Below are 72,089 nucleotides of genomic sequence, written 5' to 3' on the forward strand. Positions count from 1 at the left end.
TCATTGAGAACAATAGATTTAGTTAGTGGTCTTGTTATCTCTTTTCTAGCTTTTGATGAAGTAGAAGAGGTTATAAGGGTCAAGTGGTGAAGACATTATTTCAGCCTAGCTAAAGGCAATCTGGCGAATGTAAAACTGCTGTCAGAAAAAAACCATTGTTCCACCGTGGGAAAAGTTCTGTTGAACTGTTCATTTAAAAATTTGGCTATGGTGGATCGAATCCACTTCATGCTTGTAAGATCCACTAGAAGGTAAAACAGAACTCAAAATATAAGTATATGTATATTTTTATTTATATTTAGCAGAAGCAACAGAGAGACTCAACGCACAAAACTTTCAGACTTTGTCACTTTGTTACTTCTGCCAAATATTAATGTGTGTGTATGTGTGCGCGCGCGCGTGTTTGTGTAAAATAGTGAGAGCTGAAACGAAAATAACATTTGGCTTACTCTTTAACTCTTTTACTTGTTTCAGTCATTTGACTGCGGCCATGCTGGAGCACCGCCTTTAGTCGAGCAATCGACCCCAGGACTTATTCTTTGTAAGCCCAGTACTTATTCTATCGGTCTCTTTTGCCGAACCGCTAAGTTACAGGGACGTAAACACACTAGCATCGGTTGTCAAGCGATGTTGGTGAGACAGACACAGACACACAAACATATACACACACACATACATATAGATACGACGGGCTTCTTCCAGTTTCCGTCTACCAAATCCACTCACAAGGCTTTGGTCGGCCCGAGGCTATAGTAGAAGACACTTGCCCAAAATGCCACGCAGTGGGACTGAACCCGGAATCATGTTGCTGGTAAGCAAGCTACTTACCACACAGCCACTCCTACGCCTGTAAATTGTTTAAATTTACTTTCGAAACATGATAAATAATAGTTCTCTTTTTAAAGTTTATTTCTGCTGAATACTTCGCTTTTGAGTCCGTATATAGAAATACGAACACGCACGCGCGCATGCATACATAATCCTAAAAACAGTGCTTATACAACTATAACCAACTCACAAAGCACAAATAAAATCTCAAACACACCCACTCACGCATATACAAATTTAAACACCCACGCACACAGATTCAAATGAATATGGGGACATTATAGACCCCCAGCCCGGGGCAAATCAATTTAGAGGAAGCCACAATATACATAGATGAGACTTGGGACCCCAGACCCATGAGACTCCCGGAACCATTGCCGGCAAGACTTCCTTCTGTACTCCCCCCCCCCAAAAAAAACACTCCTTTTTTCATTTAATTTTTTTTCTACGCAAAACCCCGTTTTCGGCTACGGAGAACACGAATCTGCAAAAAAATTGTCAAAAGTCGGCATTTTGAAATTACCCCTCCCTCCCCCAATTTCTTCATTTTTAACTTTATCAGAATTCTTTTTTCTTTTTTTTTCTTCAAAATATGCGGGGAAATACGGAGATTCTGAAAAAAATTTCCCAAAATTTTTCTAGTTAGGATTAAGGTTAGGGTTAGGGTTTGGGTTTTAGGGTTAGGGTTTTAGAGTTAAGGTTGGGATTTTAGGGTTAGGCTTAGGATTAGGGTTTTTTGGATTATGGTTAGGGTTTTTAGGTTTAAGTGTAGGGTTTTAGGGTTAGGGTTAGTTGGAATTTTTTAGGGGGAAAAAAGTGAAAAATGAAGAAATTGGGTGGGGGTAAGAAATTTCAAAATGCCGATTTTTGGCAATTTTCTGGAATCTCCGTATCCGAAAACGGGTTTTTGGCAAAAAAAAAAAAAAAAAAAAAAAAAATTGCGAGAAAGTGGGGGTGGGGTGGGTGGAGGGAGGAAGTATTTCCCAATTGCCTGGTGCGCCTATGCATTAAATACAAATACACATTCAAAGAGCAATGCAATGACAAGCTTGTACGTATATACAAATACAAACACACGTGCACTCACTCATTGACAAATGTAAGCTCAAATATGCCTACATATAGGAATAGGCAGTTTGTATATGCAAATTAATAAACACATGACTACGGATGCAAGCACGCATATAGGAATATAAGCAAATCCAGAGATGCACTAACATACTCATATACACTCGCACACACACACACACACATCAAGATTCATGCTCATACATATGCATGAAGACAAATACAAGCTCGCACACACACACAGGTGTATGCAAATCCATATCCATTCGCGAACACACACATACGCGCGCGAACATGTATATGCACGGAAAGACACACACACATACATGCGCGAACGTACACATACACACATGCACGAACACAGTCACACACACACGTGTGCAAGTGCATAATAAAAAGACAAGAAATAATTCTAAAACTAAATAAAATACTCGTGATTTTATTTTAAACAACCTTACGTGCAATGCCGGATGTTTCCGACAAAGTGCGGTGTCCACCGAGATTTACCGGTTTTGACCGAGGAAACAGTCAGTGATCTTACCGGAAGTATCGGCGCGAAGCGATACTGTCACTGTTTGGCTATTGTTTGGTGCCAATGCTGGCAATTTCTTCTCAGAAACTGTGTGAAGCCGACCGATATCTTTCTCATTAGCAACTTACTATCAAATGCCCAGGGATCGACGAGTACCGGCAAAAAACAGAGGTATTTTTCTTTCACATTCTTTCTTTTACTCTCACTCATTCTCCCTCTCCTAATTAAAGGTGTTCATTTTGTTATTGTTTTTGTATAACCCTAGGCCAGTCTTAATCCACCAAATCTATGATTTTAAGGTATTGCAGCTTTTAAACATCCGTTTATTTATTATTATTATAATTATTGTTGCTTTTATTATTATTCCGCCGAGGTCGACTTTGCTTTTCATCCTTTCGGAGTGGATAAAATAAAGTATCAGTCTAGTACTGGAGTCGATCTAATTGATTAGCTTACTTCCGCAAAATTTCAATCCTTGTACCTGTAGTAAATATAATAATTATTATTATTATTCAAACATAATATAAGGCTTATCTAAGACTTCTCATCCACTGTATCATTAGTATTCTTTTTCTTTTTCTTATAAGAAAGATAGGCTGTGATTTGGTAGGGGGTAGATGTGGCTATTATTTCATATATATGGAATATATACATTATTGTTGTCTTAATATACATTAACTATAGTGTTATAGTATGATAATGTCGTTTATTGGTGCAATAGTTTATTATTTAGACCCATATCAGCCCTGATCCAGTAGTTCTGCCACCAAAAAATATTCCACGCGTAACCATCTCGCTTTTATTTGGACATGCTAATATCTACAACTACCTCGAATATTGTCCCCTGCCACCTTTGTTTAAAGACAGTACAGAAATTTTCACGGTATTTCTAGCAGTCGAAGTGTCCACATAGAAAAGCTCCCTCAATGGTTTCACACAAAGGAAGAAAACCTTGGATATATTATAGTGATTATGTAACATTTATGCTTTCTAAAATGCTGTTAGTTACCAAAATATTAGCAATCGTATGAGAAAAATCGAATCCACATTTATAATGTTTTGTTATGTTATTGTTAAGTGCTTGATAGTTTTAAAAATATTATTCTCCTTCCTTAGTGAATTCATAGGATTTTTAAAATTTAATATTTAATTTTTATAGTTAATTTATCATGCGTGTTATCACATATATGTTATATTCTGCCCTGCTTTGTCTGGCACGTTCCAATTTTTTTTTATTTCGATCGCGTATTCATTGTTTGAATTCATTTGTTTTCATTACTTCAACACACACATACACGTGTGCGTGTGTGTACTCGTGGAATAGAGAATAGAAAGAAATGATTGTCGACTCTGTGTGTGTGTAACTGACTGAAACTTCGGAGTCACTGTCAACAACATTATTGTATAGAAATAATAAATTTGTACTCTGCAAAAGTAGAGAGTAACCCATCAGATTAATGTAAATCGTTCTTATAATTGAACATAAAAACAAACACACATACACACGCAAGCGAGTTATATCTATGTATACACGCACATGGATGTTATATCTGTGTATACACACTTATTAGAGAGAGATGGGATGTGGGTAATAAGTTAAACAAAGGAAGAATGAAGGTGATAAAGGGAAATAGGGAGGAATGTAGAAATAATCAAGTAGGAAGAGAAAGAGGTCAAAAAGCAAATAGGAAGAGGAGATGAGAAGGAAGGAAGCAATGGATGGATACGAGAGACAGAAATATTTAAGCGACTGCAGGCTCATTGTGGATTAACGCCTGCCTATGACCCCTCCCACAAAGACCTAACAACTACCTAGGGAGTCAGATTGTGTAGCGGATGGAGGTCACATACAAAAAGGGATTAACATATTCCCCTGAAGTCGTCCATTGGCGAATGGAATTACTGTTAAAAAAGACGAAAGAGGAGAAAAAAATTTAGTATTAGAATAACAGAAATATGAAAGGAAGAGACTAAAAGAGGAATAAAAGATGCAGAAATAGAGACGTGGGTATATTTGATGAGGAAGAGTATAAAAAGGAGGTTAAACTATATAATTAACAACTAGAGAAATAGACAAGGAAACACCTCAGATGTACTGTTGTGTCTGGGGAAAGTCATTTTTCTTTTTGTGTCTTATAATGTAACACACTCACCGGTGAAATTTCCACTTATTTCTTATAAATAAAATTCAATAAAATTTATAAAAATAAGAAATAAGTGGTAATTTTACCGGTGAGTGTGTTACATTATAAGGCACAAAAAGAAAATTACTTTCCCCAGACACAACAGAATATGCTTCAACACACAAACTCGTATAAAGAATCTTGCAAACCAAATCCAAAAACGAAATAACTCAGATGTAATTATTGAAACAGAGCAAACTTTCCAGCGGTTTGTGGTTCATAATATAGATTATCAAGATTATCTTCCCCTTTAACTTTACTTCCCTGGATCAATTATTAAATAATGATTTCTTTTATTTGCCACAAGAACATAATATTTGATCTATTTCTTTTCATTTTTTTTAATAAGAGATGGAAGTTTCGTATTCTATTTTACATGAAATAGTATGCATTATTTTAATTGCATGCGTATGCACTTGTGATTAAATAATGTCTATTTTATATAAAATAATATATGCGTATGCGTGTGTGATTAGTGTGCTTGTGCATATATCGTGTTTGTATATATTGTGACTGCATGTTTGTGTGTGTATAAACACACGTGTTTAGTATACATGTGTGTGTGTGTATACACCCATGTGTTTAGTATGCGTGTGTGTATACACACATGTATATGTGCAGGTATAATATAAACACACACACGTGTGTATCAGCATGTATAATAAATAAATAAATATATATATATATATATAGTTCAAATTTACAGAAAAACAAAAGATGAAGACAGGTGTATAAACAACAAGCAGATGTATTAGTTTGACGCTCAGGAATAAAGAGAAAGTTTTTTTATGTTTTGATCCTACGCTCTTCGACAGTAAGAGTTAAGAGGGAAAAAATGGAGAGAGAGAAAAAGATGTGTAGAGATTGAAAGTTCAGCATGATGAAATGCTATATATATATATATACATATATTTATTATATAGAAGGAGCTTCTACAGGACTAGAACTGTTTCATTCAAGAGAAATCTTCAGGAAGCATCCTGAAGATTTCTCTTGAATGAAACAGTTCTAGTCCTGTAGAAGCTCCTTCTATATAATAAATTAATTTTACTCTGCTATGTATTGAGTACCTTATTTACTGTGGTTAACCCCGAATCAACCCGGGACCTACATATATATACATATATATATATATATTTATATGTGCACAGTATGTGTGTGTGTATACATATATGTAAAGTAAATGGTGGTAATTTGTCCATCAAATTTGATATGAAGTATCTAATGTTCGCCTGTTGGTGATCAGTAAAGACCACGACTTCCACCAGAGATTCCTGGAGGGAATGCAACCATGCAGGGGACGAGAAAACCATGACTGCTGGCACCTTTACTACAACTTTCATGTGCTTTAATCTATGAAAGTATCGATATTTCATTGTTACAGAAATGTGATATCCTCACTGCTGCAGTGAAAGGTCTACCTTTGTGGCTCCTAGAAGTTTTGATTAACATCCACTTCATCATCATCATCATTTAACATCCATTTTCCATGCTGGCATGGGGTGGACAGTTTGACAGGAGCTGGCCAGCCGGGACAACTGTCAAGGCTCCAATTATCTGTTTCGACATGGTTTCTACAGTTGGATACCCTTCTTAATGCCAACCACTTGTGCAGGGTGCTTTGTATACATGGCAAAAAAAAATGCAAGTTAATTGTACAAGTGGTGACCATAGTGACACCCATAATTTCATAAACACAGGCACCTAGTTATATATTTTCTAGTGGTAGCATGAGCCTTCCAGAAATAGCAGCTGAGGTATAAATGCTTCATCGTAGAATATTCAACAACACTAATAGAAGCCACAGAGAAGACACATTTGATATTTGATAGGTGAACTTTCGATGTGAGTTTAGGCTACACATACAGGGTGGCCCAAAAGTTAGTTTACATTTATCACATAGGCACTTCAAATTTCTTTTAAAACATTTTATTACATTTAAATTTAAATTTTATTACATTTAAATCCTATTGTTTATTATATAAATTAGCATAGAATAGGGTGGCGAGCTGGCAGAAGCGTTAGCATGCCAGGCGAAATGCTTGGCGGTATTTCGTCTGCCATTACGTTCTGAGTTCAAATTCCGCCAAGGTCAACTTTGCCTTTCATCCTTTCGGGGTAGATTAAATAAGTACCAGTTACGCACTGGGGTCGTTGTAATTGACTTAATCCATTTGTCTGTCCTTGTTTGTCCCCTCTGTGTTTAGCCCCTTGTGGGTAGTAAAGAAATAAGTATTTCGTCTGTCGTTACATTCTGAGTTCAAATTCTGCCAAGGTCGACTTTGCTTTTCATCCTTTCGGGGTCGATAAATATAGTACTAGTTTCGCACTGGGGTCAATGTAATAACTTAATCCCTTTGTCTGTCCTTGTTTAGCCCCTTGTGGGCAATAAAGAAATATATATAAATTAGCATAGAATAATGGTTTCATATTTTTTTATAATTAAGATCTAAATTGTTAATCTGTGAATGCGAAGGAGATAGTTGAATAACTGTAAACCTACTTTTGGGCCACCCTGTATAGAGTTTGGAAGTTCTGTAGCATATAAATTTTATTCATCCTATGAGAAGAGCATCCCATACACAATCTAGCAAAGGCTAGTAGATGTTCTCCAAGATGAAATTCAGTTGACAATGCTTTATTTATGTGATATCTGTATGATCATAGATGGCAAAGTAGGTTCAAAGAGCATATACATACTGTATTCTATTTTCATATTATATAAATTACACTCTCAGAGTGGTTGGCATTAGGAAGGGCATCCAGCTGTAGAAACTCTGCCAGATCAGATTCGAGTCCGGTTCGCCAGACCTCAGTCAAATCGTCCAACCCATGCTAGCATGGAAAGCAGATGTTAAATGACGATGATAAATATAATGAAATTTAAAGGTTTCATTGTCATCACTTCTGGTTTCTAGCACAATTTACTTTCACTTTTTTACGACACTAAACTGCCTATTAACCAAAGTTTTAGCTATTAGTACTCACTGAAGATTGTAGCTTGCTTTGCTGGCTTAACAAGAAGCACAGTCACATGAGGGTAATAACAGAAAACTGTGACTGCTCTTGCTTATACTACTCACCACCACCTACGTACGGAAATGGTGGTATTTCATTGTCATAGATGTGCAAAAACCCCTTACTGCCTCAACATTACTAATTGAGAGAGAGGTTGTCTGTCAGTTATGTGACTTGCAATCTTCCATACTGGACACATTTTAACCCCTTACAGACAGATTTAATACTGACAGTCTGTGCTGTGTACTGTTATTAGGCCATTCAGTAACTACATAATTTTTCATACAAGGAATTTTACTGTGTATTTAAAGATTCTTCTCTGTGGTAATTAAAAGAACTGGTGCCGCACAGAGCAAGACATCACACTACTCACGCACAGTGTTTCAATGTGTACAAGGTTCTTTTTTAACCCTTTGTTGTTCAGATTATTCTGTCAAGTATAATGCTTCTTTATTCACATTGTTTTGAATTAATCATGCATTATCTTGTAGCTTTGAAATTTTGATAATGTAGCATGTAAAAAGCACCATTTGAGCGCGATCGTTACCAGTGTCGCCTTACTGGCACATAAACAAAACATTCGAGCGAAGTCGTTACAGGTACCACTGGACTGACTCCTGTGCAGGTGGCACGTAAAAAACACCATTTCAAGCATAGCCGTTGCCAGTACTGCCAGACTGGCCCTCATGCCGGTGGCATGTAAAAGTACCCACTACACTCTTGGAGTGGTTGGCGTTAGGAAGGGCATCCAGCTGTAGAAACTCTGCCAGATCAGATTGGAGCCTGGCACAGCCATCTGGTTCGCCAGTCCTCTGTCAAATTGTCCAACCCATGCTAACATGGAAAGCGGATGTTAAATGATGATGATGATGATTGTCTATTTTTAGAATGACATTGTAGGGTAAGTGTAATAGGCCAGATCTGATTGTTTAAATGCAAAAGGGTTAAAGTGAGAAAAAGTTGTGTGCACATCAGACTCACTTTCATTCTTATACAATATGCCCATTGACAAGATAAAGTCAAGACAGTTGAGCTTCTGTAAGAATGCAGGAGATTGTCATAGTGGCTAAAAAGGTTTCCAGACCTCTCAGTGCCATATAACTTGATGTGTGTATATGTATATGTAAGAGCGCCACTTTCCTGGCGTGACATAATGGCATACTGACATTTCAAGTTAGGTCAGGTCAGGAAAATCCTGCTACTGCTACCATATAATCCAGTACTACCTGTTTCAAAGTCAGGTGGTTGGTGACTAAACTGGTTCCATCACCTGGGTTGGCAGGTGAGAAAGGTGTTGTGGACACTCTGCAGGACTGAAAACAACACCTGTCAAAGTACAGACAAGTTCATTTTGGGCCAACAACCATCCATATAAATGGTGTGTCATAAAAACATCCTGAATGTGAGCTGGCAAACTGTGCAGCTGACCCAAGATTGTAACCACAGAAACCTTCTTTTTGGCAGAAACATTAGCACGCCGGGCGAAATGCTTTGTGGTATTTCGTCCGCTGCTGCATTCTGAGTTCAAATTTCGCTGAGGTCGATGTAATCGACTTAATCTGTTTGTCTGTCTTCTGTTTAGCTCCTTGTGGGCAATAAAAAAATAAGAAACTTTTTTTTATTTACAATCTTTTATTTTGTCCAGAATATTATCATACTGAATAGTTCCAAGTTTCTGAATAATTTATTGTATTAGATACTAATATCAAAGCTGTATATATATATATATACATATACATATGTATATATATATGTATATATATATATATATATATATATGTATATGTAAATATAATAGGTGACAATTATTCGGTAGCCTCCACCTCGACATCTGAAACTCCGAGTTTTATCATGGCTACTGAATAATTGTCACATATTATATTTACAGATAAATTCCTCTATTTATATAATATTGAGGTCTCTTTCATTCCTTTCTTTTGTTGTCTTGCCATTTCTATCAATATATATATATATAGGAAAAATTGTTCAAAGACTTGCAAATTGGTCCAGGAACTGTCTTTTTCATAATTTCTGGCTCATGAATAGCACCAGATCTCAAGCCTGTTGCAAACCATCTTGATTCTCCATGTCATTCCTACCATCATTTTGTTATCTGTGAATTTCTCCAACACCGTGGCTGCATATCACCTGTTTCATCCAGGAACAGCTATTGGTTTTCCAGTTGAGGTCATCTACTCCTGGTAGAATCAATAATTGATTAGCTTTCCCTCTGATCCCATCCTTACTAATAGGAATATGCACATTGACACCATCAGAATTTTCCTCTCAACCGGTCGCATATACATGCTGCTCTGTTCACACAACCTTGTTCTGATCACTCACTCATGCATACCAAATGTTGCACTCTCTCTCTCTCTCTCTCTCTCTCTCTCTCTCTCCCACCTACCTGTCTACTCATCACATACTGTCACTCACAACTATCACTTAACTGACCCTCTGCATTCTATTGCCTTTCCTTATTTCTTTCTGCACATGACCTACAATTTCTCATTCCATTCTACTCTCTTGTATTAAAACCACACTCACACACACTACTCAGTTCTATTTATTATGCACATATCACTCTCTCTCTCCCTTTAGTCTTTTCTCTCTTAACAAAGGCTTTGTATGTAATGTTTATACCTCTTCCTTTTCCTCACATCATACTACAACATACAATGTCTTTGTTTACTTTAGTTTGTTTTTTATTTTGTAACAATAAGATTATAATTTTGAACAGTTGTTAACCACAATATATTATTAAGAGCTGAAGCATAGTGGGGTTTGGTTTAACTCTCATATTCTTATTTCTTTATTGCCCACAAGGGGCTAAACATAGAGGGGACAAACAAGAACAGACATAGGGCTCGAGTCAATTACATCGACCCCAGTGCGTAACTGGTACTTAATTTATCAACCTCGAAAGGATGAAAGGCAAAGTTGACCTTGGCTGAATTTGAACTCAGAACATAATGGCAGATGAAATACCTATTTCTTTACTACCCACAAGGGGCTAAACACAGAGAGGACAAACAAGGACAGACAAACGGATTAAGTTGATTACATCGACCCCAGTGCGTAACTGGTACTTATTTAATCGACCCCAAAAGGATGAAAGGCAAAGTCGACCTCAGCAGAATTTGAACTCGGAACGAAGCGGCAGACGAACTACTGCTAAGCATTTCGCCCTGCGTGCTAACGTTTCTGCCAGCTCGCCACCTTAATTAACTTTCATATTCGGGCAATGAAAGTGCATGGTGTAACGTTTAAGGTGTCAGGCTCACAACCATAAGGTCTTGGTTTTGAGTCCCAGATTGGATGGTGTATTGTGTTCTTGAGCAAAACAATTCATTTCACATCGCTCCAGTCTACTCACTTTCAAATGAATACCAGCAACAGCTGGGGTCTTAACTCCGCTACAGTCTGGCATCTCATTCAGGGGTGGTGGGCAGTTTTGTACTCTTTGTCATTTATACACCACAGAAACTAAGATAAAACACCAGGCTAATTGATCCTGTATAGTCAACACATAACATAAGATCTAAAAAGAGACTCCAGCTATAGGAAGAGGATAACTGAATTATAATATTGAGGTCATTATGTTCAGTTGAACCCTTAACCATTCAGATTTCTTTGTCAAATGTATTCCTTAGCAGTATTGCCTGGTGTTGCTCGGGTTTGTTTCAACCCTTTAGAATTGGAATTTTTGAAAACTAAAAATTTTGCATTATGTAGCTTGTTATTCTCTTTAAGTGAACATTTTTCTGGTTGAAATACACTGAAAAATGGCGACACAGCAGTAAAAAAATCGTAAAAAATAGGGATTTTCATAGGAAAAAAGCACCTTTTTGATGTAAATAATTTTTGGTCTTAACATGATCCGATTTGAATTTTTTCTTCTACGGAAGGAAGACCAAGCCTTCTTCTATCATACTCTCAATTTTGGTCAACTTGAGCCTCAGGGTCTCCAAGGAGATAGTGTTAGTTGAAGGCTACCAAACCTGCCATACAGAGACAACTTCAGCTTTATATATAGAGAGATTTATTCATGATATATTGAATTAATCATGCATTATTTTGTAGCTTCAAAGTTTCAATGGTGTGTTTGTATATTTTTAAAATGACTTTGTTGGGTAGGTATGAAGGGTTGGATCTGGTCAGATTTAACATAAAACAGGTAGAATATTTGGGCTTGATATGGCTGGATTAAACACTAAAGGTTTAAAAACAGTGTCTCTGTGTGACCACAGTTCACTGACAGAAACCAGTGAAAGAATAAAAGAACTGGTCTCAGACATACTCTCGTTTATTTGTTTCAGTCATTTTGACTGTGGCCATGCTGGAGCACCACCTTTAGTCAAGCATTGACCCCAGGGCTTATTCTTTTGTAAGCCTAGTACTTATTCTATTGGTCTCTTTTGCCGAACCGCTAAGTTGTGGGGACACAAAGTTAGGTGGTTGGTAACTAAACTGGTTCCATCACCTGGGTTGTCAAGCGATGTTGGGGGGACAAACACAGACACTCAAACATATACACATACAGTGTGTGTATATATATATATATATGTGTGTGTGTGTGTGTGACCGGCTTCTTTCAGTTTCCGTCTACCAAATCCACTCACAAGGCTTTGGTCGGCCCGAGGCTATAGTAGAAGACACTTACCAAAGGTGCCACACAGTGGGACTGAACCATGTAGCTGGTACGCAAGCTACTTACCACACAGCCACTCCTACGCATTGATAAGAATTTTTAACATGGACACATTTTGTGGAAAGGCAAGTTGGTTAAAAGAACTTAAGTGTTACTTGTTTTATCAACCCTAGAATGATGAAATTCAAAGTCAGTCATGATCAGTTTGGACATAAAATCAACATAACTAATACCACTAGGCATTATGTCCACTCCTCTCTTGATTTTTCCACTCTATCACACTTAATAATATTAATTATATTAAGATGACGAATTGGAAACTTTGTTAGAACAACATTTAAAATGTTTTGTTGTTATTACTCCATCTTGCTGTGCTCTGAGTGAATATCCAGCTGTGATCAACTTTCCTTAATCCTATCTTTTGCTTTCATCCATTTGGGATCAATAAATAAAGTACCCCTTCAAAATGGGCAGAATTGTTAGTGCACTGATGCCTTATGGTATCTTTTCTGGTTCTTTTGTGTTTTGAGTTGAAATTCTCCGCATTGCTGGAATCACTTCAGTACCATATTTTTCAGTATACCAGTCAAATTTGTTAGAGAAAAATTTATGGTTAAAAAGGTAGGCAATTTATACACTAAGACAGCTTCGTAGGACCAAAAATTCCATGTGAAATACAGCAGGATTTGGAAAGATAGTGACAATGTTTGAATGCTTACACTACATGTTTACACTATATACTACATCAATATGTATTCTTGAAAATATGGTATACCTGTTTGAAGAGGTGAACGCAAGATGAGAATTTACAGAATTTGTATCTACCCTTGTGACTATATGCACAAGACTATTTATCTCAGGGGTCAGGGAGCTTTTTAACCAATTACCCCCAAATATATTTACTTAACCCTTTCGTTATTATATTTCTGACCAAATTACACCCCTTATGTGTTTCAATTAATTTCTAACGTAATCATAAATTTAGTCTGGTTTCATTAAACAACTATAACTTTTTTATTTATCAATATATTAATCTGATTTTTGGAAGATAATTTAATGAAATATTCTCAACCATTCTATACTATAATTTTTGTCACAAAGTGACTCTAATTGCAGGTAGATACAGGTAAATTCAACAAAATATAAAATTAAAATTTTGTTCAAACATCGCTATAGAAAATGGGTTATTAGCTAATATTCAATTGGGTATACAACAAAATTTTACGATAGAATTTGTTATTCTGGGTAACTTTCTGATACCCATAATAATATTTACGGCAAAATAGTCTTAATTTCATTTAAGGTTGTGGGAAACCACAAACTATCGTTTCTTTCGCTTTGTTTACGTTTAGCGTAACAGTTCGTTTCCGTCGTAATGATTTCAAATAGGCTCATTTGAAAAAGTAAAAAGAAGTAGTCTAAGGCTTTACTCTTCTGGGAAAGTCTGTGGCTTGGTCCAGTTTCTTCAGAAAAATCACCGAAAGAAACAGTTTTTAAATTTTCACTCCATTCAGGTGCCAATTCATTTTCTTTATCGCTATCGGAGATCTCGGATTCACTGTTTTCACTTTCGGAAAATGAAACATCAGATTCATTATCAAATACCACATGCTTTTTTTTTTTCAGTCATAGAGTTAGATTTATGAAGGTCTTCAGTAGAAAATCCTTCGAATTCTGACTCGCTGCTTGATATAATGAAATTCGTATCCATTTTTTGTCAGAATTACAAATTTTGAAAACACAATAGGAACATATTTCGGAAAAAAATCTCTCAAAATTCACGGAATTAAAATTACACTTCGATTATTGTACAAAACTGTAGTTGAACTGTTTACGAAGTATAATACGTGTTTTCACGAATGTACTAAAGAGATTTGCTCTGATATTCTCATTTAAATATGAATAGGTAAATTCGGGCGGCTTTGGGCGGTTTGGTCACATTAACCAAAATTTTTTGGGGCGGCTTTGGGCGGTTTGGTAACGAAAGGGTTAAGCCAACGTTACCCCCTTGATTTGAAAGGAAGAAAATCATGAATTCCTTGAATTCAAAAGGTTTATTGAATCTGTTTATTTGGAGAATACAATTATAAATATAAAAAGTATAAAACAAATGAAATTAAATATATTAATACCCTCATTATGAAACAAAAGATTTTTTCTAGAAACTGTTTCAGTTCAGGTTTTGGAGAAATGATGTTTCATTTTTGTAATAATTGCATCAAAATTGGAGCATTTTGATGCCAGTGCAATTTGGATACAGTTTTCGGGATCCAGTCAATTTTGTTAAAGGGTTGAATTGAATAACTACTTAAATCTACTTAAAGCAAAAACACGTGTGTCAAAAGGTTAAAGTGGGTAATAGACAACTGACAAATAATGTGTTAAGTCACTTTTCAAAATGATGTAACAGCTCCTAATCACATCCATTACTTGGGACAGATGCAGTGTTGCCAGAAGAAAAATTTCTGTCATAGCAAGGAACACATTTTTTATATAATTTTACTTGTGTCTAATGAGTCCTCCCTCATTACCTCCAAGAATTTCCTTTTTACCCCACTTGAGATAATTTACCCCGATTCGCCAACCCCTGATATATCTGCACCCAAGATTATATAATACACAAGACTATATACCTCTAGTTTTTCTAAGTTCAGATTCCATCAAGATTGACTTTGCTTTTCATCCTTTCAGGATTGATAAAATAAGTACCAATTGAACTCTGGGGGTCAATATTATCAAGTAATCCCCTCCCCCAAAGCTGCTGGCTTTGTGCCAAAATTTGAAACCATTGTTATTATTAAGGTGGCAAGCCGGCAGACTTGTTAGCACACTGGACGAAATGGTTAGCAGTATTTCACCCATCACTATGTTCTGAGGTCGACTTTGCCCTTCATCCTTTTGGGGTCGATAAAAGAAATACCAGTTGAACACTGAGATCGATGTAATCAACTCATCCCCACCTGCCCTTGTGGCAGAAATTTGAAAATAATAATAATAATAATAATAAAAACAATTCCTATCATAGTAGGTGCAAAAACAATTCCTATCATAGTAGGTGCAAAAACAATTCCTATCATAGTAGGTGCAAAAACAATTCCTATCATAGTAGGTGCATTAGGCATGATAAAAAAATATTCAGACAAATACATAACAAAAACACCAGGACTTACAAACACATATAACATACAGAAAATTGCACTACTAGGCACTGCACACATCCTACGCAGAACACTTTCCATACAATAACCATCAGAGCATCACAACAAATCACAGCACATACCCAAGGCACACAGAGCTGCGCTCGGTAGTGAAGTGAAAGCACGCTATAAAAATAAAACTACTGAATAATAATAATAATAATAATTATTATTATTATTATTATTATTATTGAATTGGCAACAACAATAAAGCATTGGAGGAAATGCCTTCTAATATTTAATTACATCTTGGGAAGTAATGTTTTGCCTAGAAATATGACATAATACTGATAAGGGATCCCATATCTGTTCAGTTGATCTGCTACAAATAGCAGCCAAGTCTCCTCTATATTATGCCCTAAAAAATGAGGTACATTTATAACCCTGTGCCTGAAGGAGAGGATTGTCTGGTTACAGCTTAAACACATTTCATCATACATTTTCAGAACAACAGCTGCATAATACCCAAAGGGAAATTGAACATATGATCCATAAATATGCATTTCAATTCCTGATGCATCTGACTGCTCTACCTCTAGTTTGGAAAGATGAGCATACTTTGATTTATGGCTCAAGGAGCTAGGTTAAGGTTTTTAAACACCGGATGTTCAATTGTTATTGTAAGCATTTTAGGTACGTCTGGTAAGACATGACTGCTTAAACCATCTTTTAGAGCATCAGGAAACTGTTTAGCAGCAGTTTGTTCTGGCTCTTTGCTGTCTGGGTTCAATTCCGGCTGAGGTCAGTTTCGCCTTTCATCCTTCCAGGCCTAATAAAATAATGTACCAGTCAAGTAATGGAGGTGATGAGACTGACTAAAACTCTCCCCTTAAAAATTGCTGCCTTATGCCAAAACTTGAAGCATTTATATGTCACCCTGTGGAATACACACTCCCAGCAATTCTTGCTTTTGTACCAAGATGACCTTCCATTGTTCCTTGTGGCCCAACTACAAAATAGGGATGGAACCATTTATTGAATTAACCCTTTTAATACTAGCATGCTTAGGCTCTCTTTAGTTCTAGGATACCAAAACTGTCTGCCTTAGAATGCTATTATTTCGTCCTTTAGCATTCAGATTATCCTTTCAAATGTAATCCTTATTTATGCACATTGTTTTGATTTAATCTTGTGTAGCCTCATAGCTTCAAGATGTTATTGTTTATTTTTCAAATGACATTGTGGAGTAGGTGTGAGATGCCAGACCTGGCTAGTTTGAACATAAAACAGTTAGACTATTTGAGTCAGATGTGGCCAGTTTAAATGAAAAGGCTTTTTTTTTTTTCAAATTGTTTTGTGATATTTCTGTATGGTGTGGTGAAGTTAAGCCAAATCAGATCAGTTTCAACAAAAGTTTTGGCCATGAAATAGATTTAAAACCTGATAACTCTCGTACAATTAAGTACATGACTGGCGACATATTATGTGATGTTTGATTGTTCATTAATTTTGTTGATTGTATTTCTCTAACAAGCTCAGACATGGTTGTATGGTTAAGAAGTTAGATGACGATGCAAATGAACAAATCAACATGTTTGGGCTTGATAATATAAAATATACATATGTATACACACAGGCATGGCTGTGGTAAGAAGCTTGCTTCCTAACCACACGGTTCCGGTTTCAATCTCACAGTGTGACACCTTAGGCAAGTGTCTTCTTAGGCCAACCAAAGCCTTTTATGTATATATATATATATATATATGTGTGTGTGTGTGTGTGTGTGTGTGTGTATTATTGTGTATATCTTTCTCTGTGTTTGTCCCCACCACCACTGCTTGACAACCTGTGTTGGTGTGTTTATGTCCCTGTAACTTAACAGTTCATCAAAAGAGACCAGTAGAATAAGTACTAGGCTTACAAAGAATAAGTCTTGGGGTTGATCTCTTTGACTAAAAATCCCTTAATGGTGGTGCTCCAGCATGGCTACAGTCACATAACTGAAACAAGTAAAAGAATAAAAGAATATACATATAAATATATATAGAGAGAGAGAAACAAAAACTGAAAATATTCGGAAAATGAAGATATTATATACTGTAAATCCTCGTGCATAATCTGTATTTTTTTCCCCAAAATTTAAAGGTCAAAATCCCTAGTGCGTACTATATACGGAGTTAAAAATGAAAAATATTTTCTAAGCAATGTCCGAGTCTCTATTTGCTGGCCGGCAATGTTTATTCAGACGCATTTTGTGATGTCGGGCGCGAAAATACCTTAAGCTAAGCCTGAAAGCAATGAAGTCATAAAAGAATCATCCATAAATTGCAGTAAGCAACATTTATTAAAATAAAAGTATTCAGAACACAGAATAACATGTAACATAAACAATTTGCAAACATATTTACGTTCCCATATAACAGTTAAGAACATCACCATTATTATATTATGCATGTGTGGAAGTGTTTGTTCGACTAGGTGCTGCTGGCTTAATTACGCACAATGATGGAGATTTACACTACAATGATGCTGACATGTTTACGGAGGAACAAATGGAACAGTTATTTGATGCTGAAAGTGACATTGAATTTGAAGGATTTGAATAAATGTTTTCTTGCTTTTGCAACTGATAGTGATAAATATGTAAAGGCAATTTACTTAATATTTATTTTTCACTGAATTTATAACTGTTATTTCTTTATTTTCTGCAAACAAAATGCACAAAAAAGCTACACTTTTGCATTATGTTATATATACAATAATATTAAAGGACGTTAACATATACATTTTTACAAACCAAAGACGTTATATAGACCTCCATGACTCTAGTTAGAGAAGGGGTGCATATTATACACAAGATTTAGGTTTTTCAGAGGTACAGCCCTCTAAAAATCCCCTGCTTATTATACTCAAGGGTGGACTATACTCGAGGATTTATGATAGATATTTATATATTTACTAGCAGTATCGCCCGGCGTTGCTCGGGTTTGTAAGGGAAATAACTATATAAGCATTTTTAGAGAGTTACTTCCCTTATAGATGCCAATTCGGGCTTTCTTAGCCATTTCTGTTTTGGTGTCTTCAAGCTATGAAGTCGTTGTTCTAAAAGAACGCTGGTCCCTTGACAACGCTTTACGACGTTGATTTCCTTACACTCCCTTCCCCACAGCTTCACGAGGGAGGGAAGAAGGGGGAGAAGCAAACAGGTGCAGGTGTGACCATGGACGCCAACTCCGCCGCCATCGACACACGAAAAATTATGCATTAAAATGGAATAAAAAATGATGTTAAATTATTTTTAAAATCGTAGACTCATCGTAGACGCGCGCTAATATTCAGACGGGCTCGATATGAATCACGACTATAAGATACCCGAATTTGGTTAAACTGCACCGCAAAATGTGGGAGTAGTTAGGAATCTAAATCACACAACTACAGTTTTATATATATAGATATGTAGTACAAAAGTTACAGACAACTAGGGGTGGAAGGCATGGTATTTCAGGTTTGACAGCTGTTTCTGGAGGCTCAGAATTATGTAATAGTTGTAATGTTGGCAGTTAGTGTGTACAAAAAGTCAAGCACATGCAACTAGCAGTGGGTGCATATAAACATTGCCATAAACCTAGCCTCTGTCTTCAGGGTGGTGAGATCAGCATTTAACATCTATATGTATATATACATATATATATACACACACATATATACATACACACATAAATATCTACATATGCATATATGGTCCAGGAAACGAGATGGTACAATGTTTTTATTTTTTCATTTCGTTCCTGTCAAATTTTATTTTATCCCTAATTTTGTGGTTATGGAACCTAGCTGTTCTTTCTAGCATGTTGAATCCCACAAGTGGATTCCTCGTGTGTTTAAATGTACATTGTATTTTATGATTTTATATGCTAGAAAGAACAGCTAGGTTCCATAACCACAAAATTAGGGATAAAATAAAATTTGACAGGAACGAAATGAAAAAATAAAAACATTGTACCATCTCGTTTCCTGGACCACTTGGTCCAGGAAATTTTGTGGTTATGGAACCTAGCTGTTCTTTCTAGCATGTTGAATCCCACAAGTGGACTCCTCATGTGTTTAAATGTATACTGTATTTTATGACTAATACATAGACTTTGGACTAAATTTTTACATGTTAGGCCACTAGAAATGGAAATTTTAATTAATGTCCATTTCCCTTTGATATGATTAAGTATTATATATATACATACACAAATTTGCATATGCACATATATATGTATACATTTATAGACATATAACTGGCACTCTGGTGGTTATGACATATGGTATATATGTATACTTATATGTTGAAAGGTACATGGTTTTGGTCAGAATATTCAACTCACAATCGTAAATTCATGAGATTAATTCCTAGTGCTGTGTTGTGTCCTTGAGCAAGATACTTTACTTCACGTTGCTCTGGTCAACTCAGCTGGCAAAAATGTAATTCAATAGGGCCAGTGTTGTCATATTGTGTCACGCTGAATCTCTCTGCGAACTACATTAAGGGTACACATGTCTGGAGTGCTCAACCACTTGTGTTTTAATTTCACGAGCAGGTTGTTCCATAGATTGGATCAACTGGGACCCTCGCTGTCATAACCACCAGAGTGCTGGTTATATGTATATACATGTGTGTGTGTACACATGTATACATATGTGCATATGCAAATTTGTGTATGTATGTATATAAATGTAAAAGTGAAGGCAAAGTGAAGGCATTTGAAAGATAACAAATAAATGTAATTTGTGGAACTGTATACATGCTGGATTTTGGTCGAGCGTTCTATATCTACTTCTGGAAATTGTGTTTTGTACACGACAGACTATGCTAATGATCTTGCAGATGTTTATGTATCCATATGCGTAAATATTAACAAGTGAAACTAATTAGTACATAAATAATCGTTTTTTATTTCGTATATTTTCATTTGTCTTGCTTATTTTTACGCTTTGGTGTTTTGCTGAATTTTTTCTTGAGAACACATTCTTTGTGGAAAATGGCGATTTTGACGTCTATATCTAGCATACAGGCTGTCCACTTTTAGTGGTCAGTCCTATAAATTTTGTACATATATATGTAGATATTTATGTGTGTATGTATATATTTGTGTATATATACACACACACACATAATGCAAATGGGTACACATGATTTTCTATTTTATGTCTCATCTACACATGTGCTTTGCTTGCTTGTTAAAAACAGTGGCTTTCCTAATGGTGACATTTGTTTGCAGTCCACAATGAAGCATGTCTGGACTAGTTCAGTAGACTCGAAGATAATTACCTCACTTAGAAACAGTGGTGTTTGCTGACCGGAACAGTACCAGTTGTAAAAATCTGTCCCAACTTACTCTCATCTCATTCATGCAAATATGGAAAAACAAACATTATAATGACAGTGACAATAACAAAAAAGCGATGATAAAATTTAATTAATGTTTCGTTAAAAAAATTTTTACTTTCTAAAAGTAGATTGCCTAATATGAAAAGTTTGGAAAGCCCTTGTTTAAATTTAAACATTATGCAAACACCACTTTAATAATAAAATTTTTTATTTATTTTACTTAATCCCTCTAGATTTGATTATTTTCCAAAATTCATTATAAGCATGGTTATGAGAGAGTGGTGCCAAATGAGTCTATGTGTAAAATTCCATATCCATGTGACGGTCTGTCTCGCTCCTTAATATTATGCCATTGTGATATATGCAAAAAAAAAAAGTGCTTATAAAAGATTCTCATTAAAATATGAGAGAAAAATCTTTATTAATATGGTAAAATTTTGATTCATTAAAACCTGTTAATGATGTTTGAATAACATCTCTTTCAAAGATGCATTTTTATGATGTGATGAAGTTTGTATATTTTTACATGTATTAATATAATGAAGCCATACTTCAGAAGACCATATGAATTTTCCTTTTAGATTCTATAAAATGCTTGATGACGACAACAACTATTTGAATTTGTAACCTTGAGTACAATGACCCGTTCTCATTTCTTTACATTTTCTTTCCTTTTAATTTTTCTTCATAATTCTTTGCAATCACTCTGCATGTTTATCTAAAATCTCGGCACAAACTTGTTCAGTTTTTCCATTTGAAGATTCAATTATTATCATTATTGTCTGCCCATGCACCATTAATAATTGGCTAATAACTGAAACAGTTATCAAGAATGTTGTCCTTCTGGGAATTCTCGATTTCAATTCTTCTTGAAATATTGAGAGCAATTTAGCACTGACACAAGAGTTTGTAAATTGCTTCCATGCTGAATATTGAAAAGTTTCTCAAATCTGTGAATTTTAATTATTCTTTTTTCTTTTTTTGTTTCTTTATTTGTTTTGCATGGTTCCTTTTTTTGTTCTTTTTCAAAATCATTGAAATTCTCAGTTTATTAGCGATGTTAAAAAGTGCTTTTAGGTTTTCTTTCGTTTTCCAGTCTTCTCAGTTTCTCTCTTGTTTATTTCTCCAAGTTTTGAAACCTTCTTCACAAATTTTTGATGGTACTTAATATTTTTTAAAGTGGTAAATATCAGGAGGATCTCTTACTGCAAAAATTCTTCAAACTAACTAGTTTATATCTTCCACTCCTGAAGCAAAGATATTTATACTATATAATTTAGAAAGTAAAAGAAAACTGAATTAATGCTTTACCATTTAAACCAGTTGTATCAGGCCCAAAATTTTCTATCTTTTATGTTCAAACTGTCTGGCTCTGGCCTCACACCTACCTAACAATGTCATTATAAAAATATACAATCACTTCGTTGAATCTCAAAGCTACAAGATAATGCAAGATTAATTCAAAATCAATGTGAATAAATAAGCATTACATTCGACAGAATAGTCTGAATGCTAAAGTGTCAATTTACAAGTTAGGAAATAATAACTTGCCTTTATTAACCTCATCTTGATTCTTTCTTTCTTTCTTTATTTATTTATTTACTGTTATAGTGTAGTGGTAGTTTTTTTTAGCCCCAAGTTAGCCTTTATGAAGCAGGCCTATGATCAAAGGTGTTCTAATTGTGACTAACACAAGCTTTACTTTTTCTGGCACCATATAATTCATGACCATTTTTTCCAATGAACAGAACATTCACATTTTAGTGAGGATAAATGTTACCTCTTGGTGTTAATACTGCTTCAGTCACTAATAAATATTTTTAAACAAGATCACTGGCTAAACTCAATACTAGTCCTTGTTCTGGCACTGTTATTCTATATATCACTGGGCCGTTCAAGAATTTGGACCTGGAGATCTCCATTTCCAGCAACTTCGAGGGCTACCTCCCAGTGGTGTCAGGCGTCAACGAAGAGCCCTCAACTACAAGACGACCAAATTTTTTTTCCCAAGGTCTGGGGTCTCCTGCCCCTAAGCCCTAGACCATCACCTAATACATCCTTACCTGTCTTGATGCTTAACAACAACAATATATCACTGGCGGGGAGATGAATTACTGCTACCTCTAGTGGTTGAGAATCCATCATTGCCTAGACCAAGCAAGGCTGAAATCACATAATCAAGTGGTCTCAGCACTGGAGGTGGCTGTAATTTGTCTCCCTGCTAGCATTATAAATTAGAGTGCATGTTGCATTAAATACCAATACAAGAGTTTGACGACATAACTTCGTCGTGTGTGACTGGCCCCTACAGTGTACCTTACCGATTGACACTGCTTGCTGTGTCTATCTACTATTCATCAGTAGTGGAACAGCCCACTTCTCTCTTGGGAGTGTCCACCACAACACTGCCCCCTTTGAGATTTCTTTTTTCTTTCACACAACATTATTATTTTTTCTTCAGAATGCCACAGGTAGTACCAGTCTACATTGTTTACAGGTAGTGCTACTAACACATAGCGACCTGACTAAAATCCTTCATGCGGACTTATATTATTTTTCACTGGCGTTAGGAAGGGCATCCAGCTGTAGAAACACTGCCAGATAAGACTGGAGCCTGGTGCAGCCTTCTGGCTTCCCAGATCCCCAGTCGAACCGTCCAACCCATGCTAGCATGGAGAACGGACGTTAAACGATGATGATGATGATGATGTAGTTCAGTTCTGTGTTATGGTTTCAGTTTTATCAGACATTTTTTTTACTTCAGAATTTTTTTGCAATTGAATTTATATATTTTTTACTGTGTGTAGTTCAGTTCCTTCTTTAAATTTTTCACTGTGTATAGTTCAAGTCCTATTTTGGGATTTTCAATATTTTTCACTGTGTGTAGTTCAGATCCTTCTTCAAATTTTTCACTGTGTGTGGTTCTTTCATTTTGACATTCCTACAAGCATTTGTAACCTCGTTGCCACTGTTATAACAACACCATTATACAGTGGGAGGTATCCTTGTCACTACTGATACGCCCTGCATTATGACAACATAACTTCATCATCTGCATGACTGGCCTATATGGTGTACCTCAACGACTGACACTGTTTGTTGTGTCTGTCCACTATTTATTAGTAGTGGAACAGCCCACTTCTCACTTGCGGGTGAGAACAGTTTCTCTCATGGTAACTACTGCAGTATAGTTTGTTCTAACAGAACACCCATGTTTAAGTGGACATAGATTTTATCCAATGTGTACTTCTTTAATGAAAAACAATGGGATGTGATTTGAGGAAACTTTAGCTGCTTCAGCATAAGGGCTTCACACTTGGCTCAGTATTATAGAGATAACATAAGGCAATGAACTGGCAGAATCATTAGCATTCTGAGCTCAAACTTTTACATTCTGAGCTCAAATTTCTGCCAAAGTTGACTTTGCCTTTCCTCCTTTCAGGGTCAATAAAATAACAATTTATTATTGGAGTTGATGTAATCAGCTTCCCCCTCCCCTCAAAAACTGCTGGCCCTGTGCCAAAATTTGAAACCATTATAGAGGTAATATAGTAGTGAATAATATGTTGGGTTATTTACTCATAAGATTATAAGTTCAAATCCACTGTTGGTAAAACGCTTTATTCTGCATTACAGCTCATGTAACTCTGAAGGATAGATTCTACCTGTTTATATCAGAATGTTACTTGCTTCAGACTGGTGTTTTATTCATGGTTAAGTTTATCTTTCATGTGCTTTCTACCATGAGAAAACCACTGGCTCTTTAAGAAAAGATCCTTTCAAAATTAAGAACATTACTTAGATAAGTTTCAGCCAAAGTTGACCCAGGCCATGTCTAATTTGATAGCACTACCTGCAAGAGATACAATCAGCTGTTGGGCACCATAGCTCATTCGAGAAGAGAGTTGCTGTTTTCAGAGACATATCCGGGTGTGAGTGGTTTGCCTGGTATTTATTGGAGGTAATCATCTAGGGACCGTTTGAATGCCATGAAATCACTTTCCTCCTTAACCCTTTTGTTACCAAACCGCCCAAAGCCGCCGAAAAAAATTTTGGTTAATGTGACCAAACCGCCCAAACCCGCCCGAATTTACCTATTCATATTTAAATGAGAATATCAAAGCAAATCTCTTTAGTACATTCGTGAAAACACGTGATTATGCTTCGTAAACAGTTCATCTACGTGTAATTTTAATTCCTTGAATTTTGGGAGATTTTTTTTCACATTTTTTTCGGCATCGATTTTTCTTCAACTTTGAAAATAGATAGGAGTTTCATGTTATCAAGCATTGATTCCAAATTGGAAAATTTGTGAAACAAATACTGGGTACTGTTGTGTATTTAGTTTTTATACAGGGAAACTAATGTTAGTCAGCATGGCTTAGGGTATGATGTGGTCTGGAAGTTATTGTTTGAAGCGATCAATGCGGAAACAAACTTACGCAGAACGTAAACAAACACAAAATGGGGGTTCAAATTTCGGAAAATTTGTGAAGCAAATACTGGGTACTGCGTGGATTTAATTGTTATACAGGGAAAATAATGTTAGTCAGCATGGCCTAGGGAACGATGTGGTCTGGAATTTATCACTTCCATACCATAACCAGGGCCGTATATTATTTTTTGACTGATTTCTTTATGGTACACCTGTTGTGCATTAAATTCAACTGATGATATAGTGATGTGCACAATTCTTCTTTATCAAAATTTTGAATATTAGCTGATGATGTTTAAACAAAATTTTAATATTTTTACCTTTTGCTCAATTTACCTGGATTTACCTGTAATTAAAGTCACTTTGAGACAAAAGTTATGCAATAGAATTGATTAAGAACCCTTTCTTTAATTATGTTCCAAATATCACATTAATATGTTGATAAGTAAAAAAGTTACAGTTATTTAATGAAACAAGCCTAGATTCATGATTATTTTAGAATTTAATTGAAACTCATGAGGGGTGTATTTTGGTCAGAAATATAGTAACGAAAGGGTTAATGTGTGCTGGCACGATGTTGAAGAAAGCAGGGCCAGTTGAGATGAACTAGGTTTGACGTAGTGCTATGATACAACATGAACATGATTTCTGTAGTGAATGGACAGCATGGGGGCCAAGCCTCAGATGAATTTTAAAGATGATACCTATATCATTTGGGCAATGTTGATGGAATATTTACCACATCATACAGATGATATAGCACTCGTGGCAGTGTTGGAGGGATGGCATTGGATACATCATTACGCTACCTTTGTATTGAATCTAGGGCAAATTTTGGTATAGCTGTTAATCCTGGTCATAACACGGAGTCTCTAAACTTACAAACATGGTGGTGGGGTAAGAAGTTTGTTTCACAAGTCGCATGATTTTGAGATCAGTTTCTCTATGCCATACCTCATACAAGTGTCTTCTAACATAGCTTCAGGTTGTTCCACATTATGCAAGTGGAACTGTGTAATAATAATAATTTAAGAACTATTGGAACAAGGCCTGAAATTTTGGGGAAGGTGAATAGTCAATTACATCGATCCCAGTATTCAGCTGGTACTTACTTTATTAACCTCAAAAAGTTAAAAGACAAAGTAGATTCCAGTGGGATTTGAACTCAGAACAACAACGGAAAGAAATGCTGCTAAGCATTTCATCCAGTATGCTAATGACTCTGCTAGCTCCACTGCCTTTATAATGATAATAATAATAATATTATTTTTTTTTTTTTATATTGATGGTTTGAGAAATATTATGCTCTTTTTTTAGAGATATTCAGGCAACAATAGAAGTGTATTGTATAAATTGGTAATGTATTTTTGTGTGAAGTCAGAATGAATAAATCAGTTTAATAATAAAAATATAAAGCAGAAAAACAAACAAACAAAAGAAAACAGTTAAAAGGAATGTAATGGTAAATTAGTGCCATTCAGAACTAGTCACCTCCCTCTCCTCTCCTTCTAACCTATTCTTCTGTCTTCATTCTTCACATTACCAATTACTAGGTAGATTTCTAACCAATAAAGTGATTCTTTCATTTGGGATTTTAATATATTTCGTATTTTCCCAACATACTATTATAAGCAATATCCGGTCTACCTTTAAGAATGAAGATATATGCATGTGTGTGTTTTGTTGTTGTCCATTTTGATTGCAGGATTGGGGCAGGGGTGGCTTTTATCTCCATTTTAGCATCAAGCATTTGTTTGCGTTTTCTGTTTTCTTTTTTGTAATTTTTGTATTTTTGGTAAGCACTGTTGAAAGAATTTTGAGTCTATAACTGTCAGGTTTCATCAGAGAATTCAAATAGGGCTTTGTTTCACTTACTGTAAATTATCAATAAAATGTATGCATTTTATTATACACATATAGATGCAGGCATATTTATGTGGTAAGAAGTTGGTTTTGTAACTGCAAGGTTACAGGTTTAGTCCTATTTGTGTGGTACTTTGAGCAAATGTTTTCTACTTTAGCCTTGGGCCAACCAAAGCCTTGTGAGTGGATTTGATAGACAGAAATTGAAAGAAGCAAATCATATATGTGTGTGTATGCGAGTGTGTGTTTTCTCCCTGCCACCATTTGACAACATGGTGTTGGTTTGTTTATGTCCCCATTAATTAGCAGTGTGGCAAAAGCGACTAATAGGATAAGTACCAGGTTTACAGAAAAAAATAAGTACTGGGGGCGATTTCCTTGGCTAAATCCTTCAAGGTAGTGCCCCAACATGGCCACTATGTGGTTGTGTGAAGGTGGTGCCCCAACATGGCCACTATGTGGTTGTGTGATTAAGAAGCTTGCTTCCCAACCATATGGTCTTGGGTTCAGGTCACCTTGATCAAATCTTTTTTCTGTAACCTCTGTGTTAACTAAAACCTTGTGACTGAATTTGGCAGATGGAAACTGAAAGAATTTTGTGCATATATGTGTTTACAGATGGGCATGTGATGAATCCTTATATAAAACACAATATATACAGAATATGTATGTTAATACAGATTGCACACATGAGTGGCCATAAAGAACCCCAGACAGAAAGTGACAGAAACCAAAATCTAGAGAGAGAGGAGTTCTGACAACAGGTTATTAGTGTGTGTATGTGTATTTAATAGTATTAATAGGAGAAACAGAGCTCAGTATTCAAGTGTAATATCTTTCATTGATCTGTAATGGTGCGTAAGTGATTTAAGTTTTGGGAGTTTGGTGTGTGTTGCACTTTGCAAAATTTGCTAAGTTTGCCTTTTTGAATGTTCTTTGCAAAACATGTTGTTTTAGCTTGAGAAACACTTCACTATTTGGTCAAGCCCTTGTTGACTTATTAAAGTTTCTTCATGGAAAGGAAGAGAAAGCAGTGTGAGATGGTTGCCTTTACTATAATGCTTGGGAACATGACAGTGGCACAAAATGGGTGGAGTGAATGTCTTCTCTCGGCATGCTCTTGTAGATTAAGGAATGATACTTGGGAGCGAGGCTCCGAAAGGAGTCTCAGGGAGTAGCATCCCTGCCTTCCTGAGCTAGTTTTCCACCACATTTCTTAAAATTCATGGTAGAGACCTTGGTCTCAGGACCACTCATGTCTAGAAACTGAAGTTAGAGGTAAGCAAGGGCATGCTTCCCATAGAAAATCCAGCTCCAAAAAAGTTTCATGATAGCAGAGGAGAATGGGCACCATCTAGCCCAAAGTTTGGGATGGGCTGCACCCGCCTACCTTGATTGCTATGGCATTGAGGTAGATCTGGCCACCCTCGTTGACGTGGACAGAATCATCATCATCATCATCATCATTGTTTAGCGTCCGCTTTCCATGCTAGCATGGGTTGGACGGTTCAACTGGGGTCTGGGAAGCCAGAAGGCTGCACCAGGCCCAGTCTGATCTGGCAATGTTTCTATGGCTGGATGCCCTTCCTAACGCCAACCACTCCATGAGTGTAGTGGGTGCTTTTTACGTGCCAGACAAATCTGGCAAACGGCCATGATCGGATGGTTCTTTTTATGTGCCACAAACGGATGGTGCTTTTTACGTGCCACCGGCACAAGGCCAGTTGGGGCGGCGCTAGCAACGGCCACGTTCGGATGGTTCTCTTACGTGCCACCGGCACTGGTATCTCAGCTGCAATTTCCACTGATCGATTTCGATTCTGATTCTGACTTACCTCAACAGGTCTTCACAAGTAGAGTTTTGTGTCTCAAGAAGGGAAGGTATGCATAAGTGGACTGGCTACATCTCGTGTAGAAGGCCACGGGTTATGGTCTCACTTGTCCTGCCGGGTCTTCTCACGCACAGCATACTTCCAGAGGTCTCGGTCTCTCGTCATTTCCTCAGTGAGACCTAAAGTTCGAAGGTCGTGCTTCACCACCTCATCCCAGGTTTTCCTGGGTCTGCTTCTTCCACAGGATCCCTCGACTGCCAGGGTGTGGCACTTTTTCACACAACTATCTTCATCCATTGGATTTAAAACACTGGATGATGATGATGTTGATGATCACTTGGGAGAAGATGCATAGCCTTGGTGACTAAGATGATCTTGGATCTGTGGAGTTCCTTGATTGGCTTTTTGTGGGGCAACTTTTCTTGTATCTGGTGGTGGGGACCATATCATTTTTATTTGTCTATTGTGTATGTCTTTTATAACATTTCCTTTTTTATCTTCGTTGATTTCTGTGTAAACGCCAACTCTTTGTGTAACCTGTCTTTGTAATGTCCCCTTCATCTGACACCCTAGTCTGATGTCCCCATCATCCTTTGCCCTGGTGGCAAATAAAAGAAATTATCATCATCATCATGGTGAGCTGGCAGAATTGTTAGCACACTGGACAAAATGTTTAGTGGTATTTCAACCATCACTTCATTCTGATTTCAAATTCCACCAAGGTCGACTTTGCCATTCATCCTTTCTGGGTCAATAAAATAAGTAACTATTTCTTTATTACCCACAAGGGGCTAAACACAGAGGGGACAAACAAGGACAGACATAGGTATTAAGTCGATTACATCGACCCCAGTGCGTAACTGGTACTTAATTTATCGACCCCGAAAGGATGAAAGGCAAAGTCGACCTCGGCGGAATTTGAACTCACAACGTAGCGACAGACGAAATACGGTTACGCATTTCACCCGGCGTGCTAAAGTTTCTGCCAGCACCATCTTTATGTTCTGGGTCAATAAAATAAGTACCATCTTTATATTCTGCTGATGTTGACTTTGCCTTTCATCCTTTCAGGGTCGCTAAATTAAGTACCAAACAAGTACTGTGGTCAATGCGATCAACTTACTCTCTCCCTACAAATTTCAGGCCTTGTGCCTATAGTAGAAAGGATTATTATTATTATAATCAGGCAGCAAGCTGGCAGAATCTTTAGCACACCGGATGAAATGCTGAGTTGTATTTTGTCTGCCTCAACGTTCTGAATTCAAATTCCACCGAGGTCAACTTTACCTTTCATTCTTTCGGGGTCAATAAATTAAGTACCAGTAAAAACACTGGGGTTGATGTAATCGACTCATCCTCTCCTCCAAAATGGCTGCCCTTGTGGCAAAATTTGAAACCATCATTATTATTGTTGTTGTTATTGTTATTATTATTATTATTATTATTTTTCAGCTGATGTCCGGAATCAAAGAGCACTTAAGCTTCAGAATGCAACGCCCACACCAATCAACTCACAGGTACAGTCATCACTTTGTTTACTTCACCTGCTTTGCCACCTTGCTTTCCTCCATCTCTGTAATTGTATTTACCTTATCATTTCATTGCTTCTTTTCTTTGCAAAGGCTTTTTTTACTTTTTTCATACTGTAAAAGATAGCAGCAGACTAATATATTTCTTGATTTCTTTAATTTCTACACTGTTCTCTTTTCCTTTACTAAAAATATGTATAGTTACTTAATGATTCATTTATCATTACTTCAGCAAATAATGGTCAAAGCTGACGAGGTCAGAATAAGACTGAAAAATGTCTGACCTCCCAGAAAATGAACATCTTCAAAATATTATCATTAAAAAAAATTGCACATTGTAGAGTTTAGTACAAGATATACTCTTCCTTGAAAGAAAAATAGAAGACAGGATGGTCATAGTTTGATTGCCTTTCACCACAGTCCTGCTTCATTAGGACCTCGTTAGGTTTAAAGAACAACAAAAATGGTGTTTCAAGGTGTTCTTTTCAAAAACAGCAATGCTTAATATAATGGTAGTATATAGTAATACACACCACCTGACTACAGGTTTAACTTCTGTTTTGGACAATGGGATCTCCTACTGAAAGAGAAGACAAGCAACTTTGGACATTTAAGTGCTGTAATGTCTGCTCTCATTATCTCAATAAAACTCTGCTAGCCACCACTAAAACGATTACAAGCTTGTATTGGTTCTAATAAAACAGAACAGTGAATTTATAAAATACAAAGACAATGCTCTTGGGGCTCTAAACCAGGAAATACTGGTAATGTTTCTCACTCAGCTTTGTCAACTGTTTCAAGTTTACCTCAGCTGTCTGTGTCTGTAGTTCCCCAGCATTAATATAAAGTAAATTACGACTAAGTAACAAGGGAGCCTCTACAGCTCAACTGATTTGCTAGAAATCGCTGCCAAATCTCCTTCAGGTTTCATCTTTCATCCTGCAAAAAAAAAAAAAAAAGAGAAAAGAAACACTTGATATAGTGTATCCAATGTAGTGCATCTTAGCTATACTATATCTAATAAAAAAAAAAGCACATGTCTCAGTGGTTTGAGCGTTGGCCACACAATCATGAGGCAGTGAGTTCAGTTCTTAGATTGCATTGTGTGTTGTGTTCTTGAGCAATACACTTTATTTCACGTTGCTCCAGTTCACTCAGCTGTAGAAATGAGTTGTGACATCACTGGTTCCAAGTGGTATCATCCTTTGCTTTTCCCTCGGATAACATCAGTGGCATGAAGAGGGGAGGCTGGTATGCGTGGGCAACTGTTGGTCTTCCATAAAACAATCTTGCTTGGGCTTGTTCCTTGGAGGCTAACTTTCTAGGGGCAATCTCATGGTTATTCATGACCAGAGAGGGTCTTTACCCTTTTTTTTTCTGTAATAAAGAAATAAAAAGATGAAATACAGGATGGTCACTGTTGGAATGTCTTTCATCACACATCTACTCAATCAAAACTGACCTGCAGCTAAACAACAACAAAGATAAATAGATTACCATCCGGATACTGAAATGGATTAGATGGACTAAACTCTTGTATGGCCCTGTGGTTAAGAAGTTCTCTTTATAACCATATAGTTTTGGGTTCAACTCCATTGTATGGTACTCAGGGTTAATGTTTTCTACTCTAACCTCAAGTTGACTAATACCTTGTGAGTGTAATTTGGTAGATGGGAACGGTACCAAAGTCTATTATTTGTATATATGTGTGTATGTGTCTGTTTGTCTTTACATGTCTGCATTAACACTGCTTGAGTAGCAGGGGCATGGACTTATGTCCTATATTAACAAATTTTTAACAGTTAAATGGATCAATATATTGACCCTCACTGCACATTTTATTTCTACAAGTGCAGGCGTGGCTGTGTGGTAAGAAGTTTGTTTCCTAAACACATGGTTCAAGGTTCAGTCCCCTGTGTGGCACCTTAGGAGAGTGCTTTCTATGAGCCTTGTGAGTGGATATGGTAAATGGAAACTGAAAGACCATAGTGTTGGTGTGGCACCTTAGGAGAGTGTTTTCTATTATAGCCCCAGGCCAAAGGCTGCGAGCTGGCAGAAACGTTAGCAGTATTTCATTCATCTTTACGTTTTGGGTTCAAATTCTGCTGAAGTTGACTTTACCTTTCAGGGTCGATAAATTAAGTACCAGTTGCGTACTGGGTCAATCTAATTGGCTGGCCCCCTCCTCCAAAATTTCGGGCCTTGTGCCTAGAGTAGAAAAGATTATAGCCCCAGGCCAACTATAGTATGTGTGTATATTGTTCTCAAAACTATTCAATATTCAAAACCTCTCTCTGTTTATCTTCATCTTTTACTTGTTTCAGTCATTGGATTTGCAGCCATGCTGATCCATGGCCTTGAAAGCATTAGTCATACAAACTGACCCTCTTCCCAGTACTTATGTTTTTTAAAGCTTAGTACTTATCTTATTGATCTCCCTTTTTGCTAGACCACTTAGTTACGTAGACATAAGCAAACAAAACACCAGTTGTCGAGTGGTAGTTGGAGACAAACACAAGTATAAATCACACACACACATACCATCATCATCATCATCCTTTAACGTCTGTTTTCCATGCTGGCATGGGTTGGCTGGTATGACCATTGCTGATTTTTTGGCCTGGTTTCTATAGTTGGATGCCCTTCCTAACGGCAACCACTTACTGTGTTTGCTGGGTACTTTCAGTGTGCCACTGGCACAATACATACACACACACACACTGCTCATGATCAGAGATGCACATTTTGTCAGCCACTAAGGGACATGTTCTGCTGGTTAAGATCTGTGGCATTGAGCAGAATATTTGCTGTAGCCTATCTTTTACATCAAGACAAAACACATACATGTTAACACTTGCAACCAGTTAATCCATGAGAGTCACTACCTAGTACTGTATCACGGCCTTTGCTGAATTGTTAACATGCTGGATGAAATGCTTAGCAGTATTTTTCCCATTGCTACGTTCTGAGTTCAAATTCCACCAAGGTTTGCCTTTCATCTTTTTGGGGTCGATGAATTAAGTACCAGTGAAATGCTGGGGTCGATGAAATCGACTAGTTCCCACCCTGCAAATTTCAGGCCTTGTGCCTTTAGTAGAAAGGATTGTTATTATTATTAAGGCAGTGAGCTGGCATAATCGTTAGCATGCTGGGCAAAATGCTGAGCGGTATTTTGTCTGCCACTTTGTTCTGAGTTCCAATTCTACCAAGTTCAGTTTTGCCTTTCATCCTTTCGGGGTCAATAAATTAAGTACCAGTTGAGTACTCGGATTGATGTAATTGACTTGTTCCTCCCACAGAATTTCAGGCCTTGCACCTATAGTTGACAGGATTATTATTATTTCCCCTTTTTTTGACGTGTTCTCTGTTAATTAATAGATAACTAAGATACTGTGTTGGTAGTGAATATAAAGATTAGGAGTGCACAGAACACTTGTAGGATTATCAGTGATTATGAAATGAGTTTGTTTTCTGAGTTTCTCATCCTGAAGGCAACAAACATTGACCTAGCTAGCCCCTATCTATCTTTGTGCTATACTTGGTCAGTGAAAAATGAGATGATATAAAGAATGATGTTACCAATGGTAGGAAATAGTGCTGAGAAAGTAAAAAAAAATAGAATAGATGGCATAATATGTAGAGGATCTGACAAAACTTCTTTGTGATATTTAGTTGTGAGTTTTGATCCCAATCAGGTCAACTTCAGTTTTCATTCTCTTGAAATCAATAAAATAAATACTAGTTAATCCTTTAATACACAAAAATTTAGTTTTCATTTTACATTTAATTAAGATTGAATAAGTACTATACCTTTTACTTGTTTCAGCCATTTGACTGTGGCCATGCTGGAGTATTGTCTTGAAGGGTTTTAGTCAGACAAATCAACCACAGGGCTTTTTTTTTTTAAAGTCCAGTACTTATTTTATCGGTTTGTTTTGCTGAACTACTAAGGTTACAGGGACATAAACACACCAACGTCAGTTCTCAAGCAGTGGTGGGGGACAAAAAAGACACATGCATATATATATATATATGTACAATGAGCTACTTTTAGTTTCCATTGACCATATCCACTCACAAGATTTCAGTCAGCCTCCGGACATTACATCATGAATGGTTTAAGAACTGGAGTCATTATAATCAATTATAAACTTGAAAGTGATGCCCCAGCATGACCTCAATCCAGTGGCAGAAACTAGTAAAAAGGAAGTAGGAAAATAACTTGAGAATCTTAGAGCAGTTTTGAAAATTGCTCAAATTAAATGAGATAAAATCAAGAATCACCCCCACTTATGAATTTTTCATTTGGGATCAACCAGATTGGGTCTGCTGTTCCAGTTGCTCAGGTCAATCAGTTTTCAATTGAATGGTTGTTTTAACTAGAATTTCATACCATGAATCCTAAGTATTCCATCCAAGGTCATCCTGCCTTTTTTAAGATAGAAGAGTGAGGTTTGACTACTATTTCTAACAGTTCAAGCTACCTTGTAGAGGCTTCCTTGAAAAACATTGCTGGCACTTTATTGATTACAGTGACAAGGTTTCCAGTTAATCCAATCAATGGAACAGCCTGCTCATGAAATTAATGTGCAAGTGGCTGAGCACTCCACGGACATGCATACCCTTAACGTAGTAGTTGTCGAGGGAGTTTCAGCATGACACAGAATGTGACAAGGCCGGTCTGTTGAAATACAAATACTACTCATTTTTGGCAGGGAAATGGGCTGAAGCAATGTGAAATAAAATGCCTTGCTCAAGGACACGTATTGCCAGGGATTGAACTCACAACCTTACAGCTGTGAGTCAAATACCCCTAACCACTAAGCCACATGCCTTCACTCTTGTAAAACCGTAGAGCAACTACGTCACCTATAATAGTTATAGCGTTTTAGAATTTACACCTTTTAGTAGATAATGATGAAAATGTATCTACATGTAATAGATGGCTTGCAAGAAAACCCAATTGTTTAAATTTATCTTCATTACACTTTAGATCAACTTTTTGTTACAAATAATGGGGTGATTTTTATTCTTATTTATTTACTAGCAGTATTGCTCGGGTTTGTTTCGAACCTTTAGAATTGGAATTTTTGAAAAGTAAAAATTTTGCATTATGTAACTTGTTATTCTCTTTAAGTGAACATTTTTCTGGTTGAAATACACCAAAAAATGGCGACACAGCAGTAAAAAAAATCGTAAAAAATAGGAATTTTCATAGAAAAAAAGCACCTCTTTGATGTAAATAATTTTTGGTGTTAACATGGTCTGATTTGAATTTTTTCTTCTACGGAATGAAGAGCAAACCTTCTATCATACTTTCAATTTTGGTCAACTTGAGCCACAGGGTCTCGGAGGAGATAGTGTTAGTTGAAGGCTACCAAACCTGCCACACAGACAACTTCAGCTTTGTATATATATAGATTAAGAGATATGTAGTTATGCTTCCATATTATATTCCAGATTAAGACAGTGAGTTAACGGAATGACTATGGAATTTGGATAAAATTAAAAATTCTACTGAGGTCGACTTTGCCTTTCATCCTTTCAGGATTGATAAGATAAATACTAGTTGAGTACAAGGGTCAGTATAACTGACTCCCACCTACTCTCAAAATCGCTGGCTTTGTATCAGAATTAGAAAGAAATATTAGTATAGGCGCAGGAGTGGCTGTGTGGTAAGTAGCTTGCTTACCAACCACATGGTTCTGGGTTCAGTCCCACTGCGTGGCACTTTGGGCAAGTGTCTTCTACTATAGCCTCGGGCCGACCAAATGGAAACTGAAAGAAACCCGTCGTATATATATGTGTATGTTTGTGTGTCTTTGTCCCCCAACATCGCTTGACAACCGATGGTGGTGTGTTTACGTCCCCGTAACTTAGCAGTTCGGCAAAAGAGACCGATAGAATAAGTACTAGGCTTACAAAGAATAAGTCCTGGGATCGATTTCCTCGACTAAAGGTGGTGCTCAAGCATGGCCACAGTCAAATGACTGAAACAAGTTAAAGAGTAAAGAGAGTAGATTCTTTTAGAGAAAAGTAGGATTCTACTTCTTGCCTTTCCTTTTTCTTTTTTTCCTTTCTTTTTCCTTTTTTTTTTTTTTTTTGAGAGAGAGAGAATGTGTATGGTGAGAGACTGGGATTTATTTGTTTTTACATAAATTTCATAATTTAAGAAACAGTATGCATAATGTTTCTCTTTTTGTTACTTTTCCCCTTTAGAATTTTTTTTATTGTTATAATCATTTATTTTTTTCTTTTTATTTTTTTCTGTATTTAGCGGCCCAATATATCGTTAGTCCCCGTCAAACTGACTTGCCGTCAGAAGTTGTACCAACAACAGTTAACAAAATTTATATATTATCAAAACACTTAAAACAAAAATGTAAACGATCAGCTTTCACTAGGGATTTTATTACTCCCTAGGGTCCAGGTAACATATATTTTATTGGATAGCACTGCACCTTTGTCATTTCTGTTAAGGAAAGCCACCTGACAAAACCCTTCGAATACACTTAGATATTAGGCAAACTGACCTTAATGTTCGTTGAATAACAGTCACTTCTTTAACCAGTCCTGCACTGTATATAGAAGATATTTTACTCACTGTTATGTCGTTAATCAGTCGTTAGATTCTTATGTATTATTTATTGTAGAAAGTGTATTTAGGAATCTGAAATTGTCCCGACCAAATGCATTTTACATTCTCATATTCACTATATCTTTACATTGTTTTTTATAGGCATCTTGTTGTTGTTGTAGTTGATGTTGTAGTATTTGTTGTTGTTGTTGTTGAGTAACTGTGAATGATCGGAAGCCTTTTGTATGGAAGTAACTTATCAAATAAGTAGTTCTATTGTACCAATCTCTTCTCTATATATATAAAGCTGAAGTTGTCTGTGTGTGGCAGGTTTGGTAGCCTTCAACTAACACTATCTCCTCCGAGACCCTGCAGCGTAAGTTGACCAAAATTGAGAGTATGATAGAAGAAGGCTTGCTCTTCCTTCCGTAGAAGAAAAAATTCAAATCGGACCATGTTAACACCAAAAATTATTTACATCAAAAAGGTGCTTTTTTTCTACAAAAATCCCTATTTTTTACGATTTTTTTACTGCTGTGTCGCCATTTTTCAGTGTATTCCAACCAGAAAAATGTTCACTTAAAGAGAATAACAAGCTACATAATGCAAAATTTTTACTATTCAAAAATTCCAATTCTAAAGGGTCGAAACAAACCCGAGCAATGCTGGGTGATACTGCTAGTATAGAATAAGAAGATTCCTTCCTAACTGTGAAATTATATGGTCTGAGTGAGCTTGGTTGATAGAAACTGAAAGAAGCCTGTTGTGTGTGTCTTTGTCTTGACATCATGTGAAGGTTGCAAACAAGCCCCTGCCCTTATACAAGCAATATTGTTCACGTCCAGTCTTCCATAAAAAAACCTGTCTGGCCATGGGAAAACATTGCTTTGCTTGGAAACTGATGAGGTTTGGTGACAGGAAAGGCATTTGGGAGTAGAAAATCTTCCCCAATAAATTCCAGCTGACCCATGCATGCATGGAACAGCAAATGTACAATAATAATGATAACGATGACAACAACACACACACATTCAGTGCTTGTAATTCTCTGTTCAGATGCTCTTATCTAGCTTTGTAGTAATGATCGATGGGGACGGTGGGAATATTGGACAGGGTTCTGATTTGACAGTCAAGCCAGTTTAAATTATGCATTGTCATTTCTCAGTGTTGTATATTAATAGTGCACTAAATGCTGGTATGTCTTTGTATGCATGCTCACTTATGCACATAGCACTGATATTGATGTATTCACTCAACTACTTGGGCTTGCTTCTCATCTCTTAATATTTTCTTTGTTATTTACAGGATTGAATTAAGTAAATGAGTCCCTTACAACAATATATATATATATATATATATATACATATATATTGCCAGTTGATGAGACTGATTTGTTTATAGAAAGGTTCATGTTACCATTACCCAGAGGTGACATTCATTGTCAATTACTGTTAGATCTGTCTTAGCCTCAATTTACATTATTTTAAGAAATGCATTACTAAGGTATTTCTCAACCATTTTTTTTTTTATCTATGGACCCCTTTGATTACTATTTTATTCTGGTGGATTCCATCACCACAAGAAGTTTAAAAACTAATTTCATAGATACTTCTGTATTTTTGTCATTAAGGTGATGTTGACATAAATTTATGACTGGGAGGTTTCCAAACTTTTCATATTAACAAACTACTTTTTGAAAGTAAAAATAATGAATGTCCAAGTCCCCATACTCATTATTATTATTATACTCTCTAAGGAACCTTTATGCAGTCCTGAGTAGGACACACAGAATTACGCGATGGGAGAATTTACCAGTGACTAATAACTCATTGTAGGCACTGGCATTGGACACTGACCATTGTGGTTAGCTGGTATCTAGGACCAAACAGAGAGCTAACACCGTATCTACCTGAATAATATATCCCTACAAACTCATATATATGTGTGTGTGTGTGCGTATATATATATATATATATATATATATGTTACTACTTATTACTATATATTATTACAGTGAATGTTCTTGTTAATCATCTTGTATTTCCTTCAGCAAGTTCTTTTTGTTTCTCTCCCTTATTTCTTTGTTTTTTTCAAAATTTCTAGTGTTCTCATTGATTTTCTCCCTTCTCTCACTGCTACTGAACACATAACCTCCCCTCTCTCTACCTGATACCGTCACAAAACATTACTATTCGTTTAGAGTTCTGCTTGAAACTTTTGTCTTGTCTTTTTCCTCGCAGCAAACCAATTTACACCACAATTATCTCAACCTATCATACTTGAGTTTATAAATGTTTCCTGTCAGTTCTTCCTTCTAAACTGCATTAAGCCAACCATAAATTGTCCTATTCAACCCAAAATGTCTAATGTTGCTAGTATTCTCAGGAAACAAAAAGACAAAATTGCACAGCCACCACTTGCAGACAAGTATGTCTTGATAGGATGTACCATAATTTTTCACTTAACCTTTTCACTTTCTCTGAGCTGTCATCCTCTCCCAGGTCATTTTTGTTTTGAATTTTCAGCAATGTGTCTGTAACTTTGCCTTTTTCTTGGTAGTGCAGTTGGCCCTATGCAAACCCAGTTTTATTTCTGGGTACTGTAGACTGTAGAGCTGATTTTTCTTCTGTCTGGTAAACTGAAACCAATAGAATTAGATGCCTTACTTTTGAGGCGGCGAGCTGGGAAAAATGCTTAGCGGTATTTCGTCTGCCGTTACGTTCTGAGTTCAAATTCCACCAAGGTCGACTTAATCCCTTTGTCTGTCCTTGTTTGTCCCCTCTATGTTTAGCCCCTTGTAAGCAGTAAGAATTAGATGCCTTACTGAGGCACAGAACAAGAAATGTAGTAACGCCAAACTTAATAACATTGTGGTCTGACACCAAGAACCTAAACCTCACAGCTATTCTACCTCATAATTCAGATAATTTTATTCTTGGAGTTTAGTTCCAGGTCAGCCATGACTAAGCTTAATTATGGTAAAACCGGTTGCAGTCATAGCCTTTGTGTGTTAATGCATTGCATATCTAAGACTACAATATCAGATGTTTCCTTCCCTTTCCATAATGGTAGGTGTAGTTTGAGTGTGATTTGGTTGCTATTTCTTGCACGTGAAGGGACTCACTCTCTCGTGCCAGTTTATTTACAAGAATGTGTTAGTTCCAAAAGAATATCTCTAGTCAGCATTCTTTTGTTTTTCTTCTGTCAAACATCAAGGGAAGGGCTTATGTTTTTCGGTCTTTGATATTTTAAATCCCTTTGTGAGTCATTTATTTTACCTTGAGTTGTTTAGCCGAAATATTAGCGCCAGTTTATTTGGGAAGTTCTTATATTCTGCCATGTAACGTTGGTAGAAATGTAATCCGATACAGGCAGTTACCATTATCAGTCCTGTTATCTCACATGAAATAAAGACCAAGATGACAAACCAGTGCTATAGAGATTCTCATTTACACTACAACAATCCAAAGGGTTTCCTCTCTATGGTAGTTCAATTACTTTTAAGCAGTAAAATTTACTTGCAGCATGCTTATTATATTCTCAAAATTTAATGTTCAGCCACCGAGTTGTCAGCCCATTGCACCATATTAGTATTTTAGTTTTTTTATATATATTTTTTTTATTTTACTGAAATAGTCTTTGTTACAATTATTCACTTGTAGTTTTCTTTTGATTTCTTCAGAAATGAAATTCATTGTTTATTTCACCATAATCTAATAAAAGACGGTTTTCTAATTAATTTTTTTTCTTTCTCTGTGAAATGATATTTCTTCCCTTTTTCTTAAGTCATTACTGTTTTCCAGAATTCTTGGCTTGTTTTTCTTTGTTTTTAAAAAATATTTTTTCTGTGTTTATGTAGATGTGTGTTGTTTTTTTCTTTGTATTTTTATGCAATTTTTTTTCCATTTTGTTTTGTGTCTTTCTTTTGTTGCTTTCGTCATAACTAATTCTGGCAACTGATAGCTGGCACTCTACTTCACATTAGAAATTATGCTAGTTTGAAACAACACACGGAATGTGGAATGGCTGATGAATTAGTCTCAAAAGAAAGATAAAAACAACACTAACACAGACAAAAGAATATATAAATAAATAAAGTAAATAATAATAATAATAACAATAAAAAAAAACATGTCGCTAGATCAGTGACATGAATTTTAAACAAAATTGCTTAGAAAAGCAACAGACTTCTCTTGAGACAGAATTATCATCTCTGTCTTTCTCATTCAGTTCCAGTTTCTTTATTTAAGTTAGAATAGGGGTAAGTTTTTGAGTGTATGCTATAATCTATAGCATAACTGTTGTAGCTGTTTAACCCAAGGTTAATCATACTTGATAGACCTATGGTCAGAAACATTCCAGTTTTGATCGCATTTTGTCCCTCCTGTTCTTATTTATTTATTTTAAATGATAGGGTGTCATTTTGTTGGAAATTTGGCCGTGATAGAAGCTTTCCTTGTTGGCTCGGAATCTGTAATGCATATGTGAGTGCTGGGGTATTTGGTAAAAATAATGGCTAGATTGTGAAGAAAGATAAGAAGTGATGTTTAGTGAGTCATAAGGAAAAATGTTGGCTGGAATGAGAAGGAAAACAGGTGATTGTATGAGTAATAAAATCTATGGCAGTGCATTTGGTAGATTTATGGGTTTAGATGTTAGAAATAAATATGATAGTAGAAGCTGTAGTGAAAGAGAGTGGTGGTAGAATTTGTAGTAATGACACACAGAAATTCGTGGAAGAAAACTTGTGAACTAGATACAGTAACTGATTTCCAACTCATAGGTCTTGTGTTCAAATCCACTACAAGCATTTTATTTCATTTTTTTTTTATTCCATTTGATATTTGAGCAGTTTACTTAGAAGTAGATACATGTTCAATTCATCTAACTTTCTGGAACAGATAACAAATTAGCTGGATTTGAATGGCTTTGCCATGAAACCAGAGTGAAACTGTAGCCCCTACAAGCTCCCCTTTGACTTACACTGGATCTTTTATCTTTTACTTGTTTCAGCCATAATACTGCAGCCATGCTGGGGCACCACTTTGAAGAATTTGTAGTCAAATGAACCAATCCCAATGCTTGTTTTTTTTTTAAAGCCTGGTACTTTTGTCTGTTAGTCTTTTTTACCAAACTACTAAATTACAGGGGCATAAGTACCAATTTTCAAGCAGTGGTGGGGGGCAAAGACTCACATATACATATACATGCATGCATGCATATATACATACATATTTATGACAGGCTTCTTACAGTTTCCATCTACCAAATCCTCTCACAAAGCTTTAGTCAGCCCCAGACTATAGCAGACACTTATCCAAGCTGCCATGCAGTGGAACTGAACTTGGAACCCTGTGGTTATGAAGCAAGCTTCTTACCAAACAGCTACACCTGTTTTTATATTTTTATCACAGAAGAATATATATGGTTGAGTGTATAGTTGCATTTTTGGGGGTAATACTGAATAATGAAGAAATAAGTTCAAAAGAAACATCATTGGTGTTTGTATTCAGTAAATGGCATTTTTCTTAACCACACATTCTTGTTTTCTTTGGTTCAGTCAAAGAAGGAGCAGCACCTTTCATCTTTAAAGGGCCTCCATGATTGGTGTAGATTAAGTCAGGAGGAAACTAAGGAGCCAAGAACTGCTGTGGTCCATCTGAGGAACTTCTGCACGGTTTTCAACCTTCTATTTTCACTCACAATGCTTGGGTTGGCTCAAGGCTTTGGTTGAAGACACTTGCTCAATGTGTTGCACAGTTGGCTCAAACCTAGAATCATTTAGTTGTGAAACAAACTTCTTCACCACTCAGCCATGCTTACAACTATTTGCCTTCATCATCTCCTGTATGCCTTAACCTTCAAAGATTTTGGGCTAATACCATATGAGCTGCCACTCTGATGCTGACTCATCTTCAGCACAGTAGACTATAGCATGCACTGTAAATGAATTGCCTTGTCTAAGAACACATTGTGCCACCCATTGCAGGAATCAGGTTCACAATCTTAGTTGTGAATTCAACAATTGAATCTTAGTTGTGAATTCAACCAATTGACCAAGAACTTTCATATGCAATTTGCTTTAGTTTGGTCCAGTGGTTCTCAACCATTTTTTACCTATGGATCCCTTTGATTCCTTTTTGAACTCTACTGGACTGCCAAAGCCATTCAATGTTAAATATTATTAGGAATTGTATAAAAAATTAACACACCTCACTGGAAATTTTGTTTCGCTTTCTGAAGGCAACAGGCTGGTGTTAAACAAGATTTGACTGTTATTTCTAGCAATGTCAATGACTGAATAGAGGATTCTCCTGTGTTAAGAATTTGATTGATAGGTACATAGAGATATTGGCTGTTGTTTAGTCCCATGTTGGGCATGGATAAAGTATGATCAGGAATGTACCAACCACAACCTTCCTGCCTTTTGTCTCATGTATAGAGTGACTAAGACTGCATTTTCTAATCTTTTTATTTTTTACCTTTTATTTGCTTCAGTCATTAGAATTGCCATAATGGGGCACTGCCTTGAAGAATTGTTACTCAAATGAATTGACCCTAGTAGACAGCAACACTAGTTGTCAAGCAGTGGAGGTGGAGATAAACACAGACACACACACATATACAGATATGATATCATCTTCGTCATTTAACGTCCGCCTTCCATGCTGGCATGGGTGGGACAGTTTGACAGGAGCTAGCCAAACAGAAGACTGCACCGGACTTCTATGTCTATTTTAACATGGTTTTTACAGCTGGATGCCCTTCCTAACACCAACCACCCCACAGAGTGAACTAAGTGCTTTTTTAGGTGGCATGAGAACAGGCACAGTCAGTTTTGGCATGGTTTTTTTACAGCTGGATGCCTTTCCGAGCACCAACCACTTTAAATGTATACACACACACCATGAGCTTTTTTCTGTTTCCATCAACCAAACCTACTCGGTTGGCCTGACGCTATAGCGGAAAACAATTCCCCAAAGTGCCATACAGTGGGACTGAACCTGGGACCATATGGTTGGGAAGCAAGCTTCTTATTACACAGTCACACCTGTGTACTTTGTTTTTAGGTTGCTAATTCAAGCAGATCAGATGTCATGTTAAAGTCACCCGCTTCTCATTTCATTGTCTGATGGTCAACTCAAGTTTATTAGTTCTCAGTGATATCAGCCAAAATGAGATAAATTGGGTATAGAATGGTTACGAGCTAATGAGGGAGTCTCTGTGCCAGATTTGCTAGAAATAGTAGCTGAATCTCAGTAACCTCACACCCTCAAATCATCAGATTAGGTAAGAGAAGACACATCTGATATACAAAAAAAAATGTGGTCATGGATGAGAAAGCCTTTGATCATAAATCTCCCATCATGCTTGACCTTATTCAAGCAATAACTATAGAATGGATTAGAACAAATCAGAGTTACTGTGTATATTGAGTCCTTTTATGTCTCATTTCTCAGTGGTTTGACTATAGATAGTGATGAAATAAATATTGGCTTCAAATTTTGGCATAAGGCCAGCAAGTTCAGTGGAGGGGATAAGTCACTTACATCAACCCCATTGCTCAAGTGATACTTATTTTATCAACCCGCAAAATGATGAAAGGCAAAGTTGACCACAGCAGGGTTTGCGCTCAGAACATATAGAAGGACAAAATGCCACTAAGCATTTTGCCTAGTGTGCTAACGATTCTGCCAGCTCGCAGTGTTGAGCTTAAATAAGGTTGGTTTCAAATTTTGGCACAAGGCCAGCAATTCCAGAGAGGGCATAAGTCAATTACATTGATCCCAGTGCTCAGCTGGTACTTATTTTATCAACCCCAAAAGAATGAAAAGCAAGGTCAACCACAGTGGAATTTGAACTCTGAACATAGAGAAAGACAAAATGCCACTAAGCATTCTGTTCTGCCAATTTGCCATCTGATGAAATAAATGTTAATGTGGTTAGCTAAAACTCCAGCATGGCCACAGCCCAATGACAGAAACCATTAAAAGAAAAAAAGGATTGCTTAAGCTTCTACTTTCCTTAATTTCTTATCTTTCTTGTTTATAGTTTCCTTTTTCCCTCCTATATTTTTTATCCCCTTCCTATTTCATTTACCTTGCTTCCTTCTTCACTAATTCTGTTTTCTCTGCCTTTTCTTTCTCTTTCTCCTTCCCTCTCTCCTTAGCCGCAGTCCCCACACTCAATATCAATCCCTTCATTCTCTCGCGTCCCTTGCCACTCACCCATTTCAATCATGCTTCTCTTCATAATATCCTGTGTATACCTTTTAATCCAAATGAATCCTACCCCCGCTACTGGCTCCTATGCTGGTGGCACATAAAAACCACCATCTGAACATGGTTGATGCCAGTGCTGCCTGACTGGCTCCTGTGCCGGTGGCATGAAAAAAGCACCCACTACACTCTTGGAGTGGTGGGCGTTAGAAAGGGGATCCAGCTGTAGAAGCCTTGCCAGTCCCCAGTGAAACCATCCAACCCATGCCAGCATGGAAAACGGACATTAAATGATAAAGTAATCCTGCCAATAAAGCAACGCATCGGACACCGATAGGTAGATTTAGCTTCAGGAATTGAGGATAATCTATTCTTTGCATAAAAATCTAATGTAATAATATTACTCACGTAAACTCACATTAAACCAAGAGACTTGAGTTAATAATAGCCAATTTTACATTGGCACACACGACCACTAATTTCTGTTGAAGGGGCTAAGTTGATTGATCTAACACTGAATATCCATATACTTATGTTACAGGTATTATTTTTACTGTTTTCATCATCATCATTGTTTAACATCCATTTTCCATGCTGCTATGGGTTGGATGGTTTGACAGGAGCTGATCAGCCGGAGATATGTCCAGGCTCTAATTGGCTGTTTTGACATAGTTTCTATGGCTGGATGCCCTTCCTAAAACCAACCACTTTACATCAGTCTCCTTTTTCCCTCTTATTTTTTTATCCCCTTCCTGTTTCCTCGCTTCCTTCATTACTAATTCTCTTTCCTCTGCCCTTTCTTTCTCTCCCTCCCTCACTCTCCTTAGCCACTGTCCCCACACTCAATATCCATCCTGTCATTTTCTCCCACCTCTTGCCGCTCATCCATTGGCACATGTGCATTTATGCAACACCACAAGTTGTGAAATTATTTCAGTTTTCTGTAAATTTAATCATTGGATCTTGTTAAATTTCTTCCAACCACTTGAAGTTTTTCAAATCTTCATCAGGTTATTTTCAAAAGAATGCTGTTTTGATGTAGTTTTTGCATTCTGATAGTGAAAATTTCATTCATTTTTCCTAGAAATTAATAATAAGCATTTAAAATTACATAATTTTAGTTAGTCAAAAACCTCCATTGCCCATGCTGTTATGTCTATAAGTCTCTTTTGCCAAACTACTTAGAGGGACACATACACATATTATAGGCTTCCTTCAGTTTCCAGCCACTAAATCCACTCAAGGTTTTAGTTGGCTTGGGACTATTGTAGAAGACACTCGCCCAAGGTGCTACATAGTGGAACTGAACCCACAACCATGTGGTTGGGGAGCAAACTTCTTACCACACAGCCATACCTGTACCTAGGTGTCTCTAATTATACAAGAACACAAAGCTTTGGGTATTACAAGGTGTGCTGAGACAGAGGTCGAGTTAGATGGTAGCTACAGAAACATATTCTTCAGCTTGAGACAGTAATTGAATTGGTTGACTCTACATCCTTTGTTCTACAGATGAGACAGAACAGTGATTGTTGGCTAAATTAAATATCGCTTGTAGACTGAGATTAATATTAGCAATTTATTGTTGAAACTTCATACACTTTCTTCACCTGTCTGTTTCTTTCTCTATCAATCCCTCTCTCCCCCACACACACCCATGCTCTTTCTTCTGTCATAATGTGTCTGTGTATAAACTCAGTAACACCCTTCCTTCCCCTCCAAAGAAAGGGAGTGTTTATTTCTGTGTTACTTCTGTTCCTTCAACGTTTTCCCCTTAAACTGCTTCCATATTCTTGTTTCATTTTCTCTTCTTTCGGTTATCTGTTTATTCTTTATATTTCTACTCACTCTTTCACTACTCTCTCTCTCTCTCTTTCTCAAATTGCATTTGATCTTCTAACCAATAACTGATGAGGATTTGGCAACATCCTGTGTTTGTTTTCCATTTGTTTGTGCATTTATTATATAAATTTCAACTTTATATATATCATCATCATCATCATCATCGTCGTTTAACGTCCGTTCTCCATGCTAGCATGGGTTGGACGGTTCGACCGGGGTTCTGGGAAGCCAGAAGGCTGCACCAGGCTCCAGTCTAATCTGGCAATGTTTCTACAGCTGGATGCCCTTCCTAATGCCAACCACTCCGTGAGTGTAGTGGGTGCTTTTTACGTTCCACCTGCACAGGTGCCAGGCGGGGCTGGCAACGGCCACGGTCAGATTGGTGTATTTTATGTGCCACCGGCACGGAAGCCAGTCGAGGCGGTGCTGGCATCGGCCACGAGTCGGATAGTGCTTTTTACGTACCACCAGACCAGGGATCCTGGCTGGTTCAATTCGATTTCGATTTCGCTTGCCCCAACATGTCTTCACAAGCAAAGGGGGTTGGCATGGGTGCCTGTCGTACGGTCGCATTGGAGTATTTTAAGTGCCACGGCCACGAGTCGGATAGTGCTTTTTACGTACCACCAGACCAGGGATCCTGGCTGGTTCAATTCGATTTCGATTTCGCTTGCCCCAACATGTCTTCACAAGCAAAGGGGGTTGGCATGGGTGCCTGTCGTACGGTCGCATTGGAGTATTTTACGTGCCACGGCCACGAGTCAGATAGTGCTTTTTACGTACCACCAGGCCAGGGATCCTGGCTGGTTCAATTCGGTTTCGATTTCGATTTCGCTTGCCCCAACATGTCTTCGCAAGCATGGGGGGTTGGCATGGGTGTCTGTCGTCGGATGAGGTTCTATATCGACTTCGCTTGCCTCAACCGGTCTTTGTGTCCAAGGGAGGAAAGGCATTCATAAGTGGGCTGGGCTCACTTGTCCTGCCTGGTCTTCTCACGTACAGAATATTTCCAAAGGTCTCGGTCTCTGGTCATTTCCTCAGTGAGGCCTAAAGTTCGAAGGTCGTGCTTCACCACCTCGTCCCAGGTTTTCCTGGGTCTACCTCTTCCACGGGTTCCCTCAACTGCTAGGGATTGGCACTTTCTCACACACCTATCTTCATCCATTCTCGCCACATGACCATACCAGCGCAATCATCTCTCTTGCACACCACAACTGATGCTTCTTAGGTACAACATTTCTCTCAAGGTGCTAACGCTCTGTCGAGTATGTACACTGACATTACACATCCATCGGAGCATACTGGCTTCATTCCTCACGAGCTTACGCATGTCCTCAGCAGTCACGGCCCATGTTTCACTGCCATGTAGCATGGCTGTTCGTACACACGCATCATACAGTCTGCCTTTTACTCTGAGCGAGAGGCCTTTAGTCACCAGCAGAGGTAAGAGCTCCCTAAACTTTGCCCAGGCTATTCTTATTCTAGCAGTTACACTTTCAGCGCACCCACCCCCACTACTGACTTGGTCACCTAGATAACGGAAGCTATCAACTACTTCTAGTTTTTCCCCCTGGAAAGTGACGGAAGTTGTTTTCTGCAGATTTTCGGAGGTTAATGCTCCCGAGCATCTGCCACATACAAAAACTATCTTCCCAGTTAGCCTACCTTTGACATTGCTGCACCTCTTATGTGTCCATAGCTTACACTGGGTACATCTTATAGAGTTTCTACCTACACCTTTTCTACAGATCGAGCAGGGCCATCTTCCTGAAGATATTTGTGGATTGTCTACCTTTCTACTTATTAGTACTTTGGTTTTAGCTAGGTTGACTCTAAGGCCCCTTGATTCTAAACCCTCCTTCCACACCTGGAACTTCTCCTCCAGTTCTGATAGTGACTCAGCAATAAGAGCAAGGTCGTCAGCGTAGAGGAGCTCCCAGGAGCTCCCAGTCTTGAATTCCTCCGTAATTGCCTGGAGTACTATGATAAATAGGAGGGGGCTGAGTACTGAACCCTGGTGGACCCCAACCTCTACTTTGAATTCTTCTGTGTACATGTTGCCAACCCTAACCTTACTTACGGCATCTCTGTACATGGCTTGCACAGTCCTCACCAGCCATTCATCTATCCCTAGTTTCCTCATTGACCACCAGATAAGGGATCGGGGGACCCTATCAAAAGCTTTCTCCATGTCAACGAAAGCCAGGTACAGGGGCTTATCTTTGGCTAGGTATTTCTCCTGCAGCTGCCTTACCAGGAATATAGCATCAGTGGTACTTTTCCCTGGCACGAACCCAAACTGCATCTCATCTAAACTAACTCTCTCTCTAATTAGTTGGGCTATGACCCTCTCCGTAACCTTCATTACTTGATCCAACAGCTTGATACCTCTGTAATTATTTGTATCTAGGGCATCACCTTTACCTTTGTAGCAGTTGACTAGTATGCTGCTGCACCAGTCATTGGGTATGACTCCTTCGTGTATCACCTGGTTGACTATACGGGTGACTAGGTTATAGCTGACACTGCCAGATATTTTGAGCATCTCTGCAGTAATTCCTGATGGGCCTGGGGCTTTCCCTGTCTTCATGCTTCTAATTGCCTTAGCTACCACGGAACTATCAACTCGGATAGCTGGTCCCTCTGTAGGGTCAACATTCGGCAGACTCTCTTTATCCCATTCATTTTCCCATTCATTTTCCTCATTCAGTAACCTTTCATAGTGGCGTCTCCAAGCTTCTCTCTTTGCATCCTCATTTAGCGCAAGTGAACCATCCTCCATGCGAACACATTTCTCTCCTACCACATCACGATTCTCTCTCACACACTGTCTTGCAACACGAAATACCTCAAGTCTTTCATCCTCACGGCGCAGGACATTGGCAAATTTTCTCTTATCTGCTTCCCCTCTGGCTAGATAGACCTGTCTCCTAGCTTCCCTTCTGGCAGTCTGATACCCTTCCCTGCTACCACCGTTCTTCCAGGCCTTCCAAGCCTGTTTCTTTTGTCTAATAGCCCTGTCAACAATATTGTTCCACCACCATGTTATTTTGGGTCTTAAGGGGACTTTGCACCAGTCACAGATCTGGTCAGCGGCTTTCAGCAGGTTGTCCCTCAGAAACGTCCAGTTGTCTTCTACCCCATGTGTAGCTATACCCCCTTCCACTTCGTCAAAGGCTTCAAGTAACATATCTCTAAATCTCTGTCCATTCGCAGGGGCTTTAAGCTTCCAGACCCTTCTTCTCCATGTTGGTCGTCTTCTAGTCGCCCTCTTAGTCCTGATCCTAAAGTCACTAACTACCAGTCTATGTTGTGGGGTGCATTCTTCGCCTGGGAAGGTTTTGGCATTTATAAGCAGCCATCTTTCCCTTTTTCTGGCAAGGATGTAGTCGATTTGGCTAGTATGCCGGCCCGATCGGTAGGTGACCAGGTGGCTTGTTGGTTTCCTGAAGTTAGTGTTGCAGACCATAAGACTATTCGCATCGCAGAACTCCAGCAGCCTGGTTCCCTCCTCGTTGCGGGAACCATAACCGTAGCCTCCATGTACGCCATGGAAGCCCCCAGCATGTCGTCCAACATGCCCATTGAAATCACCAGCCACAAAGAGAAGGTCCCTGTCGTTCGTTGATGAGGTGGTCTGCAGTAGGGTGTCACAGAAACTGTCTTTCTGTCCATCGGGTAGCCCTGGCTGAGGGGCATAGGCCGATATAATGGTTGCTAATCTATTATGAAGCACTATTCTAATCTTAAGTATTCTGTCAGTTACTCTATCTATCCATTTCTCAGCGATAAGTATACCCACGCCACCAACCCCGTCAGTGTTCCCTGCCCAGAAAATCTTGTACCTGTGTTCCTTGCCTGTGAGGACCCTAGCAGATCCTCCTCTCCACCTTATTTCTTGCATACAACATACATCAACACGTCTCCGTTCAAGCATCTCGACTATCTCGCCAGACCTACCTTTCAATGGTCGAGACAATGGAATTTACCATGCTACGCCAGACTTCACGGTCCATCATGGCATTACGGAGGTCCTGTTGCTGGATGCCTGTATCCCTGGAGATTACATCAGGGTAGGAGAGTGTGCGCCCTCTGGTATTGCGAGTAGATGGCTTCCAGAGGAGAAGAGTAGAAATTACTTCTTTTTCAGCTCTACAACAATGTCCAGCAAACTGGACTCTCCTACCTTTCACAAGAGATGACACAGGTGGTAGTTTCCCATATATTTGCATTTTGGTTGGATGGCGCTTCCACGAGAGATTTTGAGCTCTCATAAGGAGGCGAGTGTAGGTTCCATCCAACCGCCTCTCAAGCTTCTTTGATAACGTCCAGGTTTCTGAGCCATATAGTAGAATTGGTTCGACTGTGGCTTTGAATATTTCAAGTTTGAAGTCTCTACTTGTCCAGACTCCAACTGTCTGTTGTAGCATGGTTTCTATGGCTGGATGCCCCTTCCTAGCTCCAACCACTTAAGAGTGTGCTGGGTGCGTTTATGCAGTACCGGCACAAGTGCCTTTTAAGTAACACCATCACCTGAAAGGACAAGCCTGTATGTGTGGAAGACAGCGATTTTAATTAGCTTGACGTTTCTTATCAAGTACAGCGATTTCACCACATCTCCCAGTCCCTTGTCATTTCCTCAGTGTTGCCCACAGTCCAAAGTTCCTTTCTCGCCACTTGTCCCACATCTTTGAATGGTGACAAGGGATCTTCAGATGCTGGGATCAGTTACAGTTGTTTCTGTACCATCTGTCTATCTTTCTCTTTATATATATCTCGCTATATTAATAATTGGGTTTTCTACCAGCAGTATCTTGGATAGATATTATCCCTGAGTTGGTTGGATTCACAACCTCTAACTCTCTTGGAATATATATCATCATCATCATCATTGTTTAATGTCCATTTTCCATACTAGCATGGGTTGTATGGTTCGACCGGGGTCTGGGAAGCCAGGAGGCTGCACCAGGCTCCAGTCTGATCTGGCAGTGTTTCTACAGCTGGATGCCTTTCCTAACGCCAACCACTCCATGAGTGTAGTGGATGCTTTTTACGTGCCACTGGCACAGAGGCCAGAGGAGGCTGGCAACGGCCATATATATATATATATATATATATATATATATTCTTTTGTTTTTATTTTGTGACTTGGTTTCAGATGGCATAAAGTTTTGTGGGCATATGGGACTCATTCATCTCAGCAACAATCAGGAGAGTGAACGATATATATATGAAAACATACACACACATATATATTCCGCCAAAATTTAACTCCTCTTCATTTCCCAGTGTGTCATTACCTCATTTCAGTATCTTTTAGGCCTCTCTCTCTCTCTCTCTCTCTCTCTCTCTCTCTCTCTCTCTCTCTCTCTCTCGTCATGGATACAGTTTGCTTCTGTAAGAAGACCCTGTTTGGTCATGAATGACCATGGGATTGTAACATGAAATAAAGGATCTTGCTCAACAACGCAACTCACAACCTGATCTGAGAATTGAACTCTCTACCTCATGATTATGAGCCGGATGCTCTAACCACTGAACCATGTGCCTTCACTCACTGTACCTCTGTTATTTTGTTGTATTATCTCTTAAAGTTCCCTCCTCTGTTGTAAAGTTTTATCATTACTTTCCATCTCTCCTCTCTTACTTGCACAGTCTCTCTTCCTCTCCCACTCTTGTTTTTTTTTTTTTTTTCTTATCCCTTCCTATATTTTACTGATTGTCTTAAAAGCTGCTGACTGTTAGACAGTACCTGCTAATCTCCCACCTGTCTATTTATTAATCTATCTACACTACCACTCTTTATGATACTTTCTTTCTGTTTTTTTTTTTATCTCATTCACCATAGCTGTTGCTTTCTTCCAGTGTGACAGAAAGAGAAAAACTAAGTTCCACTCACCCTCAAAAGCAAGAAAAAACAAAAAATCCACATTCGAATTAGCATTTTGTGTGTGTGTGTGTGTGTGTGTGTGTGTTCCTCAAGGATTTCACCTGTTGTTGATTGCATGAGTTTTCATGGCCTGAAGTTTACATCATTTGAGGGAACTGCGCTAATGTTTCATAGATAAGATTAGTAATATCCATCTAATGAGATTGTGTTGTGTTCAGCACTGCAACTCTGTGGAACACACATTTCTTACACTTTGGTAGACCATTGTACTGTGAGAATTAGGTGCTTTGGTGGTGGTTGTTATTGTCAAATATCCTCTAGTTATCCCTTAATAAACAGATGATCAATTTGATACCTCTGTGATTGCTTTTTAGTGGAGTGTTTCTTTTGCCCCTGTAGGGGTAGTGGTGGTGGTGGTAGTAGTAGTAGTAGAAGTCAACCTTTTAACTGTAAAATTAAATTCCATGGTTAATTCAGTAATGATGTTGCAGGTGTAAGCAGCGAGCTGACAGAATCGTTAGCACGCCAGGCAAAATGCTTAGTGGTATTTCGTCGGTCGTTACGTTCTGAGTTCAAATTCCGCCAAGGTTGACTTTGCCTTTCATCCTTTTGGGGTCAATTAAATAAGTACCAGTTACGCACTGGGGTCGATATAATTGACTTAATCCGTTTATCTGTCCTTGTTTAGACCCTTGTGGATAGTAAAGAAATAGGTATTTCGTCGGCCGTTACGTTCTGAGTTCAAATTCCACCGAGGTCAACTTTGCGTTTCATCCTTTTGGAGTCGATAAATTAGGTACCAGTTACACACTGGGGTCGATGTAATCGACTTAATACTTTGTCTGTCCCCTCTATGTTTAGCCCCTTGTGGGCAATAAAGAAATAAGAATCTTGCTTCCCAACCATATTCAGTCCTGATTCAGTCCCACTGCATGGCACCTTGGGCAGGTGTCTTCAATTATAGCTTCAGGCCAACCTAAAACTTGCAAGTAGATGGAAACTGAAAGAAGCCTGTTATATTTATATGTGTGTGTGTGTGTGTCTTTGTCCTCCATCACCACTTGACAACTGCTGTTAGTGTGTTTAAGTCCCTGTAACCCTGCAGTTCAGCAAAAGAGTCTGATAGAATAAGTGCTAGGCTTAAAAAAATAAATCTAGGGTCAATTTGTTTGGCTAAAACCCTTCCAGGCGGTTTTCCAGCATGGTCACAGTCAAATGGCTGAAACATGTAAAATATAAAAAGATGACCTACCAAAAAATAGAATTGGTTATTTTCTGCAAGTCATGTTGCTTCACCAAACTCAACCTATTTCTACAGAAAATACTTTCAAACATGGCATTTCTCAACAAAAGATAGATTGCTATGTAAATAAAACTGCTTTCCTACAGTTAAAGGTAATAAAATTTTTAGTCGATATATCTTTTTCCTGCAGTAAAAGGGTTACTCTCTCTTTACTCTTTTACTTGTTTCAGTCAGTTTACTGTGGCCATGCTGGAGCACCGCCTTTAGTCGAGCAAATCGATCCCAGGACTTATTCTTTGGAAGCCTAGTACTTATTCTATCGGTCCCTTTTGCTGAACCGCTAAGTTACGGGAACGTAAGCACACCACCATCAGTTGTCAAGTGATGTTATGGGGACAAACGTATACACACACATACATATATATATATATATATATACATATATATATATATATATATGATGGGCTTCTTTCGGTTTCCGTCGGCCCGAGGCTATAGTAGAAGACACTTGCCCAAGGTGCCATGCAGTGGGACTGAACTCGGAATCATGTGGTTGGTAAGCAAGCTACTTACCACACAGCCACTCCTATGCCTATGATGATGCAACTTTACAGGAAAGACTCATTACTGCACCACCTGATTGATTATTCAAGTGACTAGTATGTATCTTACATCACCAGATGTTTACTACTGCATGTCAGCAACTACCTGTGATTATCCAAGTACAACCTGTCCTTTCATATCCTTAACCTTTTAGCATTCAGATTACTGTGTCAAATGTATTTCACATTATTTTGAATTAATCCAGCATTATATTGTAGCTCTGAGATTTTTGTGATGTGATTGTATTGAGATTGCAGGGTAACTGTAAGAGGCTGGATCTGGTCAGTTTAGACATAAAATTGATAGAATATTTGAACTGGATATGGCCAGTTTAATTGCTAAAAGGTTAACAGCTATTTTGACTTTATGCCTGTCAACTTCAATGGTGAATCCCTCTGAATCCAATCAAACTTGATCCTGATTCTCATGCATTATTCTCATGCAGTTTACCTTTCATTGTAACATTTTCTTGTCTCTTCTCAATATCAGTGAATGTATATGTGCCACTATCTTTATGCACTCATCTCTTACTGACAACATCTTGTTTCATGCAAACATGCAATCTCCTACATCTCATATTTCCAATCCTCTTAATGCAGAACATTGATGTTGACAAACCACTTTCTGCTTTTCTCTGAGCTTCATATAACTGACATCTAGCTACCTAGTTTTGTTTCTTGCTTGCACCTTTCGCTCATTCTCTCCAGGCCTGTCTTTTAGCTTTAATGATTATCTACTATACCACTCCACCACTGTGTCACCTTCCACTTGGATAACGCCATGTTCTATCCACAGGTCTGATTTGTGGACCACATAAAGTTGTCTCTGTTGAAACTCCCAGTTGCCTTGTGTTGTAGGTTTCCGTATTCTTCTTGACATACATTCTTTTCTACTCTAGGTACAAGGCCTGAAATTTTTGGGAAGGGTGCCAGTCGATTAGATTGACCCTAGTATGCAACTGGTACTTAATGCATCGACCCCAAAAGGATGAAAGGCAAAGTTGACCTTGGCGGAATTTGAACTCAGAACGTAAAGACAAACGTACCACCTGGTACTCCTTTGCTTGGCTGAGTGATCTTTCAGCTTTCATAACGTTCTTCATCCTGTTGTGTTTCATGTTTCTTGTGTTCACCTTTAACTCTGATGTCACCAGTTGATGTTAAATAAATATACTTTAATAGAGTCTTGAATATTCACAACCATCGGGCTCTTATTTTATATTGAATCTGAAGTCTGTCTGGCTAACATGTTTAATTGATTGGTAGGTGCTCAGAAAATTGCAGAGCTATCAGATGTTAGTATTGCAAATGGTTAATGTCGTTTGCATTGCAGAAACCCCAAAAGCCTTGATCTTTCTTCATTCCATGTACCAAAGCAAAAACTTGCCCTGGGAGTTGGAATAATGCAGTCAAAAGTGAAAGCATGTAATTGTGAAGCAAACTTCTTAAACTATGAATTGCTTTCATACAAGATATTTATTAAGCTTGGCTTGAAAATAGTTTTAGTGTTATAACCTGTAAAGAGAACAAGCAGATCTAATAATTAAGCAATCACTATTTCAGTCTAACAAGTGCCATCATTGGTTGTAAGGTTTAATTATTAATTTATTCATTTATTCTATGACATGCTACTTATCTGTGTACATGTGTGTGTATATGCATGTGATTTTAAAAAAAATTATCTTTTATATTTTACAGGTAAGCCATTGTATACATTTGTTTTTAATGTTTGATTATGTTTTTTACTGTGTATCTATGACAATGAGTATTTTTAATCTTTTTTTTCTTTTCTTTTTTCTTTTTTCTAGCCGAGCCCCACAATACCCGAGTTGATTCCTCCTCCTCCAGTGCCACCCAATCCGGGTAGCTGTGCAAAGACCAACACGATCTTTGCACAGAATCCGTTTGATGACCAACCAATACCATCTCTGAACATGCCAAACAAACAAATGATGGCACATGCCCAACCCGTTGGGCCACCATCTGGCCCCTCTGAGAAGGTCTACCCGCGAAACAAGTCGATGGTCTTTAATCCTGCCAACCCTAATGCCCCGCCCATCTACCCTTGCGGCACCTGTCATAAAGAGGTTCACGACAGTGACCAGGCCATTCTCTGTGAGAGCGGCTGTAACTTCTGGTTCCATCGCATCTGCACTGGTTTGACAGAGGACGCTTATCACCTGCTAAGGGCAGAGGTCTATGCAGAATGGGTCTGCGACAAATGCCTATCGACCAAAAATATCCCACTGGTGAAGATGAAGCCATGAAGCAAGTTTGCCAGAAGAATAAAACACAACAACAACAACAACAACTTCATTCTGATTTTTTTTTTATCTCCAGTAGTACATCACTACACACATATATAAATATATATATATATATGTATATATACACATTTATATATATATATATATATATTTTTATATATATCTTCATAATCATAACACTGAACAAAAGAACTGTTTTAGAATATGATTGCTGCCAAATCAATCATTACTAACATCTTCATATATCATGTGTCATTCTACAGACAAATCTTTCCTTTTTAAGTTCTTTTTACATTTTTTTTTTATCTTTTACTTTCTTTGAATAAATTAAAAGAAAAAAAAGAGACGAACAAACAATAAACACCTCTTGTCAACTAGCAATAAAGAACTAATTGTTTAAAGCCGTCCACTGCATAATAATATCTTCGTGTTAGACAACCTGTATTTTTTCAAGGCATTGCCTTTGATTTGTTCATGACTACTGTACATTTTTGCTTGACCCTCTTTCTCTCTTTCATTCCCTCTCTCTTCCTCTTTTTGTCTTCCTCTTCCTCCTCCACTTGATTTAAAACTTATTTAATTTTAGGTTGAAAATTATATTGAACAAAAGTATTCACTCAAGTATGTATTTATTTCTATCATATACATTAACACAAATACACACACATATATGCAACAAGGGCAAATGAAATGAAGAAAAAAATACTCAATATTGAAAAGCAAAACAAGGTGGCGAGCTGGCAGAATTGTTAGCACACCAGGCGAGATGCTTAGCTCATCCATCTTTACATTCTGAGTTCAAATTCTGCTGCGGTCAACTTCGCCTTTCGTCCTTTTTTAAGGTCGATAAAATAAGTACCAGTTGAGCATTGGGATCGATGTAATCAACTTACACCCTCTCCTGAAATTGCTGGCCTTGTGCCAAAATTTGAAATTGATATTAAAAGCAAAATGACATATTAGGTTTTATTGAGGCCTGAATAATTTTGCAAGTGTCGCTCCGAATTTCACATAATTGATTTTATGCATGTATGTATACACATACATATATATTCACACATGTATATAATTAATACAGTCACACAGCCTACAGCCTAACTCTTTTATAATACCCTAGGCATGACGTGTACAGTCCATGCTTCAAGTTTGTATAGGTGAGAGCTTAGTAGCAGCTCTTGTACACATGCATGCATCACACACAAACACACACACACAAAAATTCTATGCCTAGACCCAAAAATATAGTAAATCATTGCTACAATTTTTGTGATTTTTTTTAAGGTACTGGATTACAAGGTTCATGTAGCCCTACTACAACCAAAAAATGTTTTTCTTGAAGTCTCCTTTCTGGTCAAAACCTTTTTAAGAGTTGGCTGGAGAAAGGGTAACCAATTACAATGATAAAATATTTGTGCCAAAGATTAAGGTATGTAAGTAGCTAAATTTGCTAAAAACAGAAGTCCCTGCCATTGGGAAGCAAAAAAAAATTATAAATTGACTAAGAGGGAGAAAAGCAATGGAAAATCTAAGGGAAGGATCTAGAGAAAGAGAAAGGTGTTATTGTACTCCCTATGAAATTCTATGTCTGTCTAGGTTATACTTTCCCTTTGTGCAGATTCTATGTGCATTTTGATATCACAAGTATGTTGTTGTTGATTGTTGTTGTTTGTTTGTTTTTTTAATTCCTTAAATCTGATGGGTTGTGTTCGAAGCCTTTTTTAAGCCCTCCTAGACTGAAGTTGAAAAACGTGTATGTTTATGTATGTGAGATGATGATTATCACTTCAAGCTTATCAGTGAATGAAATCAGCCATTGTTCTCTCTTTTTCTCTCTCTCTCTCTCCCACACACACATGCAGCTTGATAAAGATCTTCCCCTAATCACTCCATAACTTTCAGCTTTAGGTACCTAATCTCCTGTTTTTGTTGTGGTTGGAGATATGAAGGGCATCTGATAGTTATATTTTTAGGAGTCATTTGAAAAGTTCAGGCTCTATTTTAACATGCTACCCTTCTATATACTGGCACATATCAACTACAATCCATGACTTATTCATTTTACTCATTATATTTACAGTAGACTTGTTTCCTGGGTTCCTCTACCTATCACCCAAAAGAAGTGCCATTCAGTTGGTGCAACTACACTTGGCAGTCTAGCGTATGTCAGAGAGTCATTTCTCTTCTATGTGCATTTGTATACTCAGGATAACATATGATTTGGTGTTTCATTGCAGGTTTGTGTGTGTATGTGTGTGCATATGTACATTTTCATATTAATTGAATCTCATTATTTCACCTAATTAATAACACTGGATGTGGATGATGCAGCTGTTCCTAATATATATATGTATGTTGGTTCAAACAGGTAAAATTGAACTCGAATATAAACTCACAAGCCTTCGACTTGTGATTAGCTTGATGAAACTCTCAGACCTTGAGTCACTCTGTTACTTCTGCTAAATATTAATATATATATATATATATTATATATATATATATATATATAATATATATATATATATATAATTATCAAAGTTGGGAGATAAGTCCAGAGCTTATAGATATAAAAGTAAATAAATAATTAATATACTCTTTTCCTTTGTTAACTTTGTTTGATATATATATATATATAATATATATATATATTCTACTTTGGATGATGATATAGCTAGCATGCAAACAAAATTATACATGATATTTGTTGAGAGTGCTTTGTGTCTTTCATATATATATATTTATATATATATATCATTAACAGACAAAATTCTAAAGCCATTCAGCAATATTAGATTAACACTGTAACTGATAGACAGTAGCTATATTCATAGGTAGACACTTGCTATACTGATAGCTTTTCATTGAGGTGGCGGTGCTTCTGTTACTGATTATGGTTAGCATGAAAGGTGATATATCTTATTTATAACTAATCCAACACAATGCCAGAATGGTAGTAATGATAATGATATCAACATATCATGCTGACATGAATTGGATAACTCTGCAATGTCTTACATCAACTTTCTTGATTGGTTAAAATGAATGCTGACGACTAATGGTAGTCTGCTGGTGTGAACGACTCACGGGATTCTTCAGGTTGCCATTGTGGCATGTGAATTCCAATATGGTGACTTGAAGAATTGCCTGAGTCTTTTGCAAGAGGAAACAGCCAGTAGTTGCCTCTACTGACTTCAGCTAACCAAAATAAATTAATACTCACAGTATTGAGTACTTTTTCCTTTATTCTTTATTATTAATAAATGTGTGTATGTACGTATGTGTGTGTAATGATATATATACATACAGACACACACACACACACACACACATGCATGCATGCTTGTTTGGTTTAGTAGTTTGCTTCTCAACCACATGATTCTGGGTTCAATCTCGCTGCATGATACCTTGGGTAAGTGTCTCCTACCTTAGCCCTAAGCTGACCAAATCCTTGTCAGTGAATTTGGTAGATAGAAACTGAAAGAAGCTCGTTTACATATATATATATATATATATATATATATATGCACACATATATATGTGTTTGTGTCCTTATTCTAACATCTCATGTCAACATCATACTAACAACGTCATTCATTTCCTTTTTTTTTTTTTTGTGGAAACATGTCTGGCTAAGGGGAAATATTACCTTGTTTGCAAACAGGTGAGGGTAACAGGAAAGGCATCCAGCTGTAGAAAAATTTCCTTGACAAATTTCATCTTACTCATGTAAGTATGAAAAAGTAGATGTTAAAATGATGACAGTGTAACCTGGTGCAGCTCTTGTCAAACCGTCCAACCCATGTCAGCAGGGAAAATGGATGTTAGATGATGATGATGATGATATATGTTTGTGTGTGTGTCATCATCATATTAATGTGAACTTTTACATACTTACATGGGTCAGGTGGAATTTGTTGAGACAAATTTTCTACAGCTGAATGCCTTTCCTGTCACAAACCCTCACCTGTGTCCAAGCAAGGTTATATTTACCTGTGACCTGATATGTTTTCACACAAGATTAAGGATATATATACATATATGTATATATACCTCGCTGCACACACACATCTGAGTGTAGAAATGGGAGAAAAAGTACTCAATACACATAATAGAGTTCATTCATACTGTCAACTGTCAAAGCTGGGTTCTTTTTTTTTTTCACCTGAAGGATCTCACAAAGCAGGGAAAGTCTGAGTAGTGACAGAATTAATCATCAACTTCAAATGAATGTGTATACATGCCTTTTTTTTTTTTTTTTTTTTTTTGGTGTGTATGATATGGATTTACATATGCTAATGCAAGTTAAGGCATCTACATACACATTACATTTAATATATATCATATATACACTCATGAATATCTGCATAGATAACAGTCCACACATACGCACCTCTTAATCTCCCTTTCTTCTGGTGCTACTAAACAGCTCATCTCTGTAACCAAAATATTTGCACCATGCTGACAGCATCATTTTCTTACCTAAGTAGTCTCTCTATTATTTACAACCTACTTACTATAAGTATTATTCTCAACCTCTCTCTCTCTCTCTACAAATACACACCATACATATATATATGTGTATATATATATATGTGTGTGTGTGTAAAGAATTAATATACATGCTCATTTAGATTCTATCCAGACAGGAATATCAGAAGATTATTATTGTTATGAATATCATATGATTTGATTGTCTTCTATTTCATTCAATTCTGTCTTCTGTGTCTAACATTCTGTATGGAATCTGTTGAACATCAACTTATAAATTTGCCAAACTCTGACCTCTTTTCTCACAATATATGGTAATATAAGGACAAACTCTTTAAACTCTTCTTCTTATATTAACCTCCACACACCATTACATCCTCCTCCTTCTTCCTTCTTTTACTTCTTAATTTTCTACTTGATATTAAACATTATAAACATGAATTTGTAACAGGAATGCAAAACAACTTTATTAACGAGGTCGTCGACCAGCAAGCAGTAGATAGGTACATACGTGATTCAAATCTCTCATCAGCATGCCTGCTTTTTCCTTTCTGTCTCAAATTGGTATTCATAATGTCTAATATAACTTCATGTTGAAAATCTAAGCAGTTATCATACACACACACAATCTGTCTGTTATCATTATAAGTTCTATATTTCAAGTTTTCTTTTTCTCTCATTCTTCTCCTTTTGGTATCATCTATTTCTTTCTCTTTTCAAGATGTTAACTCTGTTCTTCTAACTTATTTGAAGGAATTCTTGCGTGTAAATCTCTAGAAAGTGTGTGTGTTTATTATCAAATATATACATAATCATAAGACTTAGAAATTCCCTATTCACAAAAAAAAGAAAAGAAAAGAATCCAGTATGGACAATGTAATAGATAGAGTATGTAAAATGTATTATAGTTTATTTTCACAAGTTGTAACATGTTTCAGCTTCAGAGAAAGAATGAAGATATAAAAGAGATAAATGAATTGCAACTTATAAGAATAAACTAATATATATATATAATTATAATAATAATAATAGGGAGTACAACTCCAAACTTACAGGGAAAAATTCAATTTCACATTTCTATATATAGTATATATATATGCTTTTATGTATTTGTTTTGCAAGATTTCTGATGTCAAATTTTGTGTTCAAACAGGTATTGCTATATATCAGAATGGTTATTTTTTTAAATTAACACATGCAAAATATATTTGTTCCTCACTTCAGCTTTATTGTTAATACTGTTCTATATTTTTCAGATGAGGAATTATGTACATTATTTACAATGGACGGATAGTGTCCTCACTTTGTTTGTTGTTATCACAACATTTCAGCTGATGTACTCTCCAGACTTCATCAGGTGTTCTGGTGGGATTTTGAGCCCACCAGAACACCTGATGAAGGCTAGAGAGTACATCAGCTGAAATGTGGTAACAACAAACAAATTGAGGACTACTCTATTGCTGTTCTTATTTTAGTGTCCTTTGTCTTAAATCTTTCATCACACATCGTGTGACCTCTTCAGCAACTCTCCTTCCACATGTCTTCTCCTGTCCTATTTAGTCCAAAAAAAAAAACAACAGAATGGACTAAACAGGACAGGAGCAGACACTTGGGATGGAAAGTCAATGAAGAGGTCACAGGATGTGTGACGAAACATTAAAGGCAAAGGAATAAGGACAATAATAAAACTGGAATAAAGAACAAGTTTATATTGTGTACATTTATTTGGCAAAAAAAAATTGATCATCCTTAAATATAATAGTGTGTGTGTGTTGTACTTCTTTGCATTTAATTCAATCTGAGGTAGTATGTTGAAACAAACAATTGTATCATAATATAGTTCTGATAGTCATTTAGAATACATATACACTGTTATATTCACTTGTGTTTCATTTTATGTTAGTACATTTTCAGTGAAAGAGTGTCAACATATGTGTGTGTGTGTGTGTGTGTTTATATTTACTAAGCCGGGGTAAAAGTTTAGAATTTTAAAGATTAGGTCTAATCTTGTCTGATTCTATTCTTCGGTTAAAGAATAAACTGCATTGCTGTTGGAAATAGAATCTCTTGAATAACTGAAATATTAAAATGGCCTGGTTATCAAGCAGTTGATAAAAGTGAAAAATAAAAGTTAACTTTCTTTCTTGGGTTCATCTCCACAAAAGGGCTATAGTTCTGAAAGGGCAACAATATATGTCTTGAAGTTTACCAAGAGCGTTTATTCCTTCTTTTTTTTTTTTTTTTTTTTTTCACCTCTTTCTTGCTCTCTCTTCCTTGCCAAGACAAGCAAAATATCTGACTATCAAACTTGTTTGATTTAAAATGTATGATCAGAAAAAAAAAGGTAGCAAAACAAAATTAAGATATGGCCAGTCCAAGCTTAAATTGTAGCTGGATTTAAATGATGTCTAAAGCAATGCTGTGCAACTTAACACATCATGGATGCAGCTAAAGATTTAGTACGCACCATGTGTGTTTTTATATAACTTCCTCAAATTCCTTAAAATGAAAATATAGATTCAATTCCTCTTATAAATAAAAATTCTTAAACCCTTTTGTTACCATATTTCTGTTGAAATACACATTTCCCTTGTTTCGATTAATTTATAAAATCTTTTCTACGGGTGGCACAAAGCCTGAAATCTTTTGGGATGGGGGCTAATTGGTTACATCGACACCAATAATTGTTGTCATCATTAGGCAGGGTGTTTGGAACATAGATTAGAATGAAACTTTGAAAGGAAGGTTTTTTTTTAATTAGATCGTTTTAAACTGGAAATGTTCATCCTAGACCAGGGGCAATCTCGGGCAGGTTGGTTATCAAAAGGGTGAAAACAAATTTCATTTAAATTAATTTTTAAGAAAAGAAAAAAAGCAAACACCAGTTTTATCGCAATCTATTTTTCACACTATATCATCATATTATTGATGAGCAGTTTGTTATTTAAGAAATTTACAGTAACACTCCCAATCTTCAAGTTATATTTAAAAAAAAAAAAAAAAGAAAGAAAAGGAAAAAATAAATGAAGGAAGGAAGAAAGACGAAAAAACTGTCAAGTTAGCATCTCTTGATTTGTAACTTTTCAGTTAATCAGCTTCGAAACTGTTTCAGAGCTTCAATGTTCTTATCCTGGTTATAAGCTTTCCTACTGTCTGTTTTATATATGTTCTTTAGAACTCATGTCTGTCCTTCCCTCTTGTTCTACATTTACATTTTTGTAATGTAATAATGTATGTACATGTTTTTAACCGATCAAGCTTCGACCTTTTTTGGCTGTTGCTTTGTCCCCAAAAGTTTTTTTTTTTTTTACTGTTTTTGTATTTTTTTTTCTATAATTTTTATTGTGCCTATACTGGCATTATATATATACTCTTTATATGTACTGGCTTTCAGTCTTTTGGCTGAGACCATACCGAGAGTTATGTATATATATATGTTACAAGGTTTGAGATTTTTTATTTGAAGCCCTGTTGCGTGTTATATATGTAGTATGTAATTTTATATCCCAAACGTATCCCAATGTTATTTTTTGTAAGCTTTTGTCCGTGTATAACACTTCCCAGAAACTGCACACACATTACTCTGTGTAATGTATTTTCTAATAAGCAGTATCACATCAATGATACGTATATGTATATATATATATATGTGTGTATATATGTGTATGTATGCATATGTATAATATGCATACATATATATATATGTAATATGTACATGGATATATGTATATGTGTGTGTGTATGTATGTATGTATATATATATATATGCATATATATATATGTATGTATAGATATATGTGTGTATGTAATATATGTATGTATATGCACACACATATATATATTCCACTCTTCAGATGATAAAGACTCTAAGTGGTTGTAACAACAGAGATGTATGTTTGTTTCCACAAAAACAAAAAAAGAAATATTCAACCTGTAACTTCTTTTAATTTTTATTTTAAAAAAAAAATTTTATTTTATTTTTTATTTTTATTTTTATTTTTATTTTTTATTCTTTGTCTTTATATGGAATGAAACAAATCAGTGGTAATAAAACTGTCTGAAAGATATTGAATTTGTTGCTGTTGTTATTGTCAAATGTTGTTACAATATTTCTTAGTTTATCATTTAAACTGGCCAGATCTAACCTCTCATACCTACCCTACAATGTCATTCTAAAAATAAACAATCACATCATCAAAATCTTGAAATGTTTTCTATATAGGCACAGGTGTGGCTGTGTGGTAAAAAGCTTACTTCTCAGCCACATGGTTCTGAGTTCAGTCCCACTGCATGGCACCTTGGGCAAGTGTCTTCTATTATTACCTCGGGCCGACCAAAGCCTTGTGAGAGGATTTGGTAGATGGAAACTGAAAGAAAACATCATATATATGTATATGTTTGTATGTCTATGTTTGTCACCCTGCCATTGCTTGACAACCAATGTTGGTATGTTTACATCCCCTTAACTTAGCAGTTCAGCAAAAGAGATTGATAGAATAAGTACTAGGCTTACAAAGAATAAGTCCTGGCATTGATTTCTTTAACTAAAGGTGGTGCTCCAGCATAGCTGCAGTCAAATGACTGAAACAAGTAAAAGAAAAGAAAAAAATACTAGCTCATTCATGGCTGTGTGTTGAGATGCTTGCTTCCCAACTGCAAGGTTCCAGTTTCAGTCCTGCTGTGTGTCACCTTGGCAAGTGCCTTCACCTGCACCTCAGGCTCACCAAATCATTATGAGTGGATTTGGTTGACAGAAACCGAAAGAAGCCCATTGTATGTATGCATATATATATATATGGCCAGTGCCGCCTGACTGGCACTCATGTCACTGGCACATAAAAAGCACCATTCGAGCGTTGTAGTTGCCAGTGCTGCTTCACTGGCTTCCATGCCAGTGGTATGTAAAAAGCACCATTTGAGTGTGGTTGATGCCAGTACCTATTTCTTTATTACCCACAAGGGGCTAAACACAGAGGGGACAAACAAGGACAGACATAGGTATTAAGTCGATTACATCAACCCCAGTGCGTAACTGGTACTTAATTTATCGACCCTCATGCTGGTGGCACGTAAATAGCACCCACTACACTCTCAGAGTGGGTGGCATTAGGAAGAGCATCCAGCTGTAGAAATCTTGCCAGAACAGACTGGAGCCTGGTACAGACTTCTGGCTTCTCAGTCCTCAAGCAAACCGCCCAACTCATGCCAGCATGGAAAGCAGACGTTAAATGATGATGATGATATATATACATTTATATATATGTGTGTGGCCATGTGGTAAGTAGCTTGCTTACCAACAACATGGTTCCGGGTTCAGTCCCACTGCGTGGAACCTTGGGCAAGTGTCTTCTATAGCCTCGGGCCGACCAAAGCCTTGTGAGTGGATTTGGTAGATGGAAACTGAAAGAAGCCTGTCATATATATGTATGTGTGTTTCTCTGTTTGACAACCGATGCTAGTGTGTTTACATCCAAGTAACTTAGCGGTTCGGTAAAAGAGACCGATAGAATAAGTATTAGGCTTACAAAGAATAAGTCCTGGGATCGATTTGCTCAACTAAAGGTGGTGCTCCAGCAGTCAAATAACTGAAACATATGTGTGTGTGTATATATATATATATATATATATATATATGTATGTGTATACATATGCATGTATATATATATGTATGTGTATACATATGCATGTATATATATATATATAGGTATGTATATATATATGTATGCATATATATACATATGTATATATATATATATATATATGTATGTATATGGGTCTATATATATATATATCAAGAGACCCATAAAATAAGTACCGGTGGCAATCAAATGACTGCAACAAATAAAAGAGAATACATGATTGAGTCAAAGGAAATCAAATAAATAAGCATTACATTTGACACAGTAATCTTAATTGTGAAGGGTCAACAACATTTTTTGGCTGACTATATCTTCTATAATCCCAATAAGAAATCTGTTGACCTGCTAGAAATAGTAGTTTATCTCCCTTAAATAATGCACTACAGTGATAAACGAAAAAACTCATCTTGAATAATGTAGCCCTTGATACACTATTTCTCTTAACAAGAGGTGATAATAGCAGCTGGAATGTTATTGATTATTGGTCTGTTTGTGTTCACCTGGAGCCAAAGAACAACAAACAACCTCATTTTTAAATAGATACCATACAATGTTACAACGTATCTTCTAAGAAGTTGGACTACCATAAATTTCATGAGTCTCCTTTGATGTTTAGTTTGGTCAGTTCTGATAAGCAGACTTTTGATCAAAGGCCTTCTATATATACCACCCTATATTTTATATATATATATATATATACCTCTTTTTCTTTTACTTGTTTTAGTCATTAGTCTATATGTAGCCATGCTTGGGCACTACCTTGAAGGGTTTTAGTCAAATGGGTCAACTCCAGTACTTCCTTATTATTTTTTTTATTAATAGCCCTGATACTTATTCTGTTTGTTGCTTTTGCTGAACCGCTAAGTTAGAGGGACATAAACACACTAACACCGGCCGTCAAGCCATGGTGGGAGGCAAGCACAGACATAAAAACACACACACAAGCACACATATATACATACAAGGCTATAGTTGAATACACTTGCCTAAGATGCCATGCAGTGGGAATGAACCCAGAACCATGTGGTTGGAAAGCAAACTTCTTACTACACAGCCATATTGGACCTTATCCAATATGTCCTACTTTTATGACTGTAGAGAGTGATTTGACTGTTATTTCTAACTTGAGCATCTTTAATTATGTTGTAGTGCTTTCTTTTTTTATTTCATATTGACAAAATAGTAGAGGAAGAATGGATGAGACCAGTATATTTAAACATTCATTTCTTAGCCCCCTCAACTAAAGTATGGTTACTTTATTTATTAACTTGGATAAGATAATAGTAAAATCAAATAAGATAAGATAAATAGTAAAGGGAGATGAAATAAATACTGCAAAGCATTCTGCCAATTTCTCTCCTTTGAACTATCAAGGTTAACTTAATTAAATTTCTCTTAAATTACCTCCTATCATCTTAAAAGCAAAAGGACATACTGTCTATGAGGTTCTAAATACAGAAGACTTCAGAAAAAAGCAAGATGAAATGGTTCTGCTCCATCAGTGCTGGCCTGGTGCTACATAAACCACTTCTGATTCTTGTTTCTTGTAGTCCTTTCAACATTTAAACCATCCAGGGTAAATGCCAAAGACCTCCTTCGGTCACAAATGACCATGGGATTGCACCCCAAAAGTCCCTCTCCAAGGCATAAGTCCGGGCATGGTTATTTGTGGAAGATGAGCTGTGTCCATACATTATCAGCCTCCTCTCCCCGTGCCTCTAATGTTGTCCAAAGGAAAGGCAAAGGTCAATACAGCTTGGCACCAGCGACATTGCAAACAGCCATATCCAGCCCAAAATATTCTACCAGTTTAATGTTCAGACTGACCAGATCTGGCCTCTTACACCTACCCAACAATGTCATTCAAAATATAAACAATCACATCACTGAAATCTTAAAGCTACAAGATAATGTATGATTAATTCAAATCAGTGTGAATGAATTCACATTACATTTGATAGAGAAATCTGAATGGTAAGGAAACCCGATTCAGCCCCTTTAAATCAAAGAACTCTAATATCAATAAACCAACAAGCATGCCTGCCTGCCTTTTTGCCATGGTCCTGGATAATGATAGAAGTATGTCCCTCCATAAGTTTGTTTACCTAATTTTATCAATCTAGTGCAGTGCTAGTGTTACTAGCCATTCTCAATTAACCAGAAATTCATGAAGTAAGGAGGTAAAGTGTGCTAATTTTGGTATTTACCTACAGCACTAGATGTCAGATTGACAGTCATGAGAGCACTGGATAAAATGTTTTGCAGTATTCTGGTACCTTATATTCTGAATTCAAATCCAATTGACATCAACTTTACCTTCATTCTTCCAAAGTTAATAGATCAAGTACCAGTTTTAAGCAGTAGAAAGGCAAAATTGTTAAAGCATCAGGCAGGGTACCTTGTATTTGTTTAGGATCTTTGCATTCTGAGTTCAAACTCCAACAAAGCCTTCTTATTAGACACCTAATTTATCATCCAATTTAACATCTACACCTGGTATTTGAAGGCCTTCAGCAGAATCAACTTTGTTGCAAGCATTTTGGCCTGGTCCGATCTGATTTGATAATAACTTCTTTCCTCACTCCAATATCAGAGGCCCTGTTTATGTATTTTCACAAGATATTTTTAAAATTTATAAAACTTGAAGCCCTTTTAATTAGATAATTAAAATCTTGACATGGTTGTCCACTTGCCTGTATTTTCCAGCAGGGATTGCCACGAATTTTTCAAACCAAAATTTGCAACTAGAAAAAGTTAAATCAACTTATAGAATAAAAAAAAACTTTGGAGAACCAAAAGTTGCATGTGAAATGCAGCAGAATTTGAAAAGATAATGACAATGTTTGACTGTTTGCAATACATGCTTACACTATATGCTTTGTCAGCTTGTATACTGGAAAATATGTTTCTCAGGTCTTTTGCCCCACCCACCTCCATGAATCTGGAATTGTATAGTTGATAATAGTAATATTTCATCCAAAAGAGGCATCTTCTATGCAATCATTGTTTAACTCCAGGTTAGTTCTAATCAAGCAGGTATTCTGCATCCTCATGAGAAGTGGAAGCTTTGAGAATAGTTCTTGATGTGTGTCAAATTACCCATAGTTGAAATTTCATAAACATTGAAAATTTATGAATTTTCATGGGGGTTCTGCCCCCTTTAAGCCATCTGAAATTCAAACCAAACATATTGCATTATACACGCCCTTGTGCATTGAATCTAAATTCCAAATATCATAAGGATCCATTCAGTAATTTTGGTCCATGAAATTGTATAAAACACACAACATTGCCCTTCTCCGTAGGCTTGGATTTTGTGTTCCAAATTTCATTAGGATCGGTGCAGCAGTTTTCAAATGTATAAGTAACACATGAACTCACATGAAGATATTGACTTTTATATAATAGATATGAATATGCACATATACATATATGTGTGTGTGTGTGTGTATTATATATATATATACACACACACAAATAAAACGATAAATTGATAGGTACAACTGAGTGGGCAAATAGAAATATGAGACACCGCCTAGAGCTTTTTTTTATTTTGATAAGCCTGGCACTTATTCTATAAGTTTCTTCTTGTCAGACCAGTAAGTTATGGGGATGTAAATAAACGAACAGCAGTTGTGAAGCAGTGATGAGGGAGAAACACAGAGACAAAGTCACACACATACACTTAAATATACACATACATATATATACGATTGATTTCTTTCAGTTTCTGCCTGAAAAATCCACTGACAAGGCTTTGGTTGGTCTGAGGCTATAGCAGAAGACACATGTGAAGTCACCACACAGTAGGACTGAACCCAGGACCATGTGTTTTGGAACCAAGTTTGTTACCATGCAGCCACACTTGCACCAATGTATATATATATATGTGTGTGTGTATGGGTGTATATATGTATGCATGTATATGGGTGTATATATATATGTGTACATATTACATGTACACATATATACATCTCGGTCTGTAAATATATATATATATGTATACCTGTATATACTCTTTACTCTCTTTTACTTGTTTCAGTCATTTGACTGCGGCCATGCTGGAGCACCGCCTTTTAGTCGAGCAAATTGACTCCAGGTCTTATTCTTTGTAAGCCTTGTACTTATTCTATCGGTCTCTTTTTGCCAAACCACTAAGTTACAGAGACGTAAACACACCAGCATCAGTTGTCAAGCGATGTTGGGGGGACAAACAGAGACAGACAAACACACACACACACACACACACATACATATAGATATACATATATAGGACGGGCTTCTTTTCAGTTTCCGTCTACCAAATCCACTCACAAGGCTTTGGTCAGCCCGAGGCTATAGTAGAAGACACTTGCCCATGGTGCCACGCAGTGGGACTGAACTCGGAACCATGTGGCTGGTAAGCAAGCTACTTACCACACAGCCACTCCTATTATGTGAGATGATAGTTTTACTTTAATAGTTTCAGTAATAATCTGAAACTATTAAAGTGAAAATATCTGACATTACAATAGAGAGATGTTATTGTTTCACTTTTGACACTGAATACTGAATACTTTTAATACTGAAATAGTGGAGAAGATATGATACTGCTGTGGGCTCGCACTAGGCAAGAAGTTTAAAACTTTTTGGCTTATGACACTACATGGACCCTTAGTAAGGCATGTGTAAAATTTGAATGAAATTGGTTGTGTAGTTCTCAATTTTTTAGGGATTCACACAGACAGACACACATTCTCATCTTTATATATATATATATATATATATATATAATTATGCCAAGGACCTATGATCTTTTAAAGGATGTTTGCTGTAGGGATAAGAATTTCATATTATATTGATTTGAATATCTTTGAATAAACTGATGCCTAT

The 72,089-nt window shown here is 36.9% G+C and overlaps 1 protein-coding gene across 1 annotated transcript; it reads left to right on the forward strand.

The window, feature by feature from the left end:
- Positions 1–2,409: 2,409 nt before the first annotated feature.
- Positions 2,410–57,829, forward strand: LOC115232444 (protein pygopus). The gene is made up of 3 exons (XM_029802321.2): positions 2,410–2,599; positions 30,377–30,441; positions 56,635–57,829. Exons 1-3 carry the CDS (start codon positions 2,563–2,565, stop codon positions 57,091–57,093), a joined length of 561 nt encoding a protein of 186 aa, XP_029658181.1. The 5' UTR covers positions 2,410–2,562; the 3' UTR covers positions 57,094–57,829.
- Positions 57,830–72,089: the final 14,260 nt, after the last annotated feature.

This window comes from Octopus sinensis, linkage group LG2, assembly GCF_006345805.1.
Source record: "Octopus sinensis linkage group LG2, ASM634580v1, whole genome shotgun sequence".
NCBI classification, from domain to species: Eukaryota; Metazoa; Mollusca; class Cephalopoda; order Octopoda; family Octopodidae; genus Octopus; species Octopus sinensis.

Bases quoted from the DNA above. Each gene is read 5' to 3' on its own strand.
- LOC115232444 (XM_029802321.2), top strand. From the start codon at position 2,563: ATGCCCAGGGATCGACGAGTACCGGCAAAAAACAGAG. The intron at 2,600-30,376 runs GTATTTTTCTTT...ATTATTTTTCAG, and splicing joins AGTACCGGCAAAAAACAGAG to CTGATGTCCGGAATCAAAGA. The intron at 30,442-56,634 runs GTACAGTCATCA...TCTTTTTTCTAG, and splicing joins CCACACCAATCAACTCACAG to CCGAGCCCCACAATACCCGA.